The following is a 72089-nucleotide window of genomic DNA, read 5'->3' as shown; positions in this document are numbered from 1 at the left end:
TTTCTTCCTGATTTTTGCATAGGTTGTTGACTTTCTTGTCCATCCGGTTTATAAACTATATGACCATTATGCTGAATTCTTTATCTGTCATATTGCATGCCTCAATTTCACTTATTTCCTTTCTTGCCTATTCCTCTTTTTCTTTCCTCTGGGTATTGTTTTGTTGTCTTTCCATTTTAACTAACACTAGAAGATCCAAACACTGAGTTGCGGGGGCCTGAGCCGTGTGCAGTGGGAAAATTGCACCACCCAGAATGTCACTGAAGAGCTCTGACACCGAGACCTGTGGCTGCCGTGGGTCAGTGGGTGCCATGTGCACTGAGAATCAGAGTCACTGGGGCTCAGTGAGAGCTCATGCGTGCACCTAGAATCAGGGATCCCAAATGTGCCTCGCTGAAAAAATAAGTCCCCGAGGTCATGCGCCAAAAATCAGAGCCCCCTGGCGCACGCCAGGAGTCAGAGTCCCTGTATGCATGCGCTGATAATCAAGTATCGGAGACTCTGTCACTCTGTCACTCATGCCGAGAATCAGGGTCCCTGTCTGCATGTGTGCCAAGAATTGGAGTTACTGGTGCTCACTGTGTGTGCACTGAGAATCAGGGATTTCATGTGCACACGATGAGAAACAGAGTCCCAGCATGTGTGCGCCGAGAGTTAAGTTACTGGTGTTCAGTGCTGTCTTTTTCTTTGTGCTGGAAAGGTGCGACTGTGGTGTCTGGCAGGCAGCAGCTGTGGATTGGGAAGACTCAGTTTTTACTGCCGGGACCTTGTGCCCTTGATTGGATTCACACACCCATAGAGGCACCCGTTTGCCAAGGTGGAACACTCAGAGGGGCCCTGGTGCTGAATCTGTGTGACCCGCTGTGTTTGTGGGCAGGCAGCCACTAAGTGGGTAATCTACTCCCAGGGCATGTGCCCTTGTTTGGGTACAAGCACAGCAGTGGGGGCTCACAGTGGCACCGAAGAGCTGCCTTTAAGACAGCAGGCTCAGGAGGCCTATGCACTGTAAAGGCATGACTGCAGTATCCAGAGGTGACAGCCAGGGAGAGTGAAGTCACACTTACTGCTGCGGGAGCCATGCACCCTTGGAGGTGGAAGTCCTAGGGTCTGCGGGTTTGCGGGCGAGGCAGCAGGATTTTGACTGGAGTGACTGCAGGGTTGAGGGCAGTGTCCAAGGCCAGTCTGGGTCGTGGTGCTAATGAGTTCCTAGAAGAGGCCACTCTCCCCTTCAAGATGGGGAGGGCTCTGTGCCTGAGCCCCGGATCCCAGGGAGTGCCTGCGATGCTGGTAGGTTCTCCCTGTCCAGGAGAGCCCCGGTCTGCCAGCCCCTGATATTCCTGCTGGATTTAACTGTCCCTTACTCATTGACACCTATTTTCAATTGTAGATTACACTCAATATCATTTTGTATCAGTTTCAAATATATAGCATAGTTAATTAACACATACTGTACAACAAGATCCCCCCTATATTTCAAGTACCCACCTGGCACCAGGCATAGATATTACAATATTATTAACTATATTCCGTATGCTGTTTTTTACATCCCCATGAATATTTTCTAAATACCAACTTGTATTTGTTAATGCCTTCACTTTTTTCACCCCCACTCTCCTCATGTGGCCATCAATTTTTTTCTCTATATGTATTAGTCTGTATCAATTTTGTTTGTTTATTTTGTTCTTTAGAATCCACAAATAAGTGAAGTCATATGATATTTGTCTTTCTCTGTCTAACTTATTTCACTGAGCACAGTACTCTCTAGATTCCTCCATGTTGTCTCAAAGGGTACGATTCCATTCTTTATTATGATTGAGAAGTATTCCATTGTGTATATGTACTACCTATACTTTATCTACTTGTCTGTTTTGGGGCACATAGGTTACTTCCATATCTTGGCTATTGTAAATAATGCTGCAATGAATATAGGAATCATATATTCTTTGGAATTAGTGTTTTGGATTTCTTCAGATATATAATCAGAAGAGAAGTCACTGGGCCATAAGATAGTTCTATTTTTAATTCTTTGGAGAAACCTCCATTCTCTTTTCCGTAGTAACTGTACAAATATGCATACCCACCAATAGTGCAAACACGTATTCTTTGTTGATTTATTGACGAGTGCCATTTGGACAGGCATGAGGTTCTATCTCATTGTGGTTTTAATTTGCATATCTTTGATGATTAGCGATGTTGAACATCTTTTCATACCTGTGTTGGCCACCTGTGTGTCCTCTTTGGAGAAGTTTTTATTTACTGCTCTGCTTGCTTTTAAATCAGATTGTTTGTTCCTATGGAGAATAGTATTAGTTTTAATAAATTCTGGTTATTAACCCCTTATCGGATGTGTCAGTGGAGAATATGTTCTCCCATTCAGGTGGTTGTTTGTTTGCTGATGGCTTCCTTTGCTGTGCAAAAACTATTTAGTTTGTTGTAGTCCCATTTGTTTATTTATTTTGTTTTCCTTACCAGAGGAGAGATATAAAGAGAAATACATTGCTAAGAAAAATACCTGAGATTTTACTTCCTATGTTTTCTTCTGGTAGTTTTATAATTTCAAGTCTTACATTTAAGCCTTTAATCCATTTTGAGCTTATTCTGGTATATGGTGCAAGAAGGTCATATAGTTTCTTTTTATTTTTTTGCTTGTATTTATTTGTCCAATTTTCCCCACAACATATATTGAATAAACTGTCTTTACCCCATTGTATATTGTTTTGCCTCCTTTGTCATCTATTAATTGATAATATTTGTGTGGTTTTATTTCTGGACTCTGTTGTATTCCATTGATCTATATGTGTTTTTATTTCAGCACTATGCTGTGTGATTACCATAGCATTGTATTATAGTTTGAGATCAGGTAGCATGATACCTCCAACTTTGTCCTTCTTTCTCAGTATTTCTGTGGCTATTCAGGGTCTTTTATGGCCTCATAGACATTTTTGTATTATTTATTATCGTGATGTGAGAAACACCATTGGTATTTTGAGAGAGATTGTGTTGAACCTATAGATTGCTCTGGGCATTATAGACATTTTAATTATGTTAATTTTTTCTATCTATATTATACCTTTTTTTTTATCAATTTCCACATACTTACCCATGCTATAATTTTAAAATAAAATAAAAATATTTGAATGGGTTACATTTACATGGGCATGTAGCTATTTAATGAAACCTTGAAAGAAATACCACTTCTGATTTATATACTCTTGATTTCTATTTATGGTTTCTCAGAACAATGAGGAATTGACTACACAGAACAGCAAAGCTATCAAATAAAATATAGTCCTTTACCTTAAAGAATTTAGAGACTAACGGTGATATCTTAAAATGTTTTAGCTACATTTACTCTTCACTCTTCAGAGGTTTTTTTTTTAAAAAAAGTGAAGGCTATACACTTAATTTTTAGCATCTAAACAGTTTTCCTTATATAATCTGGTGTTATTTCTAACATTGCTTCATTAAGTCTTGTTTGAACTCTTAATTTTGATCCACAGCTTCATTTCCCCAGGGGATCAAGTAGACCAAAAACTTACATTTGACCTATGTTTCTGTTATTCACTCAGTAGCTAATATAGACAATATAGACAATACTCTACCATTTTTAGATCTGATAATAGCAATAGGCTGTGGTTGCTTTTTAACCATATTTGACCTCTTCAAAAAAATTTCCCCAGAGTTGTATCATTGATAAATTTGATGTTAAAGAAGCATTTAGATATCTATGCTCAAAAGGAGCTATAAATAGAATCTATTGATAGAATATGGCAAAGATACAAAAATCCCTGTCATAAAAATCTTTAGGTCCCTTGTCCCTAGACTGTTCCTACTGTAATACCTGTTTTTGTTTGTTTTAATCTTTCAGGCAGGAATCCCAAAGCCAAAATATCCAATCTCCCCAGAGAGTGCATCCGGAATTTCTTCCCAAGACGAAAGTGTTTTGTCTTTGACCGGCCAATAAATGACAAAGGACTACTAGCCAATATTGAGAAGGTTGCAGACAACCAACTGGATCCTAACTTCAAGGAACAAACAAAGAATTTCTGTTCTTACATCCTCACCCAGGCGAAGACCAAGACCCTCAGAGAGGGAATCACTGTAACTGGGAAACGTGAGTCTCCATTTCACATTTTGTGGGGCCTAATATTTGTTGAATATATAACAGGATGTGTTCTCTAGGATTTGTGTTTGATTCTACATAGAATTATGGGTCTACAGATATCCATACTCTACGAAGACACATGTATACTCATCACACTTTTGGGTGTTTATAAATTCCTCTCCAAAATAACAACCATTGACAGCAAAATCTGCAGCATCCATACGTATAAAACATCTACTAAAAAGGAATCACTAACTGGGTAGAAAAATAGAATACACTATTTTTTTAATTGAAGTCCTTTATAATGAATGAGATTTGCAAGAAGAATACAAAAGATATTTTGTGCATTTAGAGCAATTTAATAATGCACATTAGCCCATAAAGCTCTGAAAATTTACAGGAAGCTTCAGAATTCAGAAAAATATAGGATCACATTTACCCTGCCTTATCTGTCTACCTATGTAACCAATTTGCTTCTAAGATTTTCAATGGGAAATTACATTTTTCAGGTATCATTTAGTATGTTAGATAAAGGAACATACTGAATTATTTTAGCCTTGTGGTTTGAAGAAACATAAAAATTAAGAGTCAATGGAACAATAGTGTTACTGGAGGAAATATGTTCTTCTATGGTGTTGTGTGAAAGGAATTGCAGGGACCCTCCTGTAGGAGGAGTTTTATGAGATAATGAGAAGGTTTATTAAAGTGAAAGCGAAGTACACTCTCAGGCAGAGAGACCTGTCAGGCTAGAGGGCAGCTACTGCCCTGAGGTATTTGTTAACCTTTACCCTATATTTTTGGGTTTGAGAAAGAGCAGGCTTTCTTGAAAACTATCCAATATCTTTCCTGTCTTCTTCAGGGCTTGTGCCCTTCCCCTATGCAATCTTTCCCACAGATTTCCCCAGTTTTGTGCCCTCCCCCACTTATGGTCCACATTTTGGCTCCTATTGCACAGGTACTTAGTAAAGGAATTTTCTTTGCGCCATTTTTCTCCCATCCTGTTTAGTTGGGTGGACTCCCCAGGGTGACTGTAAGGCTATTTTTTTTTCTAAGTAATCAGGCTTTATCAGATGTCTCATTCCATTAGCTCCCTGGTCTCCTGTTAATATCTAACTAACTATGTACTCCAATAATAGTAGAAGGAAGTAGTGTGTTTGTGTGTATGTGTATGTGTATATGTGTGTGTGTGTGCATATATGTGTGTTTGTGTGTGAGAGTAAGAGACAGAAAGACAGAAGGAGAGATTTAGAAATGTCGTCTCACATAAATAGATCCCATTGAGTGATAAATTGATATTTATCCCTTAAATTTCCTGGCTTATTAGGCCTAAGGACTTTGGTGGTGACTTATGTGGATGCCATCAACAGTGGAGCAGTGCCTTGTTTGGAGAATGCGGTGACAGCTCTGGCCCAAATTGAGAACTCAGTGGCTGTGCAGAAGGCAGTGGACCACTACAGCGAGCAGATGGCCCAGAGAGTGAGCTTCCCCACAGACACCCTGCAGGAGCTCCTGGACCAGCATGTAGCCTGTGAGAAGGAAGCCATTGCAATCTTCATGGAGAATTCCTTCAACGATGACAACCAGGAGTTCCAGCAGAATCTTTTGGTACTTTGTCTTAGTATTTATTTACCCTTTGTGACCTTTCCATTGTAAATCAAGCCTAGAAGAGCTTTTCTGACCCCAGTCCTCCTCTCTCACTCATGGAGTAGTCTGTATTCTTATGAGGGATAGAGTTTCAAAAGACTGCATTTTCTTCTTCCTCTCCCCGCCAAACCTCAGGTACATTATGTAAACATTTCTCTGGTCTGTGATGCATAATCAGTATAGATGTCTTTCTGAGCTGAATACTTGTATTGAATTCAAACCTGCCCTGAACACCCAAAAGTCACTCCTTGGCTAGTCACTCTCTTGAGGACACTCTCCCATTCCCAGGAACCAAATGTCTCTTAACAGACCCTCATACCAGGCTGTTTTCAACTCCTATGTCTCCTTGTTGTATCATTGTGTCATTGAAGATGGAATTAACAAAAGTTACAGCTGCAGGCAGCCATAGAGATAAGGGAATTCAACACTAACATTTTTGATGAAGAACCTGAAACCCAAGGGGGTTAGAAGCTTTCCCCTGCCTCACATGGACTTTTCAGGGTTGTGAGTAAAGGAAGCCTTGCAATTCCTGTTTTATTCCATGTCCTTCTCCAACAGAATGCTTTTCTCATGAGGACCACAGCTAGACTTCCTTCCACCAGATTCTTTGGAATTTTTTCTCCTGTGTTCCTTTCTCCTGGTGACACCCCTCTATATATCCCTTGCAGGAAATCATAAAGGATAAGCAGGATAAGTTCTTGCTACAGAATGAAGAGGCATCTGTTAAATACTGTCAGGATAAACTCGAGCAGCTTTCCAAGTCTCTAATGGAAGATATTTCAGCAGGCATTTTCTCTGTTCCTGGTGGTCTCAAGCTCTACATGGAAACAAAGGAAAGGATTGAACAGGACTACTGGCAAGTGCCCAGGAAAGGAGTGAAGGTGAGAAATAAGGGGAGCATAGGGATCCCACAGATTAAAGTCAAGAGGGTCTCCTGGAAATCGGTCACAGCACCAGTTGTGGGTAATATGGGGGAATGGGGATATCATGACTGTTTTAGCATTAAGGCCCATTATTTCATCTTTCTTTCTATAGAGAATCAAAATGCCCATTCTCACAAATGAATATGGATTTCTGAAATCCATAACAGACAGGAGAGAAGTAATCATTTTCCATCCAACAATATTATATTCAGTGTGTCAAAGGCAGACAATTTACAAGTTAAAGTCAGAGTCTTTGTACTTAAGGCTGATTAGAAGTGAAAAGGAAGTCAAACATGTAGACAATTGCATACAGGGTTATCATACTTATGAACTTGAGATAATTGGCTACATAGGTGATGGTAACAATAATATTAAATAACAATGTAATTAATATTTATTGAATTCTTATTGTTAAGACGTAATATTGAGTTCTTTTTCTAGAATTTTAATTTTATCCTTTAAGTAGCATTAAAAGGCATCTATACTTTTTTCAACATTTTACACATCTGAACTGAGAGGCAGAAATGGATTAAAATTACTTGCTTAGAGTTATAGTCAGCAGGAACACTAAATGGAGACAACATTCCTCCCTGGAAGGCAGATATACAAAAGCACCAGAGACAGTGGGTTTGTAGAACTGAACATGGTTCTCACTGTATGGAACGCAGAGTGAAGAGAAGAAAGTAACACTGGGAGAGAGACTGCAGGGTGTATGAAGAGCCACTGTTGGTATAAGGAACTTGGAAACTGTGTGGAGACATGATGCAGTTTTAATCAGGAAGGAAATATAACATGGACATTGTGATTTTGAAGCCCATTCTTCCCAGTGAAAATTGAATTTCTTTGTTCCTTCTTGTCTCCTCAGGCAAATGAGGTTCTCCAGAGGTTCCTGCAGTCGCAGGCAGCAATAGAGAATTCCATCCTGCAGGCAGACAAAGCGCTCACAGATGGGGAGAAGGCCTTAGCAAGTAAGGGGCAGGGCTGGGCTCACAATGGGTGGCAGGTACCTGCAGTGTCCTTTGACAGCTGTGAGAACAAAACCTCCTGAAACAAGGAGCTTTCTGTCCTGTGGGACATACTCTCTAACTCTGAAAACACCAGGGCACCTCAGCCAGCCAGGGTCTTTCCCATCACACTCTGAAATGTGCTCTTGATGGTGTGACAAGGGAGCAATTCAGATTCTTCCACCTCCCCTTCCAGTTTGGTTTGTTCTCAGAGTTCAGGAGGGTAGAGATTAGTCCTCACTTAATTTTCCTCCCTCTCTCAAACCTCCCTGGGGCAGTGGAGCGGGCCAAGAAGGAGGCAGCTGAGAAGGAACAGGAGCTGATGAGACAGAAACTACAGGAGCAGCAGCAGCAGATGGAGGCACAGAAGAGGATTCTCGAGGAAAATATATTGCAACTGAAGGAGAAGATGGAGAGGGAAAGAGAGACTATATTAAGAGAGCAGAATATGATGTTGGAGCATAAATTGAAGGTAAGTCCTACCGTGGCCTCAGTAGTGCTCCATGGTCATTGTCCTGGTACGTCAGGTGGGATGGAGAAGGTTACAGCAAGACCATGGAGGCAACACCATTGCCATTTACTACTTGTGATTTGCTAAAGCCTTGAATCTTCCCCTTGTTCCCTTTCTTTGTAAAAAATATCTTTGAAATCTATTCTGTGCATACACTCTGGAGTAGTCAGGACAAGCATCTCATCTTTGAATATTTGAGGAATATAAGTAGGGTTTGAGGTGATATTTTGGGCTATTTAAAAATGATCTTATTTGGCCTGAATAAACAGCTATTTGAAACACATGTATTTATTATTACCACCAACTGGTTTGTTTTAGCAAGATCATTGCCTATTATCAGGAACCCTACTACCACCCAAAGACTCTAAGGTAGATCTATGCTGACAATAAGCTATCATAAATGTCCAGATTCAAAAAAAAGAATGTGACAGCTTCATACTTGCTGTGCTGTTCCCAGATATGGAGAGTTTACTCAAGTTATCATATGGCAACGGAAGAATTCCTAATTGGCTATCTGTACGTGTTTATAATAGAGTTCTAGAACATGTATAATTTCCCATGTTTTTCTGCATTTTGGTTGGCCATATTATTCCAAGTGGGACTGAAAATTAGTGGGAGCAGATTAAGGTTACTTCTCAACTGGTATTATGACTGGCACACAGTACATTTGTCCTCAGGCCAGGCTTAGTATTCTAGCAAAACCCAATAGGTATGTGAATATTTGTGAGACTGTAAACTATGCTTTCTTTCTGTGTTTAGGTCCAAGTCAGGATTATTTCATGTTGCAAAATTATCTTTGATTGTGTAAGAGAGAACAATTTTAAGAGTGAAAGAATTCTTAAATATAAAATGTAATTTTTGAAAAAAAAACACATGGGAATTTAAAACATTTTTCTTCTCTCCTCACCTTTTTATAGGTTCAAGAAGATTTGCTTAGAGAAGGATTTAAAAAAAAATCAGAAGATATGAATGCAGAGATCAATCATTTGAGAAATTTGATTGATAGTACTCAAAGTGATAATAATCCCTTGATTGCAGAAATCCTGGATAGATTTGCCAGTGGGATTGATTCAATATTTTCTACATCTGGTAAATTTTGTCGTAATGTTGTGAAAAATGTTAGCTCGCTATTTAAAGATAAATAGTTCTCCTTTGAAATAAAGTATAGTATGTGGATATACATTATGGCTTGTTTTTGTTGTGTATTCCTTTTGATTTCATTCATCCAAATCTTAAACATGAAAAGTGCCTACTGAAGGATATCAATGTCTAGCCCTCATTAGATAGGATAAATGCCCATATGCTTTGATATAGCATGTTTAATTAATGAAACATACATGTTTAAATAAATATATTTACAATTAATCGAGTTATTGCTTTAAATGGGAAAATATCGGGAACTACTAATAAATTCATCTATATAAATTGGTAATATAAATTTAACATTTGCATATGCTGGAATATTATGTGGCCAGTAAACAGAGAATTCAGCTCTATTTTTATAAATATACAACAATCTTGAAAATACATTGTAAAATGAGGTACACAAGAAGTGTATAATGTGTTTACAGGAAAAAAATGTAATTACTGTGTGCAATCATATGTATGTGAACACATTGAATATCTATGGGAACCCTCAAAGAAGTAATATCAGTTCTTACTTGGAAGAAGTGGGTGGGTTCAGGGTAAACAAGTTACATGCTTCTCATTATATACTTTCTTTTGAATTCTGTAAAGAAATTTTATAAATAACAAAGAAAATGTAAAGTGTAATATCAATCTGTATCTATAAAAGGCTAATATGCTAAGTGTCCAACCATTCATTCGACCTGTCACTATGACATGCACTGACCACCAGAGGGCAGACACTCCTACCAGTAGGTTAACTTGCTGCTGGGGTCTGGCTGATCCGGATTGGGCACCCTGGATCCATCCTGCCATCTATCCCCTGCCCTGATTGTGCACCAGTGGGGTCCTTCTGCCTGGACTGCACCCTCTTGCAATCCAGGACCCCTGGGGGGGATGTCAGAGAACCTGTTTCAGTCCGATCACTGCAGGCCAGGCCAAGGGTCCCCCACCGGTGCACAAATCCATGCACCGGGCCTCTGGTAATGACAAGGAAATGTAAAAAAATGGCTATTAGATGATGAAAGCTCTCATGGCTTCTAGAAATGACATCAGCCCTGCATAATTAGGAGTTTCACATTAAGCCAACATATACAAAGTATAAGATTTGCATCCTCATCTTGTTTCCTTTTAGGCCTGGTTCTCAATCCATTTTATTTGCTACAAAACTAAAATATACACTTTCCTATCTCTCTTGGAAATATCAGCTAAAAAAAAAGAAAAGAAAGAAAAGAAAAAAATCTCAGCTAGAGTAGTTTCTACTTCTTATCCTGAACTATACTTTTAAGCTATCAGAAGCAAATTATCAAACATTAGAACATGCACTGGTGAGAGAGATCCTGTCATCCTTAACAGTGCAGTGGTGGCATCTATGCTATAAGCAAGAGCCAAAGAGACATGTGCCACTGCAGAACTGGATGGCCTGCTGGTGTTGGGGATGATAAGCCTTGTCACATGGAGGCCAGGTGGTGGCACTTAAATACCAGGAGCCAAGCACATGCAATGATAGTAATCAGTATCATGGTTTGCCTTAGCTCAGGCTGCTACAAAAAGTTACCATATATTGTGTGTTTTAGAAAGCAAATATTTATTTCTTCTAGTTCTGGAGGCTGCTAGTTCCAGATCAGCATGCCAGCATTGGGGGGTTCTTGTCAGAATTCTCTTCCTGACTTGCTGAGGACTGCTTTCTTGTTGTGTCTTCACATGATGGGAAGGGTTTGGAGGTGCTCTCATGATTTTTATTATAAGGGTAGTCAAACAACAGTGCAAGAGAGAGAGTGTAAGGTAGTGAAATATCATTTTTAACCTGAAAATGGCAAGAAAAAATAACTTTCAAAAATGGGTGCAAAATTTATATTTGAATAAGTCAAGAAAGTTCTACATGTTTTAGTATAGGCAAAAATAAAAATAGCTTAAATATAAAGTCTGCAGTACAAAAGTAAATGCAGTTCTAAAACAGCAGTGGGTATGGAAACAATAAATATTAACTTAATAAAAACATCATAATAATGTACTCTGTATTAAAGAGAGGAGATAAAATAATTCAGGAACAGTCTGGATATAGATCAAGTATTATAAGCCCCTTGAATTATTTTGAGGAGAATAAGATGAGTAATTTTGAGTTTCACGATTTAAGTCTAGATATTGCCATTTATAATGTAATCAATTAAAGAACAGAGTAAGTTTTTAATTTCTATATTGGGAGACATGAAAATGATTTTCATACATCTCAGTAAATAAAAAAATAACAAAAATGTCAAGTAAAGTTAGAAAATATTTTTAAAAGATGAACAAATTTGGCCTAATGTATGAATGTAGAACCCTACACCCAACAATAGTAGAATATGCTTGTTTGTAAGGCACACTAAGAAACGTCACATGAATTTTACCTGTACCAAACCACAAAGCAGGATTAGTTGTCTTATGTCAGATTCTCTAGATGCAGAGCCTTGGTGATGGGTTTGTGTTCATGTGATTTATTGAGGGAGTGCTTACAAAAGAAGGGTCTAAGGCAGCGGTGGGCAAACTACGGCCAGCGGGCAGGATCCAGCCCCTTCGGCTGTTCTATCTGTCAGGCAGAGCCGAAAGAGCGGAGGGTTCTCTTGCTCTGCCCTCTGCTCCTTCACCAGCAGCAGTGTTAACATGGCAACGTCGGGAAACACGGCCGCAGCTCCTTCTTCTGAGTGGGCGGATTTATATCCGCGCATTCAGTGGAAGGAACAACCTCTCAATCTTCCAGAGGCTACTTGTAATGCCCGCGGATGTGTCCCCCGACATCACCCTGGGAATGCGTAGACACGTTATCGTGATGATGTAGGGAGACACGCTTCTGGAGCACAGTATCAGAGCATTAGCTAAAAAGGAGACCAACAACACTGTTCCCACTAAAGTTGATGTTTTAAGACCAAAAACCTTTCAACCCAGTCTACATTGCCATCTACATCTACGTCCCGGGCATAATTTGGAAGTTGCACTAAAGAAAATGTTTAATTTACTGTTTACACATTTTGTTCTTTTCTATTTGTTTTAGTTTTAAATTATTTTATTATATTTAAGTTTAATTTGAAAGGCTTTTGTACCTTTCCTTTGTTAGGCAATTTTATTTTGCCTTTGCCATCTTCAATATAAGGTATGTTATTGTGCTATGATTCCTCCATTTTTTGAAGTTTCAAATTATAATAATTAGTGTTTACATTCTTCTTGTTAAAATGTTTGAAATGAATAAAACTATTGAAATAAAAAAAAAGACGGTACCCTTTTATGTAATGATGTTTACTTTGAATTTATATTAGTTCACACAAACACTCCATCCATGCTTTTGTTCCAGCCCTCCGGTCCAGTTTAAGAACCCATTGTGGCCCTGGAGTCAAAAAGTTTGTCCACCCCTGGCCTAAGGGAAGTGGGAGAGCAAGAAAATAGAAATGAATAGAGTCTGTGGTTGCAGGCAAAAAATGGCTTCAAGCTGATCCACTGGGATCTCTGAAGCACAAATAGCATGAGAGTTTGTCCCTCCTAGAAGCAAAGTGCTAGACATTTGTACCCCATCAGGCATTATCTGGGGGCCATCCATCTTGAGCAGAGCAGCTACCATGCTGTTAAGGGAAATTCTCCAAAGAAAAGAGCAGCTGTGAGCTTTTTAGCAATGAACACCCACAGCAATAGAAGGATGGATGCAAAGCCCTGTAAGATGATCAAACTGAGGCACTAATAGCAACTGCACTAGCATAAAGATTAATATTTGCATACCTACCTTGTGCCATGGTCTATGTATGCCTACTTACCACCCCACACTGGTGGGATTCCTGTCATCCAGACATCCAATTATCTAGATCTAGAATCTCTTTGCAGAAATTTAATTTTCAGAGCTCTCTGGATACTATCTACTACTGACCGAAATTCCTAGAAAGCAAATTCTGGGATTGAAATTTGCATATAAATTGTTTATTAGGGAAAACTCCTGGGATAAGCACTTATAATGGAATGTGGAAGGAAATGGGCCTGGGAAGGAAGGGAAGTTTAGCTATAGTCTTAACAGTTGCTTCATCCATTTCAATGGAGAAGTCTGGACTTTGGTAATCCATCTCATTTCCCCCAGTTTTTAAGAGATTGGTCAGAATAATGAACATCCTAGAAAGGGTTGACTTTAGGCAAAGTGACCATTCAGAAGAGAGCTGAAAACATGTGTTTGCAGGAGAGCTTGTATTTCAGAACAAAGGAATCTAAGAAGTTTAGGGGACATGGGAGAGGTGAAAAGTGGTGAGAACAATGGATATATACTTCATTGAGGTTCAAGAGCATTTATGTAGGGTTGTAGAAGAAGGGCTCACAATACAAAAAACGAAACTGTGATGGCAAAGAATTGAATTTGTAATGGCAAGTTTCATAAGTGAAAATGTTATTGTTAATTCCAAAATTTGACCTTGTGTAGCAGTTAGGGTTCTACAAACAAATAAACAAACAAATAAAACAAAACAAAAAAAAAAACAAGAACCAATAAGATGTGTATATATGTAGAAATAAATTTATTGAAAGGAATTGGCTCAAATAATTACGGAGGTTATCAAGTCCAAAACCTGCAAGGTGGGCCAACTGGCCCAGGAGAGCTGATGTTCCAATTCTAGTCTGAAGGCCAGGAAGAGCCAAAGTTGCAGAGGAAGTTCAAAGTCTACTGGAGACTCTAGTACACAGGTACCTATTATCCTATATAATAAGAGGCTAATATGCAAATCGACTGAATGGCAGAATGATGGTCGCTATGACCATCAATGTAGGAGCTGCCCCCGGTGGTCAGTGTGCTCCCACAGGGGGAGTGCAGTTTAGCCAGAAGCTGGGCTCCAGGCTGGCGAAGCAGTGGTAGTGGCAGGAGCCTCTCCTGCCTCCTTGGCAGTTGGACATCCCCCGAGGGCTCCTGGACTGCAAGAGGGTGCAGGCTAGGTTGAAGGACCGTCCTCCCCCCTAACCCCCCACCCCCGCCATGAGTTCATGAATTTTATGCACAGGGCCTCTAGTTTACAAATAAATGCATCTTTGCAACTCCCACCCATATAAAAATATAAAGCATTACTTGAATCCCAGTAATGTTTCTACTTCTGGTTACCCAAGATTAACTGCTACTCTGACTTCTATCACCAAGCAAAGTTTAGTCTGTCTTACCTTCATATAACTCAGCTTCATGTACTCTTTTCTGAGTTCAATGTTTTGTTTGTGACAGTCATCCTTGTTGCAAGCAGAAGTTCATTCTCTTCATTGCTCTACAAAACATTTCTTAACCTTAGCACTCTTGACATTTTGGGCTTGAAAATTCTTTTTTTGTGGGAGCTGTCTTGGGCATTGTAGGATGTTTAACAGGCAGCCCTGACCTCTAAAGACCGTGTTCCATAGCACCTGTTCTGCTAAACAACGCAGTTGTGACAACCAAATATGTTTCCAGTCATTGCTAAATGTCAGCAGGGGCCAAATCACCACCTTTAGGAGCTATCAAGCTTGAATAATTAAAACCATCTCTATAAAATCAAATTCCAATCTCATAATAATTAATCCAGAGTCTAACCAGAAAAGTATGCAAGAAGGTGCAACTTAACAATGCCTAAGGTAGATGTCTTCTTTATCTCAAAATACATTTAACTTGCCTGACATTGTGGAGAAGATAAAAGTAACATAATTGAAACCACTGACTCACTTGTACTTCCTCAGGTCTCAGGTTTTTGTCATTGTTGCTTTATAAATAAGTAAGGAAGTGTGTGCTACTTTTGTCTTGTTTATTGTTAATAAATTTTGATAATTTTTATTAAATTTTTAATATTTTTTATTTTTATTCAGAATGATACTAAGTAAATAATTTAACTCAGAATAAAATCCAAATCCCCAATATTAATACAAAGCAAATGTAAGCACACTCTCTAAAGTTCCTTGGTTTTGCATAATACATTTCTCACTTAGACATAGGGGCTTTGTTTGAGTGACAAAACCATCAAAGACAAACCTAACATAGATGGTGATGGTGATGATAATGATAATGATGATAGTGAGGATAATGACAACAATGATGACAGGAACAAATATAATATTAACATGAACTCACCTTCATCAGTTCATGTTATTTTTATTGTTAATGAATTTTGATAATTTTTACAAGGTAACAATGCAGAAAAAAAACTCAAATGTAGTCCTGACAGACATAAAATGGCTACTTTTGTTCTTTTAATCTTTATTGTTGAAAGTATTACATATGTCCTCCCCCCGCCAGCCCCCCCCCGCCCCCCCCCCCCCCCCCGCCATTGACTGATCCTTCTAACCTGCCTGCAGCCCAGGCCTTACCATCCTATTGTCTGTGTCCATGGGTTATGCATATATGCATACAAGTTCTTTGGTTGATCTCTTCTCCTCCCCGCCCACCCCACCCCCAACCCATCTTCCCTCTGAGAGGGTATTTTTGAGCATGACCGCATTTAATCACTCAATAAACATGCACTGACCACTGACCACAGTTGAGCATTGATTGGGGGAGGCATTGGGGAGGCATTGAGGATTCTATGATCCGCACAGCAACCATGGTCCCTGTGCTCATGCATTATTTTTTATCTCAGAAGGAAGACATTAAAACAAGTTATACCAGCAAATGTAATATTTGAATGCCTAATAAGCACTGTAAAGGAATTATGCAGAAGTCTATGAATAAGTGCTGGGAGGAGACTGAATTTGGATTATGCACTCAGCAATCCTTCTCAGGAAAAATGAGAGGTAAGATGCATTTTTGGTGAACACAGTTAGGGAAAAATGAGGGAAGAGTTTCAGACAGAGGAGAGTTTGTGTACAAAAGTCCTGATTGGTGAAGAGTTGGGTGTGTTTGGTATCTGAATGAAGGTCCATGTGCTGAAGCTGAGATAACATGTGCTGAGGAGAGGGGCAGGCAGAAGCCTGATTGTGTAGAAGCTTGCAGCCACGGTGTTGAGAATGAAAGCTTTTAAGGCTTTAGGACTTTGGGTAGAAAAAAGTGACAAAACAGTTTGTTTCAATAAACTCATAGTGACTACTGTGTGAACACGTATTAGAACTGCCCAAACTGACCATGCCTTCAGACCTAAAAATAGGTGAACCAGCAGCTTCTTAAAATTACCAGCCTCTTTGTGAAAGATTAAAAATGCTAAAAATAAATAAACAAACAAATGAATAAAATACTAAGTGCCATATATTTGCTCTGGAAAGCGACAATGAGAGGTCCTGGAACTCTTAAATACAATGTTTTTCCTCTTCTTCTCTTCAAATTTCCCACCATTACAGTCATTGTCCCCTACCCCAGCTTTAGTAAAATATAATTGACATATATATATAACACTGTATGAGTTTAAGTTCAACAGTAAGTAGGTTTTAAAATGATCTAATCTAAGGGCTTTCTAGCCAATAAAACAATCTCTTAAGTTATTTGAGGCCACTGGAAATGGCATTTCGTGGAAACATAATTCATATTGAAACTGAAAGCAGTGAAGAGCTACTTTTATCACAGGCTCATTCCAAAATATCAGCTGCCTTTCTGTAGGAACAATATTTGAGCCTGGTTTTGATGATCTAAATCCATATCAGAGTGTGTAAACTGTTCAGACAATGGAAGTGCTCTCCCTAATGGGCTTTGCACACTCTCTTTGGACTCCACATTCTTCCAATGGGGTCCACTTGTATTTCATGGACCAAAAGATTCATGGAATGTGCAACTGCTGCTTGTTTGGGAACTTGACTACAACTCCAGAGTGCTACGGGGAATTTAATTTACACTGCATGCGCCTGTTTTCCTGTGGCACAATTTACCATAGAGTTTCCAAAACAAAGGTGTCTGGGCACTATGTGCACTCTTAGAGTTGTTCACACACAGCCTCCTTTTTTCTTATAGCAGAATAGATATTGGGATACCATATTATAAAAAGATAAAAGGAAGGTTTATTATTTTAACATTTGACCTCCAGTTACCTTTTAAAAATTAGTTTGAGAGAGAGAGGAAGGACGAGGGAGAAAGAAACAGTGATGTGAGAAAGATCCACCCCCCAAATGCGCCCAATCCTGGGATAGAACCTACAATTGGGTATGTGCCCTTACCAGGAATCAAACCCACGACTCTTCAGTGCCTGAGATGTTGCTCCAACCATCTGAGCCATACTGTCCAGGTGCCAGAAGCCAATTCCAGCATGTCATAAATGCAAGTTTCAAGGAAAGGTTGATGGAACTTGGAGACTTAGCAAGGGCTGAGTCACATATGTTATGGCATGTTGGAAGATGGTTTCAGGGCATTTCCCCAAACCTGAAAAGGATGATTGTTTACTGCCAGACAGACAGCTCAGGGCATCTTAATCTACATATTATTGCCTACTACTGGCCAAACACCTGAACAGCCTATGGCTGTTTCCCCAAACCTGATAATCTGACAATGAATTCTGTGAACTGAAACTTGCCTTTGATGTGTATATCTATCTATCGTGCCTTAGGACAATTTGTGTTAATAAAAAGCACAGGATCCTGAGTCAAAGAGAACTAAAGAAGAACTTGGAGAACTTGGTTCTTTTTGCTAAGTCTCCTCTGGCCCCAAATATGCCTTCCAAATTATGCTTTGTCTCTGGACTCTAATCATCTACACACAGCCCCTTCTCCAGATTCCTGAAACCCCTTGCAGATGCTGGAGAAAAACCACCTGGCAGCCAGGGCTGACCCCCAATTCTTTATAGAGAGGAAAATGTGTGTGTTTTCAAAATTCATTAATGTCTGTTAAAGAAGAGGGGAGAATATAAGGGTGTAAGTGTCAGCAGAAACCTCAGCAATAAAAAATGGTGCTTAGTGCTTTGTTAGAGAAAGTTTACTTGCTCCTAAAAGCAAGGTAGTGAGTTAAGAGTAGACTAGGGTAGGGAGAGGAAGGAGAAATCAGCAAGATAAAAAGGGGCTGGGCTTCAAAGGGTTGAAGAGCTCATGGTTCCCTTCATAAACATGATGGGCAAAGAAATCACAGGACAAAAGATGTCGTCCCCCATTTTATGTAAAATATATTACAATCACATAAGCTTTTTGGATAGTCTTGCATTTGGCAATGAGGTTATAGGAGGTGATATATGCAGTTCTATGTCTGATTGAAGTACCATCCAGGAGAGGTCATTTCTGCAAAAGTCATGCTGTGAGGAATGAGACAGTGACACAGCATGATTTCAGCTAGGCCTTGAAATTCCCCAAATGTCACAAGAAATAATGGGAATCATTCCTTGGTCTGCTTTGCCCTTTGGGATGCCAGGTAATTGGAGACATATGTTTGTATTAGATAAATGGGGTTTTATTTCAATGAGTAACGTAAGCAGAATGAAGTTCATCATGAAGTAGCAAACAGGAGCTTTGAGAGTGGATTCCTAGGGAAGAGATTGGAGGTTCAGCCACACATTCTTGGACTGTCCCAAGTTCTTTACTATGTCTCATGTGTTCATTTTGGGGCAGAAATAGAATATTAGCAATTAACTTAAGAAATTTTAATCATGCTCCGTTAACTATGATTATTATATATATATATATATATATATATATATATATATATATATATATTGATTAGAGAAAACACATTCTAACCTCGCTGAAAGTTGTACGCCCCAGGACATGGGAGCTAACATTGAAATGTGGTCATCCTCCTTCTGAGAACTGCCTGTCATTATGGAAAGATTGACAACGTCATAGCACCGAGTCCTGGAGGCACCTGCTCTTTACAACCCTCAGCCCCTATTACCTGTAATATGGTCCCACTCAGGGTACCCAGAGGCACACCCTCTCTGTGATTCCCCTCCAGCCTTCATGACTTGTAACCTGTAATGATTATCCCACACCTACTTTCCTATACTTGTAATTCCTACTTCCCCACGTAATCTTGTCCTTTAACCCAATATAAGCAGTTTGCTTATGGTAGAGTGGAGAGCAGATTTCTGTGGATGACCTGCTACTCTCCCATACTGCCAGCATTATTGGAATAAAAGCTCATATATGATTCAATCCTGTCTCTCCTTAATTGGCTGAAATAGTGACAGGCAACCCGGACCCCTTGGTTGTCCAGTTACAAAGGGATGGAGTCTAATTAACTAAAGTCAGCCACTGAGCTCTCCACCCCTACTTGACTGCCTCCAATTATAATACTGGATATCAAGGCTTGGGTGGGCTGTCCTGGTTGGCAATATCCCATATGTGTTGTCACACGTGGTTAATGAGAGAACTAGATGCTGTTCTGGGAGAAGACAATTGGAAGTTTGTGCCTGGCCCTTCCTGGACTTCAAGCTATGCCCCTTTTGCTTTGGTTGGCTTTAATTTCTAGCCTTTCACTGTAATGAACTGTTGTTCCTCTTTGAATAAAACGTTTCAAGAGTTCTGAGTGTCATTTTGGAAATCATTGAACTGGAGGGCTGGTCTTGGGCACTCTTGAGTCCAGTTGTTCCTTAAAATGGGATTTGCTGCAGTAACTGACTCACTGAAACATGGCAAAAGCATGGTTTGGGAAAAAGAAGAATAAGTGGTAATGTAAGGATGGTCTCCTTGTGCACCAACTGTGTAGGCATTTAGTCTTCTTGCTCTATGTATAGTCATTTAATAGGACTTTGCTACAACCATCAAAAAATATGGAATAGATCCATTGACTTTTAATGTATCAGATTTGCCCTAATATGAAATACACAATGCGGAAAGCCCAAAAGTTGTGTTTGTTTCTAGATCTGTCTGCATCCACCTAAAAGGCACTGAAGAAATTTTTTTCGAGCTTGATAATTAGTTTTCCCTACAAGACCAGCATTCTATTATATTTTACTAGAGGCCCAGTGCATGAAATTTGTGCACTGGGGGAAGGAGGGGGTTTGTCCTTCAGCTCAGCCTGCACCCTCTCCAATCTGGAACCCCTCGAGGGATGTCCAACTGCCCATTTAGGCCCAATCTCACAAACGGGCAGTTGGACATCCCTCTCACAATCCGGGATTGCTGGCTCCTAACTGCTTGCCTGCCTGCCAGCCTGATTACCCCCTAACCACTCCCCAGTCAGCCTGATCGACTCCTAACTGCTCCCATACCAGCCCATTTGCCCCCAACTGCCCTCCTTTGCTGGCCTGGTCACCCCTAATTGCCTTCCCCTGCCAGGTCGGTCACCCCCAACTGCCCTTCCCTACATGCCTGGTCTCCTCCAATGGCCCTCCTCTGCAGGCCTGGTTGCCCCCAACTGCCCTCCCTGCAGGCCCGGTTGCCCCCAATTGCTCTCCCCTGCTGGTCTGACCATCCACAGCTGACCTCCCCTGCAGGCCATCTTGTGGCCACATGGGGGTGGCCATCTTGTGCGTTGGAGTGATTGTCAATTTGCATTCAGGTCATGACTAATTAGCATATCCGGGATAATTAGCATATCCCTCTCTTATATAGGATTTGTTTTGGGATTGCAACCTCTATTGGGATTGAGTATTAATTAGCGTCATACTTATATTACCTCTCAAAGAGCGTTATTTGACTGGCACTTTACAGGGATAATTTTCAGGCCTCACCTATTAACCAGCTCCTCAGCCCCAGTGAGAAGATGATGAAGGAATCTTAATAATGTTCAAATCATGGATATTCCCAGTATCTGCATTCACACATATGGAAATATTGGATGACCTTGTGAAAATGTACTCTAAGGTAGTAGAGAAGTAGACACATATGCTTAGCTGCTGACCATGATAAATACAAAATCCCAACTCTTGGGATAATTTGAGATTTTTAAGAGTGAACTCTCTTTTTTGTAATTCCAAGAAGAACTGTTTACTGAAGGATTTATAACTAAATCTAAGGAATAAAGTAACAGATATATCAACTGAAAAAAGCAAAAGATTAAAAGAATTAATGCAATGAAAGCTTATTGTCGCCATAGTCTCTTGATGAAGGTGGCAGTGTGTTTGCTATGGGACTACATGGTAATGCTAAGATAGTTGGTGTACTGAGCCCAAAAATGAAATAGGCTTTAGAATTACTGTTAATAAATTATAAAATGAAGCTTCTCCTGTTTTAATAGCTTAATGTTGAGACTCACTTTTAAAATATATGTCTTGTTTACATTATTCAATGGAAATTTTAAAAGTAAACCATAATTTCTAAAAATTATCAGGGACTGTATTACAGAAAACAAATTGCATGTTGATTGAAAAAATTAATTTAAAGAAATGGGAAGCAAGTTAGAAAATGTAATGAAAAACAGACCAAATTTACAATATCATCAAAACAAATCAAATACTTTATTTTATTAAAAAATATATATTATTTCAGAGAGAAAGGGAGAGGGAAAGAGAGAGAAACATCAATGATAAGAGAGAATCATTGATCAGCTGCCTCCTGCATGCCCCCTACTGGAGATGGACCCCGCAACCCAGGCATGTGCCCTTGACCGGAATCAAACCCGGGACCCTTCAGTCTACAGGCCGATGCTCTATCCACTGAGCCAAACCAGCCAGGGGCAAGTAAAATATTTTAGAATAAAATTATCAAGGAGTATGTGAAATTCATATGAACTATTAAAATGTGTCTGAAAGAAACAAAAATGTATAAAACTGCATAAATATAAAAATGTCAATCTTTATAAATGAATGAATACATTTGATATGATTCAAATAAATATGACAAAAATAATTTTTGGAAGTAGAAATACTATTTTAAATAAATAAATAAATAAATATATATATATATATATATATATATACATGTATATATCTATATCTATATCTATATCTATATCTATATCTATATCTATATGCACACACACTAAAAGCAAGAATTTCCAATGCAATTTTGAAATAAAGATGATAAATGTGGAGGGACTCAACAGTAATCATATGCTAAAACATTTCAAAAAATTAGCACAATGGTACTGACATTTAAACAGTAATCAAAGACTTGAAAATTATAAGAGGGCTCAAATTCACATGAAAATTTAGTACATGATTGACTTGGTATTTAGCATTAGTTAAGAATTATGAAATATTCTGTAATTAATATTTGGATTACAGGTAGCCATTTGAAAAATATAAAGTTGGAGATTTTTTTATATCTACATAAATTTCAGATGGATCAAAGTAAAACATGAAAAATTGAACTAAAAACTTAGAAAAATACTTGGGCTTTTTAAAAAAAAACAGTTTTATATAAAGAGGCCACTTTTAAGTGTGATAAGAAAAAATACATAAAAGAGAAGATGTAATAAATTCACTTATATAAAATAATGAAATTCTTTTTAAAAATATGTAAGCCCTGGTTGGGTGGCTCAGTTGGTTGGAACATCTACCCGTCCACCAAATGCTGTGGGTTTGATCACTGCTGGCCTACAGGAGGCAGGCAATTAATGTTTCTCTCTCACATCAATGTTTTTTCTCTCTCTCTCTTTTTTTCCCTCTCTCTAAAATCAATAAACATATTATTGGGTGAGGATTAAAAAATAGATATAGATGATGATTAGATATAGATATAGATATAGATGATATAGATATAGATATACATATAGATATACATATAGATATAGATAGCCCAGGGAGTGTGGCTCAATGGTTGAGCATCAATCTATGAACCAAGAGTTCACTGGTTTGATTCCTGGTCAGGGCACATACAGGAGGCAGCTGATCAATCTCTTATTGATGTTTCTATCTCTCTATCCTTCTCCTTTCCTCTCTCTCTATATAAAACAAAAACATATTAAAAACATATTTTAAAAATCTCTAATTTTTAACATACCATATTAAAAAATAGCCCTAACCGTCTTGGCTCAGTGGATAGAGCATTGGCCTGCGGACTGAAGGGTCTCAGGTTCGATTCCAGTCAAAGGCATGTACCTTGGTTGCGGGCACATCCCCAGTGGGAGGTGTGCGAGAGGCAGCTGATTGGTGTTTTTCTCTCATCAATGTTTCCAACTCTCTATCCTTCTCCCTTCCTCTCTGTAAAAAATCAATAAAAAATATATTTAAAAAAATACACTTACTGCTAATAAGGAGATGTGCAAGTTAAAACTATGAGTTACGTATTTCACTTCTAATATTAGCAAAAAATAAAACATTTGCTAGGACAATGGGTTGTCAAGGGTTTGGGGATTCTTGCATATTTCCTAGTGACAGTGCAAATTGTACAATTACATATCAAAAATTTAAATGCACCCAAAGCTCTGACTCAGCAAGTCCACATACAGGAAACTATCTTATAGATATATTTGCTCTAGAGAAAGATGACATATGTGCTAGCATGTTCTAGGATGTTAGCTGCAGTGTTATTGAAACTACAAATTGTTAAAATAACTCTAAAGTCATCTGTCAGGAACTAGTAATGTAAACTGTGGGATATATGTATAGAAGAATACTCCTTTGTCACTAAATTAAGAGGGGAAATACTATTTTTACTAATATGAGTAAATGTCTAAAATTTATCGTAAAGTGAAAAAAAAATGTAGGAAGTATGTCATTTAAATTATCACATGGAAAAAAATAATAATTTGTCCCAGTTCCAACCTGCTGTTTTCATGAAGTTTTGCCTCCTTATTTGCTCACCAGAAAAAATACTTTTTTGGTCCCTGCAAGTCTATCAAATGCTAAGCTTCTGTCCAAACCACCAGGATCAATACAACTGCTCATTACAAGCCACGTTTCCTTTCTGACCTACCTTAATATAAAATATATAAATATACCCAGTTATGTCCTAATGGGAGACGGAGTTCTGGTTGTAGTCAGTGCTTATTAAATACTTGTCTGACCACTAAATACCTGTTGACTTGCAACAGTGAGAAAAATGATTTTCTTTTTTAAAATGAAAAATATTTTATCATATATGTGTACTTTTGTGTTGAAAAAATCACACTCATTGAAAATAAATTCATAATGCACACAAAACTATAAAAATAACTTTAATTATTTTAGTGACCCAGAAATAACTATTAATTTTAGTGTATATATTGTAGGGTTTTATCTACACCTTATTGATTTATAAGTTTTTTAAAAATAGATTCTACTCTACATACAACAAATTAAATTATTCAGACAGACAGTTCCAAGTCCATGTGCATGCAATAAAGAACTTCAGCTTATCTGGAAAGTGTTTCAGAGGATAGGCAAGCATTTCAGTTCACAAAGTTCATGAAAGCATTCAGTTGTTTCTGGAGCTCTTTTTGCTTCCCTGACATAAACACTGACTTTATTCGTCAGAAGAACAAGCAGCTGATTTCTTAGCATTAGTTTGCTTTCAAAGTAGCCCTGCTCTTGCTTTCAATTTCACTTTTATTAATAGAAAGTTAAGTAACAAATTTTGTCCTGAAATTGACACCAGACCCTTGCAGTCACAGAAGGTGAGGATGAACTTTAGACCTCATCCTCTGCAAAATATTAATCAGTATTAGAGAAGGCAAGAGGAGAGACAGGCAAATTTGGTAAATTTTCCCCCAATTTCCCTCAGATGAGAGTTGCATATTGCCCCAAAATGTATTGACGTACTGGTCATTTTCACATCTGAGACTATGTTACTGGAAGCTTGGGAAAGAATCTGAATTTTGGATCAGATTTTAAATTGTCTAGTAGCCTTTTTATTAGTATAAGAACTTTTACTATAATATTTCATCCTTTAAAGCATAACCTATAAACAGAGAGTTCTAAGCTCAAACATACGCAGTAGATGTAACACACAAAATGAACACATCCCTGTAATTTTTATCTTGGTCTTTAAAAAGGGAGCACTCCCACCTGGCCGGTGTGGCTCAGTATTTGAGAGTAGACTCATGAACCAGGAGGTCACAGTTTGATTTCCTGTCAGTGCACATACCCAGGCTTTGGGCTCAATCAGTAAAGGGCATGCAGGAGGCAGCCGATTGATGATTCTCTCTCATCACTGATGTTTGTCTCCATCTCTCCCTCTCCTTTCCTCTCTCTGAAATCAATAAAGAAAATAAAACATTTTTTTAAAGGAGCACCCCCAAATCCCAGAAATCTTGGGCTCTTTTTATGCAATAACCACGCCATCCTGATCCAAGATGGTTACTATTATTACTTTTCTCATCAAAGACTAAGTTTGCCTATTTGCCAACTTTATATAAATAGAATAAAATAACATGTATTTTCCAGTGTGCAGTTTATTTTATTCAACATTATCACTGTCAGATAAATCTATGTTGTGTTTAGGTGTTGTTTGATGATTTTCATTACTATTACATATTCCACTATCCAATATAACAAAGTTTATTTAGCTATTTTAGATGGACATTTAGTCATATTCACTTTGGAGCTTTTATCCACATTGCTACTACGATCATTCTCTGCAAGTTTTTATGCACATGTATCCACATTTCTGCTGGACCTATACTTAGTTTGAAATGGCCAGGTCATATGGACCTTCAGTTTAACTTACGTATATGTTTCCAAATAGTTTTCCTGAGAGTGCTTCAAATCATCTTGACATTTACAATGGTTTCTAAAAGAGAAATGGCTTTTCTTGAATCTTACTAGTCTGAAATAATTTGTGTATATTTAATGATTCCACCACTTCATAGTGGCAGATAACTAATACAGTATATATTTGCTTAGAAATAAAGAAGCCATGACAACCAGCAGAAAAATGTGTGGAATGCTTGGCTGTAAACAGAAATGTCTGATTCACCAGGCTCTGCATAATATCCCAAGAAGAGGGAGGTGCAAAAGGGCTGGAGAGGAGAGGAGGGAAGGACAAGACAGGAGAAGGAAAAGCGACAGGTGGAAATGAACAGAGAATGCTGATTCTGCCAAACTTTGGTGAAATGTAGTGGACATATAATCTTAAGAAAAATTAGCATCACATTCAAAATAACAGATCCTCTCAGTTACAAGACTTGAAGTCTTCTGGGGCTGAGCAGCAGACCCTGAGCAATGGATGAATAATTACTCTGACACACATTTCTGTGAAAGAGAGGGCTAAGGAACTGATTGGCTTGAGAAACCAAACAACCCCATTCACCTGCCTCCTTAGGCTTTTATTGTAGAAACAGCTTGAACTAAAATTAACTTCTAGATACTATCAGCAGGGTAAGCATCTTTGAGAAGAAACATGCATCTGCAGTGTCCTTTAAGCAAGGACGTCCAAAGACTAAACATAAAGATTCTAGTAAAACACGCAGGGGCTCAGACTTGTTTGGAAGAGTCAAGGCAGGGGTTGCCACCTTTGGCAAGGTCCCCATAGAGGCCCCGACCTTTTGGAGAATCCTCCTTACAGACTTGCCAGCCAACTCCTGTGCTTCCCCACAGAAGTCCTTCTTCAGGTTTGGTCATATTCTACCATTTGGGAAGGATAATTCCTGGGTAGCTCTCCACTCACTGACCTAACTCAGGTGTTCAAATTGGGACTGGAGCACCTCAACTTTCATGGAATAAGCCCATCTACATACAGAACTCAGGATATTTTGGGGATCTTGGACCCTTCAGAGAGCACTCAGGAGGAGTGTGGATCAAGGAATGAAAAAATGTGTACACTTTCTGGAGTGAACCTTTTTCTGAGATGGTGCTACTTCTCATAAGTCTTTTCCATCAACACATGCTCATTTTGAAGACATTAGAGGTATAAAAATGATAAGTACACCCTATGTAAATCAGTAGCTTTTGCCAGCAGAGCCACAAGTTTAAAAATTCTTTAGCTTAGCTCAGCCCGCTCAGCTCAGTGGTTGAGCTTCGACCTATGAACCCGGAGGTATCAGTTTGATTCTGTGGTCAGGGCATATGCCAGGGTTGCAGGCTCAATCCTCAGTGTTCAGCGTGCAGTGTGCAGAAGGCAGCTGATCAATTATTCTCTCTCATCATTGATGTTTTTTTCTCTCCCTTTCCCTTCCTCTCTGAAATCAATAAAAATAAATTTTAAAAAAGTATGTAGCTTAAAATGAATTATACCTGGAAAGTTTTGGGCACATACATTAAAAGGCATTTCCAGCAGTAGAATTTAACAGTCATTGCATACATATTTATCATTATCTCAAACCAGATGTCACAGGACCTGGAGGGAAGCCAGTCTGTTGTTTTAATTCCACAAATTGGAACTTGGACTCAGGAGTGAAGATACTGCACTCAACACAAATTTTGAACTGAAACTGCTTTAAGTTTGTGCTTCTCTGGAAAGACTAGTATATCAGCAGTTTTATGGTCTTCCACCAAGCTCTGTGTACAGCATGTGAAAATGAGACTCTTCCTGTCTGAGAATTCCTACCAGTCCCTAAACCTAGTGTACTTGATGCCAAATAAACATACTTTCTAAAACTATTGCAGGTAAATTAGTATAACATGCAAAAAATTCATTTCAGTTTAATCCAGTCTCATTAACCTCCATCAGTTTTGGACATCATTTTTTAAAAATATATTTTATTGATTTTTTTTTATCTGACAGTGATAATGTTGAATAAAATAAACTGCACACTGGAAAATACATGTTATTTTATTCTATTTATATAAAGTTGGCAAATAGGCAAACTTAGTCTTTGATGAGAAAAGTAATAGTAGTAACCATCTTGGATCAGGATGGCGTGGTTATTGCATAAAAAGAGCCCAAGATTTCTGGGATTTGGGGATGCTCCATTAAAAAAAATGTTTTAGCCAAAACCGGTTTGGCTCAGTGGATAGAGCGTCGGCTTGCGGACTGAAGGGTCCCAGGTTCGATTCCGGTCGGGGGCACGTACGTTGGTTGCGGGCACAACCCCAGTGGGGGGTGTGCAGGAGGCAGCTGATCGATGTTTCTCTCTCATCGATGTTTCTAGCTCTCTATCCCTTTCCCTTCCTCTCTGTATAAAATCAATAAAATATATTTAAAAAAATGTTTTATTTTCTTTATTGATTTCAGAGAGAGGAAAGGAGAGGGAGAGATGGAGACAAACATCAGTGATGAGAGAGAATCATCAATCGGCTGCCTCCTGCATGCCCTTTACTGATTGAGCCCAAAGCCTGGGTATGTGCACTAACCAGAAATCAAACTGTGACCTCCTGGTTCATGAGTCTACTCTCAAATACTGAGCCACACCGGCCAGGTGGGAGTGCTCCCTTTTTAAAGACCAAGATAAAAATTACAGGGATGTGTTCATTTTGTGTGTTTCATCTACTGCGTATGTTTGAGCTTAGAACTCTTCTGTTTATAGGTTATGCTTTAAAAGATGAAATATTATAGTAAAACTTCTTATACTAATAAAAAGGCTAATAGACAATTTAAAATCTGATCCAAAATTCAGATTCTTCCCCAAGCTTCCAGTAACATAGTCTCAGATGTGAAAATGACCAGTACGTCAATACATTTTGGGGCAATATGCAACTCTCATCTGAGGGAAATTGGGGGAAAATTTACCAAATTTGCCTGTCTCTCCTCTTGCCTTCTCTAATACTGATTAATATTTTGCAGAGGATGAGGTCTAAAGTTCATCCTCACCTTCTGTGACTGCAAGGGTCTGGTGTCAATTTCAGGACAAAATTTGTTACTTAACTTTCTATTAATAAAAGTGAAATTGAAAGCAAGAGCAGGGCTACTTTGAAAGCAAACTAATGCTAAGAAATCAGCTGCTTGTTCTTCTGACGAATAAAGTCAGTGTTTATGTCAGGGAAGCAAAAAGAGCTCCAGAAACAACTGAATGCTTTCATGAACTTTGTGAACTGAAATGCTTGCCTATCCTCTGAAACACTTTCCAGATAAGCTAAAGTTCTTTATTGCATGCACATGGACTTGGAACTGTCTGTCTGAATAATTTAATTTGTTGTATGTAGAGTAGAGTCTATTTTTAAAAAACTTATAAATCAATAAGGTGTAGATAAAACCCTACAACATATACATTAAAATTAACAGTATTTCTGGGTCACTAAAATAATTAAAGTTATTTTTATAGTTTTGTGTGCATTATGAATTTATTTTCAATGAGTGTGATTTTTTCAACACAAAAGTACACATATATGATAAAATATTTTTCATTTTAAAAAAGAAAATCATTTTTCTCACTGTTGCAAGTCAACAGGTATTTAGTGGTCAGACAAGTATTTAATAAGCACTGACTACAACCAGAACTCCGTCTCCCATTAGGACATAACTGGGTATATTTATATATTTTATATTAAGGTAGGTCAGAAAGGAAACGTGGCTTGTAATGAGCAGTTGTATTGATCCTGGTGGTTTGGACAGAAGCTTAGCATTTGATAGACTTGCAGGGACCAAAAAAGTATTTTTTTCTGGTGAGCAAATAAGGAGGCAAAACTTCATGAAAACAGCAGGTTGGAACTGGGACAAATTATTATTTTTTTCCATGTGATAATTTAAATGACATACTTCCTACATCTTTTTTTTTCACTTTACGATAAATTTTAGACATTTACTCATATTAGTAAAAATAGTATTTCCCCTCTTAATTTAGTGACAGAGGAGTATTCTTCTATACATATATACCATAGTTTACATTACTAGTTCCTGACAGATGACGTTAGAGTTATTTTAACAATTTGTAGTTTCAATAACACTGCAGCTAACATCCTAGAACATGCTAGCACATATGTCATCTTTCTCTAGAGCAAATATATCTATAAGATAGTTTCCTGTATGTGGACTTGCTGAGTCAGAGCTTTGGGTGCATTTAAATTTTTGATATGTAATTGTACAATTTGCACTGTCACTAGGAAATATGCAAGAATCCCCAAACCCTTGACAACCCATTGTCCTAGCAAATGTTTTATTTTTTGCTAATATTAGAAGTGAAATAGGTAACTCATAGTTTTAATTTGCACATCACCTTATTATCAGTAAGCGTATTTTTTAAATATATTTTTTATTGATTTTTTACAGAGAGGAAGGGAGAAGGATAGAGAGTTGGAAACACTGATGAGAGAGAAACACCAATCAGCTTCCTCTCGCACACCTCCCACTGGGGATGTGCCCGCAACCAAGGTACATGCCTTTGACTGGAATCGAACCTGAGACCCTTCAGTCCGCAGGCCAATGCTCTATCCACTGAACCAAACCGGTTAGGGTTATTTTTTAATATGGTATGTTAAAGCTTAGTTAGAGGTTTTTAAAATATGTTTTTATTTTATAGAGAGAGAGAGGAAAGGAGAAGGATAGAGAGATAGAAATATCAATAAGAGATTGATCAGCTGCCTCCTGTATGTGCCCTGACCAGGAATCAAACCAGTGAACTCTTGGTTCATAGATTGATGCTCAACCACTGAGCCACACTCCCTGGGCTATCTATATCTATATGTATATCTATATGTATATCTATATGTATATGTATATATATGTATAACTATATGTATATATATGTATATGTATATCTATATGTATATCTATATCTATATCTATATCTAATCATCATCTATATCTAATTTTTAATCCTCACCCAATAATATGTTTATTGATTTTAGAGAGAGGGAAGAAAAGAGAGAGAGAGAGAAAAAAAACATTGATGTGAGAGAGAAACATTAATTGCCTGCCTCCTGTATGCCACCAGCGATCAAACCCACAGCATTTGGTGGACGGGTAGATGTTCCATCCAATTGAGCCGCCCAACCAGGGTTTACATATTTTTAAAAAGAATTTCATTATTTTATATAAGTGAATTTATTACATCTTTTCTTTTATGTATTTTTTCTTATCACACTTAAAAGTGGCCTCTTTATATAAAACTGTTTTTTTAAAAAAGCTCAAATATTTTTCTAAGTTTTTAGTTCAATTTTTCATGTTTCACTTTGATCCATCTGAAATTTATGTAGGTATAAATAAATCTCCAACTTTATATTTTTCAAATGGCTACCTGTAATCCAAATATTAATTACAGAATATTTCATAATTCTTAACTAATGCTAAATACCAAGTCAATCGTGTACTAAATTTTCATGTGAATTTGAGCCCTCTTATAATTTTCAAGTCTTTGATTACTGTTTAAATGTCAGTACCATTGTGCTAATTTTTTGAAATATGATTACTGTTGAGTCCCTCCACATTTATCATCTTTATTTCAAAATAGCATTGGAAATTCTTGCTTGTAGTGTGTGTGCATATAGATATAGATATAGATATAGATATAGATATAGATATAGATATAGATATAGATTAGATATAGATATATACATGTGTATATATACATATATACATATTTAAAATAGTATTTCTACTTCCAAAAATTATTTTTGTCATATTTATTTGAATCATATCAAATGTATTCATTCATTTATAAAGATTGACATTTTTATATCTATGCAGTTTTACACATTTTTGTTTCTTTCAGACACATTTTAATAGTTCATATGAATTTCACATACTCCTTGATAATTTTATTCTAAAATATTTTACTTGCCCCTGGCTGGTTTTGCTCAGTGGATACAGCATTGGCCTGTAGACTGAAGGGTCCCGGGTTTGATTTCGGTCAAGGGCACATGCCTGGGTTGCAGGGTCCATCTCCAGTAAGGGGCATTCAGGAGGCAGCTGATCAATGATTCTCTCTTATCATTGATGTTTCTCTCTCTTTCCCTCTCCCTTTCTCTCTGAAATAATATATATATTTTTAATAAAATAAAGTATTTGATTTGTTTTGATGATATTGTAAATTTGGTCTGTTTTTCATTACATTTTCTAACTTGCTTCCCATTTCTTTAAATTAATTTTTCCAATCAACATGCAATTTGTTTTCTGTAATACAGTCCCTGATAATTTTTAGAAATTATGGTTTACTTTTAAAATTTCCGTTGAATAATGAAAACAAGACATATATTTTAAAAGTGAGTCTCAACATTAAGCTATTAAAACAGGAGAAGCTTCATTTTATAATTTATTAACAGTAATTCTAAAGCCTATTTCATTTTTGGGCTCAGTACACCAACTATCTTAGCATTACCATGTAGTCCCATAGCAAACACACTGCCACCTTCATCAAGAGACTATGGCGACAATAAGCTTTCATTGCATTAATTCTTTTAATCTTTTGCTTTTTTCAGTTGATATATCTGTTACTTTATTCCTTAGATTTAGTTATAAATCCTTCAGTAAACAGTTCTTCTTGGAATTACAAAAAAGAGAGTTCACTCTTAAAAATCTCAAATTATCCCAAGAGTTGGGATTTTGTATTTATCATGGTCAGCAGCTAAGCATATGTGTCTACTTCTCTACTACCTTAGAGTACATTTTCACAAGGTCATCCAATATTTCCATATGTGTGAATGCAGATACTGGGAATATCCATGATTTGAACATTATTAAGATTCCTTCATCATCTTCTCACTGGGGCTGAGGAGCTGGTTAATAGGTGAGGCCTGTAAATTATCCCTGTAAAGTGCCAGTCAAATAACGCTCTTTGAGAGGTAATATAAGTATGACGCTAATTAATACTCAATCCCAATAGAGGTTGCAATCCCAAAACAAATCCTATATAAGAGAGGGATATGCTAATTATCCCGGATATGCTAATTAGTCATGACCTGAATGCAAATTGACAATCACTCCAACGCACAAGATGGCCACCGCCATGTGGTCACAAGATGGCCTGCAGGGGAGGTCAGCTGTGGATGGTCAGACCAGCAGGGGAGGGCAATTGGGGGCAACTGGGCCTGCAGAGGAGGGCCATTGGAGGAGACCAGGCCTGTAGGGAAGGGCAGTTGGGGGTGACCGACCTGGCAGGGGAAGGCAGTTAGGGGTGACCGGGCCATCAGGGGAGGGCAGTTGGGGGCGATTGGGCTGGTATGGGAGCAGTTAGGAGTCGATCAGGCTGACTGGGGAGTGGTTAGGGGGTAATCAGGCTGGCAGGCAGGCAAGCAGTTAGGAGCCAGCAATCCCGGATTGTGAGAGGGATGTCCAACTGCCCGTTTGTGAGATTGGGCCTAAATGGGCAGTTGGACATCCCTCGAGGGGTTCCAGATTGGAGAGGGTGCAGGCTGAGCTGAAGGACAAACCCCCTCCTTCCCCCAGTGCACAAATTTCATGCACTGGGCCTCTAGTAAAATATAATAGAATGCTGGTCTTGTAGGGAAAACTAATTATCAAGCTCGAAAAAAATTTCTTCAGTGCCTTTTAGGTGGATGCAGACAGATCTAGAAACAAACACAACTTTTGGGCTTTCCGCATTGTGTATTTCATATTAGGGCAAATCTGATACATTAAAAGTCAATGGATCTATTCCATATTTTTTGATGGTTGTAGCAAAGTCCTATTAAATGGCTATACATAGAGCAAGAAGACTAAATGCCTACACAGTTGGTGCACAAGGAGACCATCCTTACATTACCACTTATTCTTCTTTTTCCCAAACCATGCTTTTGCCATGTTTCAGTGAGTCAGTTACTGCAGCAAATCCCATTTTAAGGAACAACTGGACTCAAGAGTCCCCAAGACCAGCCCTCCAGTTCAATGATTTCCAAAATGACACTCAGAACTCTTGAAACGTTTTATTCAAAGAGGAACAACAGTTCATTACAGTGAAAGGCTAGAAATTAAAGCCAACCAAGCAAAAGGGGCATAGCTTGAAGTCCAGGAAGGGCCAGGCACAAACTTCCAATTGTCTTCTCCCAGAACAGCATCTAGTTCTCTCATTAACCACGTGTGACAACACATATGGGATATTGCCAACCAGGACAGCCCACCCAAGCCTTGATATCCAGTATTATAATTGGAAGCAGTCAAGTAGATGTGGAGGGCTCAGTGGCTGACTTTAGTTAATTAGACTCCATCCCTTTGTAACTGGACAACCAAGGGGTCCGGGCTGCCTGTCACTATTTCAGCCAATTAAGGAGAGACAGGATTGAATCATATATGAGCTTTTATTCCAATAATGCTGGCAGTATGGGAGAGTAGCAGGTCATCCACAGAAATCTGCTCTCCACTCCACCATAAGCAAACTGCTTATCTTGGGTAGAAGGACAAGATTACGTGGGAAAGTAGGAATTACAAGTATAGGAAAGTAGGCGTGGGATAATCATTACAGGTTACAAGTCATGAAGGCTGGAGGGGAATCACAGAGAGGGTGCGCCTCCATGTACCCTGAGTGGGACCATATTACAGGTAATAGGGGCTGAGGGTTGTAAAGAGCAGGTGCCTCCAGGACTCGGTGCTATGACGTTGTCAATCTTTCCATAATGACAGGCAGTTCTCAGAAGGAGGATGACCACATTTCAATGTTAGCTCCCATGTCCTGGGGCGTACAACTTTCAGCGAGGTTAGAATGTGTTTTCTGTAATCAAAAAAGAGCAATCATAGCTAATGGAGCATGATTAAAATTTCTTAAGTTAATTTCTAATATTCTATTTCTGCCCCTAACATGAATACATGAGACATAGTAAAGAACTTGGAAGAGTCCAAGAATATGTGGCTGAACCTCCAATCTCTTCCCTAGGAATCCACTCTCAAAGCTCCTGTTTGCTATTTCATGATGAACTTCATTCTGCTTAAGTTACTCATTGGAATAAAACCCCATTTATCTAATACAAACATATGTCTCCAATTACCTGGCATCCCAAAGGGCAAAGCAGACCAAGGAATGATTCCCATTATTTCTTGTGACATTTGGGGAATTTCAAGGCCTAGCTGAAACCATGCTGTGTCACTGTCTCATTCCTCACAGCATGACTTTTGCAGAAATGACCTCTCCTGGATGGTACTTCAATCAGACATAGAACTGCATATATCACCTCCTATAACCTCATTGCCAAATGCAAGACTATCCACAAAGCTTATGTGAGTGTAATAGATTTTACATAAAATGGGGGACGACATCTTTTGTCCTGTGATTTCTTTGCCCATCATGGTTATGAAGGGAACCATGAGCTCTTCAACCCTTTGAAGCCAAGCCCCTTTTTATCTTGCTGATTTCTCCTTCCTCTCCCTACTCTAGTCTACTCTTAACTCACTACCTTGCTTTTAGGAGCAAGTAAACTTTCTCTAACAAAGCACTAAGCACCATTTTTTATTGCTGAGGTTTCTGCTGACACTTACACCCTTATATTCTCCCCTCTTCTTTAACAGACATTAATGAATTTTGAAAACACACACATTTTCCTCTCTATAAAGAATTGGGGGTCATCACTGGCTGCCGGGTGGTCTTTCTCCAGCATCTACAAGGGGTTTCAGGAATCTGGAGAAGGGGCTGTGTGTAGATGATTAAAGAGTCCAGAGACAAAGCATAATTTGGAAGGCATATTTGGGGCCAGAGGAGACTTAGCAAAAAGAACCAAGTTCTCCAAGTTCTTCTTTAGTTCTCTTTGACTCAGGACCCAGTGCTTTTTATTAACACAAATTGTCCTAAAGCAAGGTAGATAGATATACACATCAAAGGCAAGTTTCAGTTCACAGAATTCATTGTCAGATTATCAGGATTGGGGAAACAGCCATAGGCTGTTCAGGTGTTTGGCCAGTAGGAGGCAATAATATGTAAATTAAGATGCCCTGAGCTATCTGTCTGGCAGTAAACAATCATCCTTTTCAGGTTTGGGGAGATGCCCTGAAACCATCTTCCAACATGCCATAACATATGTGACTCAGCCCTTGCTAAGTCTCCAAGTTCCATCAACCTTTCCTTGAAACTTGCATTTATGACATGCTGGAATTGGCTTCTGGCACCTGGACAGTATGGCTCAGATGGTTGGAGCAAAATTTCAGGCACTGAAGAGTCGTGGGTTTGATTCCCGGTAAGGGCACATACTCAATTGTAGGTTTTATCCCAGGTTTGGGGGCATTTAGGGGTTGGATCTTTCTCACATCACTGTTTCTTTCTCCCTCTCCCTTCCTCTCTCTCACAAACTAATTTTTAAAAGGTAACTGGAGGTCAAATGTTAAAATAATAAACCTTCCTTTTATCTTTTTATAATATGGTATCCCAATATCTATTCTGCTATAAGAAAGAAGGAGGCTGTGTGTGAACAACTCTAAGAGTGCACATAGTGCCCAGACACCTTTGTTTTGGAAACTCTATGGTAAATTGTGCCACAGGAAAACAGGTGCATGCAGTGTAAATTAAATTCCCCGTAGCACTCTGGAGTTGTAGTCAAGTTCCCGAACAAGCAGCAGTTGCACATTCCACGAATCTTTTGGCCCATGAAATGCAAGTGGACCCCAGTGGAAGAATGTGGAGTCCAAAGAGAGTGTGCAAAGCCCATTAGGGAGAGTGCTTTAATTGTCTGAACAGTTTACACACTCTGATATGGATTTAGATCATCAAAACCAGGCTCAAGGATTGTTCCTACAGAAAGGCAGCCAATTTCTTGGAGATGAGCCTGTGATAAAAGTAGCTCTTCACTGCTTTCAGTTTCAATATGAATTGTGTTTCCACGAAATGCCATTTCCAGTGGCCTCAAATAACTTAAGAGATTGTTTTGTTGGCTGGAAAGCCTTTAGATTAGATCACTTTAAAACCTACTTACTGTTGAGCTTAAACTCATACAGTGTTATATATATATGTCAATTATATTTTACTAAAGCTGGGGTAGGGGACAATGACTGTAATGGTATGAAATTTGAAGAAGAGGAAAAACATTGTATTTAAGGGTTCCAGAACCTCTCATTGTCACTTTCCAGAGCAAATATATGGCACTTAGTATTTTATTCATTTGTTTGTTTATTTATTTTTAGCATTTTTAATCTTTCACAAAGAGGCTGGTAATTTTAAGAAGCTGCTGGTTCACCTATTTTTAGGTCTGAAGGCATGGTCAGTTTGGGCAGTTCTAATACGTGTTCACACAGTAGTCACTATGAGTTTATTGAAACAAACTGTTTTGTCACTTTTTTCTACCCAAAGTCCTAAAGCCTTAAAAGCTTTCATTCTCAACACCGTGGCTGCAAGCTTCTACACAATCAGGCTTCTGCCTGCCCCTCTCCTCAGCACATGTTATCTCAGCTTCAGCACATGGACCTTCATTCAGATACCAAACACACCCAACTCTTCACCAATCAGGACTTTTGTACACAAACTCTCCTCTGTCTGAAACTCTTCCCTCATTTTTCCCTAACTGTGTTCACCAAAAATGCATCTTACCTCTCATTTTTTGTGAGAAGGATTGCTGAGTGCATAATCCAAATTCAGTCCCCTTCTGGCATTTACTCATAGACCTCTGTATGATTCCTATTAGGCATTCAAATACTACATTTGCTGGTATAACTTGTTTTAATGTCTTCCTTCTGAGATAAAAAATAATGCATGAGCACAGGGACCACGGCTGCTGTGCGGATCATAGAATCCTCAATGCCTCCCCAATGCTCAGCTGTGGTCAGTGGTTAGTGCATGTTTATTGAGTGATTAAATGCGGTCATGTTCAAAAGTACCCTCTCAGAGAGAAGATAGGTGTTGGGGGGGCGGGGAGGAGAAGAGATCAACCAAAGAACTTGTATGCATATATGCATAACCCATGGACACAGACAATAGGATGGTAAGGCCTGGGCTGCAGGCAGGTTAGAAGGGTCAGTCAATGGGGATGGGGGGAGGACATATGTAATACTTTCAACAATAAAGATTAAAAAAACAAAAGTACCCATTTTATGTCAGTCAGGACTACATTTGAGTTTTTTTCTGCATTGTAACCTTGTAAAAATTATCAAAATTCAATAACAATAAACAAAACATGAACTGGTGAAGGTGAGTTCTTGTTAATACTATATTTGTTTCTGTCATCATTATCATCACCATCATCATTATCGTTATCATCACCATCACCATCTATGTTAGGTTTGTCTTTGATGGTTTTGTCACTCAAACAAAGCCCCTATGTCTAAGTGAGAAATGTATTATGCAAACCAAGGAACTTTAGAGAGTGTGCTTACCTTTGCTTTGTATTACTATTGTGGATTTGGATTTTATTCTGGGTTAAATTATTTACTTAGTATCATTCTGAATAAAAAATAAAAAACATTAAAAATTTAATAAAGTAGCACACACTTCCTTACTCATTTATAAAGCAACAATAACTACAAAGAACTGATACCTGAGGAAGTACAAATGAGTCAGTAGTTTCAATTATGTTACTTTTATCTTCTCCTCAGTGTCAGGCAAGTTAAACATATCCTTACTAATAAAAGCCTAAGTGGTCATCAGGCTGTGATGCCCTCAGGCCGCCATGCTGCGTGGGCAGGGGGCACGCGCAGGTGGGCGGCGCTGGGCTTGACGCAGCTTGGAGACGGGTCCCCCAGCTCTGTGCAGCGAGGCCTGCTTGGGGGTCCCCCGTCTCCACGTGGGGAGGCATGCCTGGGGGTCCTGGGGGTCTTGGGGGTCCCGTCTCCGGGCTCCACACAGAGGCAGGACCCCCGGCTCCAGCCTGCCTCTTTGGGGCAATCCATCGAGGAGTCCCAGATGGGTGGGTGGGGCCTACCTCTTTGGGGAGATGATTACGGGGCCTCTGCACTGTGACAGGGCATAGGCCAGGCTGGGGGATGACCACCCCCCCCCCCCCTGCCCACCCCAAGTGCATGTATTTCATTCACCCGGCCTTTAGTTTTGAGATAAAGAAGACATCTACCTTAGGCATTGTTAAGTGGCACCTTCTTCCATATTTTTCTGTTTAGACTCTGCAATACTTATTATGAGATTGGGATGTGATTTTATAGAGATGGTTTTAATTATTCAAGCTTGGTAACTCCTAAAGGTGGTGATTTGGCCCCAGCCGACATTTAGCAATGACTGGAAACATACTTGGTTGCCACAACTGGGTTGTTTAGCAAAACAGGTGCTATGGCACCCAGTGTTTAGAGGTTAGGGCTGCCTGTTAAACATCCTACAATGCCCAAGACAGCTCCCACAAAAAAAGAATTTTCAAGCCCAAAATGTCAAGAGTGCTAAGGTTGATAAATGTTTTGTAGAGCAATGCAGAGAATGAACTTCTGCTTGCAACAAGGATGACTGTCACAAACAAAACATTGAGCAAAGAACTCAGAAAAGAGTACATGAAGTTGTGTTATATGAAGGTAAGACAGACTAAACTTTGCTTGGTGATAGAAGTCAGAGTAGCAGTTAATCTTGGGTAACCAGAAGTAGAAACATTACTGGGATTCACGTAATGCTTTATATTTTTATCTGGGTGGGAGTTGCAAAGAAGCATTTATTTGTAAACTAGAGGCCCGATGCATGAAATTTGTGCACTTGGGGGGTCCCTCAGCCCAGCCTGACCCTCTTGCAGTTTGGGAGCCCTTAGGGGATGTCCGACTGCCAGCTTAGGTCCGCTCCCCAGTTGGACATCCTTAGCACTGCCTCAGAGGTGGGAGAAGCTCCCGCCACTGCCACTGCGCTTGCCAGCCGTGAGCCCAGCTTCTGGCTGAGTGGTGCTCCCCCTGTGGAGCACACTGACCACCAGGGGTCAGCTCCTGCATTGAGCATCTGCACCCTGGTGGTCAGTGCACATCATAGCAACCATCGTTCTGCCATTTAGTAGATTTGCATATTAGCCTTTTATTATATAGGATAATAGGTACCTGTGTACTAGAGTCTCCAGCAGACTTTGAACTCATTCTGCAACTTTGGCTCTTCCTGGCATTCAGATTAGAACTGGAACATCAGCTCTCCTGGGCCTGCTGGCCCACCTTGCAGGTTTTTAGACTTGATAACCTCCATAATTATTTGAGCCAATTCCCTTCAATAAATTTCTTTCTATATGTACACACATCCTATTGGTTCTGGGTTTGTTTGTTTGTTTGTTTGTTGTTTTGTTTTCTTTGTTTGTTTGTTTGTAGAACCTTAACTGCTACACAAGGTCAAATTTTGGAATTAACAATAACATTTCCACTTATGAAATCTTCCATTACAAATTGAATTCTTTGCCCATCACAGTTTCTTTTTTGTATTGTGAGCCCTTCTTCTACAACTCCTACACAAATTCTCTTGCACATCAATGAAGTATATATCCATTGTTCTCTCCACTTTTCGCCTCTTCCATGTCCCCTAACCTTCTTAGATTCCTTTGTTCTGAAATGCAAGCTCTCCAGCAAACACATGTTTTCAGCTCTCTTCTGAATAGTCACCTTGCCTAAAGTCGACCCTTCCTAGGATGTTCATTATTCTGACCAATCTCTTAAAAACTGGGGAAAATGAGATAGATTACTAAAGTCCAGAGTTATCCATTGAATTAGGTGAAGCAATTGCTAAGACTATAGCTAAACTTCCCTTCCTTCCCAGGCCCATTTCCTTCCACATTCCATTATAAGTGCTTATCCCCGGAGTTTTCCCTAATAAACAATTTACATGCAAATTTCAATCCCAGAATTTGCTTTCTAGGAATTTCGGACAGTAGTAGATTGTACCCAGAGAGCTCTGAAAATTAAATTTCTGCAAAGGGATTCTAGATCTAGATAATTGGATGTCTGGATGACAGGAACCCCACCAGTGTGGGGTGGTAAGTAGGCATACATAGACCATGGCACAAGGTAGATATGTAAATATTAATCTTTATACTGGTGCTGTTTGCTATTAGTGCCTCAGTTTGATCATCTTACAAGGCTTTGCATCCATCCTTCTATTGCTGTGGGTGTTCATTGCTAAAAAGCTCACAGCTGCTCTTTTCTTTGGAGAATTTCCCTTAACAGCATGGTAGCTGCTCTGCTCAAGATGGATGGCCCCCAGATAATGCCTGATGGTGTACAAATTTCTAGCACTTTGCTTCAAGGAGGGACAAACTCTCATGCTATTTGTGCTACAGAGATTCCAGTGGATCAGCTTGAAGCCATTTTTTGCCTGCAACCACAGACTCTATTCATTTCTATTTTCTTACCCTCTCCTGCTTCCCTTAGACCCCTTCTATTGAAAGCACACCCTCAATAAATCACATGAACACAAACCCATCACCAAGGCTCTGCTTTTACAGAATCTGACATAAGACTACTAATCCTGCTTTGTGGTTTGGTACAGGTAAAATTCATGTGACGTTTCTTAGTGTGCTTTACAAAAAAAAGCATATTCTACTATTGTTGGGTGTAGGGTTCTACATGCATACATTAGGCCAAATTTGTTCATCTTTTAAAAATATTTTCTAACTTTACTTGACATTTTTCATGTTATATTTTTTATTTACTGTGATGTGTAAAAATCATTTTTATGTCTCCCAATATAGAAATTAAAAACTGTTCTTTAATTGATTACATTATAAATGGCAATATTTAGACTTAAATCATGAAATTCAAAATTACTCATCTTATTCTCCTCAAAACAATTCAAGGGGTTTCTAATACTTGAAATATATCCAGACTCTCCCTGAATTATTTTATCTCCTCTCTTTAATACAGAGTACATTATTATGATGTTTTTATTAAGTTAATATTTATTCTTTCCATATCCACTGCTGTTTTGGAACTGCATTTACTTTTGTACTGCAGACTTTATATTTAAGTTATTTTTATTTTTGCCTATACTAAAACATGTAGAACTTCCTTGACTTATTTAAGAAAAACTCTCCTCCAAATATAAATTTTGCATCCATTTTGAAAGTTATTTTTTCCTGCCATACATCTAGGTTAAAAATGATATTTCACTACCTTACACTCTCTCTCTTGCACTCTTGTTTGACTACCCTTATAATAAAAATCATGAGAGCTCCTCCCAACCCTTCCCATCATGTGAAGACACAACAAGAAAGCAGCCCTCAGCAAGTCAGGAAGAAAATTCTGACCAAGAACCCCCCAATGCTGGCATGCTGATCTGGAACTAGCAGCCTCCAGAACTAAAAGAAATAAATATTTGCTTTCTAAAACACACAGTATATGGTAACTTTTTGTAGCAGCCTGAGCTAAGGCAAACCATGATATTGATTACTATCATTGTATGTGCTTGGCTTTTGGTATTTCAGGGCCACCACTTGGCCTCCATGTGACAAGGCTTATCATCCCCAACACCAGCAGGCCATCCAGCTCTGCAGTGGCACATGTCTCTTTGGCTCTTGCTTATAGCATAGATGCCACCACTGCACTGTTAAGGATGATAGGATCTCTCTCACCAGTGCATATTCTTATGTTTGGTAATTTGCTTCTGATAGCTTAAAAGTATAATTCAAGATAGGAAGTAGAAGCTACTCTATCTGAAATTTATTTATTTATTTATTTATTTATTTTTATTTATTTATTTATTTTTTTTTTAGCTGAGATTCCAAGAGAGAATAGGAAAGTGTATATCTTAGTTTTGAAACAAATATAATGAATTGAGAAGCAGGCCTAAAAGGAAACAAAATGATCTTGCAAATTTTATACTTTCTATACTTTGGCTTAATCTGAAACTCCTAATTGTGCAGGCTGATGTCATTTCTAGAAGCCATGAGAGCTTTCATCATCTAATAGCCATTTTTTACATTTCCTTGTCATTATTATCATTACTAGAACCGGTGCATGGATTTGTGCACCGGTGGGGGTCCCTTGGCCTGCCCTGAAGGGATCAGGCTGAAACAGGCTCTCCAAGATCCCCCCAGGGATCTCGGATTGCAAGAGGGCACAGTCCATGCTGAGGGACCCAGCTGGTGCACAATTGGGGCTGGGGAGGGACCGCGGGAGGGCTCCAGGGCTCCCAATCCCAATTGGCCAGACCTCAGAAGCAAGCTAACCTACCGGGAGAAGCGTCTGCCCCCTGGTCATCAGTGCATGTGATATTGACCAGTCAAATGAACAGTGGGACACTTAGCATATTAGCCTTTTATATGTATAGATTAGTATTACACTTTACATTTTCTTTGATATTTATTTATTTATAAAATTTCTTTACAAGATTCAAAAGAAAGAGTATATAATGAAAAGCATGTGACTTGTTTACCCTGATCCCACCCACTTCTTCCAAGTAGGAACTGATATTATTTCTTTGAGGGTTCCTTTAGATATTTAATGTGTACACATACATATGATTGCACACAGTAATTACATTTTTTTCCTGTAAACACATTATACACTTCTTGTGTACCTCATTTTACAATGTATTTTCAAGATTGTTGTATATTTATAAAAATAGAGCTGAATTCTCTATTTATTGGCTGCATAATGTTCCACCATATGCAAATGTTAAATTTATATTACCAATTTCTATAGATGAATTTATTAGTACTTTCCAAACTTTTGTCATTTAAAGTGATAACTTGATTAATTGTAAGTATATTTATTTAAACATGTATGTTTCATTAAGTAAACATCCTATATCAAAGCATATGGGCATTTATCCTATCTAATGAGGGCTAGACATTGATATCCTTTAGTAGGCACTTTGCATGTTTAAGACTTGGATGAATGAAATCAAAAAGAATACACACCAAAAACAAGCCATAACGTATATCCACATTCTCTACTTTATTTCAAGGAGAACTATTTATCTTTAAATAGTGAGCCAAAGCCTCTCAAAACATGACCAAGAAATTTACCAGATGTAGAAAATATTGAATCAATCTCACTGGCAAGTCTTTCCATGATTTTTGTAATAAAAGGACTATTATCACTTTGAGCAGTATCAATCACATTTCTCAAATGATTGATCTCTGCATTCATATCTTCTGATTTCTTTTTAAATCCTTCTTTAAGCAAATCTTCTTGAACCTAAAAAAAGGTGAGGAGAGAAGTAAAATGTTTTAAATTCATATTTTTCAAAAATTACATTTTATATTTAAGAATGTTTTCCTTCTACTCTTAAAATTGTTCTCTCTTACACAATCAAAGATAATTTTGCAACATGAAATAATCCTGACTTGGACCTAAACACAGAAAGAAAGCATAGTTTACAGTCTCACAAATATTCACATACCTATTGGGTTTTGCTAGAATACTAAGCCTGGCCTGAGGACAAATGTACTGTGTGCCAGTCATAATACCAGTTGAGAAGTAACCTTAATCTGCTCCCACTAATTCTCAGTCCCACTTGGAATAATATGGCCAACCAAAATGCAGAAAAACATGGGAAATTATACATGTTCTAGAACTCTATTATAAACACGTACAGATAGCCAATTAGGAATTCTTCCGTTGCCATATGATAACTTGGGTAGACTCTCCTTACCTGGGAACAACGCAGCAGGTTTGAAGCTGTCACATCCTTGATTTTTTAATCTGGGCATTTATGATAGCTTATTGTCAGCATAGATCTACCTTAGAGTCTTTGGGTGGTAGTAGGGTTCCTGATAATAGGCAATGATCTTGGTAAAGCAAACCAGTTGGTGGTAATAATAAATACATGTATTTCTAATACCTATTTATTCAGGCCAAATAAGATCATTTGACAGCTGTGAGAACAAAACCTCCTGAAACAAGGAGCTTTCTGTCCTTCTGTGGTACATACTCTCTAACTCTGAAAACACCAGGGCACCTCAGCCAGCCAGGGCCTTTTATATTCCACAAGTATTCAGAGATAAGATGCTTGTCCTGACCACTCCAGAGTCTATGCACAGAGATTTCAAAGATATTTTTTACAAAGAAAGGGAACAAGGGGAAGATTCAAGGCTTTAGCAAATCACAAGTAGTAAATGGCAATGGTGTTGCCTCCATGGTCTTGCTGTAACCTTCTCCATCCCACCTGAGGTACCAGGACAATGACCACGGAGCACTACTGAGGCCACGGCAGGACTTACCTTCAATTTATGCTCCAACATCATATTCTGCTCTCTTAGTATATTCTCTCTTTCCTTCTCCATCTTCTCCTTCAGTTGCAATATATTTTCCTCGCGACTCCTCTTCTGTGCCTCCATCTGCTGCTGCTGCTCCTGTAGTTTCTGTCTCATCAGCTCCTGTTCCTTCTCAGCTGCCTCCTTCTTGGCCCGCTCCACTGCCCCAGGGAGGTTTGAGAGAGGGAGGAAAATTAAGTGAGGACTAATCTCTACCCTCCTGAACTCTGAGAACAAACCAAACTGGAAGGGGAGGTGGGAAGACTCTGAATTGCTCCCTTGTCCACACCATCAAGAGCACATTTCAGAGTGTGATGGGAAAGGCCCTGGCTGGCTGAGGTGCCCTGGTGTTTTCAGAGTTAGAGAGTATGTACCACAGAAGGACAAAAAGCTCCTTGTTTCAGGAGGTTTTGTTCTCACAGCTGTCAAAGGACACTGCAGGTACCTGCCACCCATTGTGACCCCAGCCTGCCCCTTACCTGCCATGACCTTCATCTCATCTGTGAGCGCTTTGTCTGCCTGCAGGATGGAATTCTCTGTTGCTGCCTGCGACTGCAGGAACCTATAGAGAACCTCATTTGCCTGAGGAGACAAGAAGGAACAATAGTGCTGCAAAACGAAGTATGTCCATGTAACTTTTCCTTCCTGATTAAAACTGCATCATGTCTCCACACAGTTTCCAAACTCCTTAGAGCAACAGGGGCTCTTCATACACCCTGCAGTCTCTCTCCCAGTGTTACTTTCTACTCTTCGCTCTGCATTCTAGACAGTGAGAACCACATTCAGTTCTACAAACCCACTATCTCTGTTGCTTTTGTATATTTGCTTTCCAGGGAGAAATGTTATCTCCAATTAGTGCTCCTGCTCTCCTTTGCCACTTGCTGACTGTAACTCTAGGCAAGTCATTTTAACCCATCTCTGCCTCTCAGTTCACTTGTATAAAATGTTGAAAAAAAGTATAGATGCTTCCTAATGCTATATAAAGGATAAAATTAAAATTCTAGAGAAAGAGCTCAATATTATGTCTTAACAGTCAAAGTTCAGTAAATATTAATTGCATTGTTACTTAATGTTATTACTTGTACCATCACCTACATAGCCAATTATCTCAGGTTCATAAGTATGATAACCCTGTGTGCAACTGTCTACATGTTTGACTTCCTTTTCTCTTTTGATCAGCCTTAAGTACAAAGGCTCTGACTTTAACCTGTAAATTGTCTGCCTTTGACACACTGAATATAATATTGTTAGAAGGAAATGATTATTACTCTTGTGTCTCTTATGGATTTCAGAAATCTATATTCATTTTTGAGAGTGGGCATTTTGATTCTCTATAGAAAGAAAGACAAAATAATGGGCCTTCAATGCTAAAAGAGTCATGATATCCCCATGATATTACCCACAACTGATGCTGTGACCGATTTCCAGGAGACCCTCTTGACTTTAATCTGTAGGATCCTTATGCTCCCCTTATTCCTCACCTTCACTCCTTTCCTGGGCACTTGCCAGTAGTCCTGTTCAATCCTTTCCTTTGTTTCCATGTAGAGCTTGAGACCACCAGGAACAGAGAAAATGCCTGCTGAAATATCTTCCATTAGGGACTTGGAAAGCTGCTCAAGTTTATCCTGACAGTATTTAACAGATGCCTCTTCATTCTGTAGCAAGAACTTATCCTGCTTATCCTTTATGATTTCCTGAAAGGGATGTATAGAGGGCTGTCACCAGGAGAAAGGAACACAGGAGAAAAAATTCCAAAGAATCTGGTGGAAGGAAGTCTAGCTGTGGTCCTCATGAGAAAAGCATTCTGTTGGAGAAGGACATGGAATAAAACAGGAATTGCAAAGCTTCCTTTACTCACAACCCTGAAAAGTCCATGTGAGGCAGGGGAAAGCTTCTAACCCCCTTGGGTCTCAGGTTCTTCATCAAAAATGTTGGTGTTGAGTTCCCTTATCTCTATGGCTGCCGGCAGCTGTAACTTTTGTTAATTCCATCTTCAATGACACAGTGATACAACAAGAAGCCATAGGAGTTGAAAACAGCCTGGTATGAGGGTCTGTTAAGAGACATTTTGTTCCTGAGAGTGGGAGAGTCCCTCAAGAAAGTGACTAGCCGAGGAATGACTGCTGGGTGTTCAGGGCAGGCTTGAATTCAAAATAAGTATTCAGTTCAGAAAGACATCTATACTGATTATCAGAGACCAGAGAAATGTTTACATAAAGTACCTGAGGTTTGGAGGGGAGAGGAAAAGAAAATGCAGGCTTTTGAAACTCTATCCTTCTTAAGAATCCAGACTACTCGATCCATGAGTGAGGGAGGAGGTCTGGGGTCAGAAAAGTTCTTCCAGGCTTAATTTACAATGTAAAGGTCACAAAGGGTAAATAAATACTAAGAGAAAGTACCACAAGATTCTTCTGGAACTCCTGGTTGTCATCCTTGAAGGAGTTCTCCATGAAGATTGCAATGGCTTCCTTCTCACAGGCTGTATGCAGGTCCAGAAGCTCCTGCAGGGAGTGTGTGGGGAAGTTCACTCTCTGGGCCATCTGCTCACTGTAGTGGTCGGCTGCCTTCTGAACGGCCCTGGAGTTCTCAATTTGGGCGAGAGTTGTCATTGCATTCTCCAAACAAGGCACTGATCCATTGTTGATGGCATCCACATAAGTCACCACCAGAGACCTTAGACCTAATAAGCCAGGAAATTTAAGGGATAAATATCAATTTATCACTTAACAGGATCCATTTATGTGAAACTACATTTCTAAATCTCTCTTTCTGACTTTCTGTCTCTTTCTCTCTCATACAAACACACATATATGCACACATACACACACACACACATGCATACATATACACACAAACACACCAATTCCTTCTACTATTATTGGAGTACACAGTTAGATATTAATAAGAGACCAGGGAGCTAATGGAATCAGAATCTGATAAAGCATGACTAAGTAGGAAAAAACAGCCTTACAGTTACTCTGTGGAGTCCACCCAACTAACCAGGATGGGAGAAAAATGGCACAGAGGTAAAATTTCTGTACTAAGTACCTGTGAGGTAGAAGCCAAATAACCAAGCGGAACTAAGAAGAAAGTGCAAAAAGAGCCAAAATGCGGACCATAGGTGGGGGAGGGCACAAACCTGGGAAAAGATTGCATAGGGGAAGGCACAAGCCCTGAAGAAGACATGAAACAGATTGGATAGTTTTAAAGACAGCCTGCTCTTTCCCAAACCCAAATATATATGGGGAAGCTTAACAAATACCTCAGGGCAGCAGCTGCCCTCTAGCCTGCCAGCTCTCTGTCTGCCTGAGAGTGTACTTTGCTTTTCACTTTAATAAACCTTGCCATTATTGCATAAAACTCCTCCTACATCAGGGTCCCTGAAATTCCTTTCACACAATACCACAGAAGAACATATTTCCTCCAGTAACACTATTGTCCCATTGACTCTTAATTTTTATGTTTCTTTATACCATAAGGCTAAAATAATTCAATATACTCCTTTATCTAACATACTAAAGGGTATCTGGAAAACATAATTTCCCATTGAAAATCTTAGAAGCAAATTGTAGACAGATGAGGCAGGGTAAATGTGATCCTATTTTTTTCTGAATTCTGAAGATTCCCATAAATTTTCAGAGCTTTATGGGCTAATGTGCATTATTAAATTGCTGTAAATGCCCAAAATATCTTATGTATTCTTCTTGCAACTCTCATCTTATCTAATAAAGAGGGAATATTCAAATTGACCATCACACCGTAACGGTCAAGATGGCTGCTCCCACAATGGAGGCAGGGATTCAGTAACACAAGATGGCTGTGACCACAGTGGAGGCCAAGTTCCTATAACGAGCCTTAACGAGCAGGGACCTGAGGCTACATGGGGCTGGGCTGGGGCAGGGGACCTGAAGCTGCACCACCTGCCTGGTGGGGCTTGACAGGGGACCTCAGACCGTGCCCCACACCTGGCAGGGCTTGATGGGGACCTCAAGGTATGCCCCTGCCCTGGCTCAGGGCAGGGGACCTCAGGCCGTGCACCCCACCCCAGGCTGGGGGACCTGAGGCTGAGCCCCCCACCCGGCAGGGCTTGACGGGGGACCTAAGGCTATGCCTCCCATCCAGCAGGGCTTGGTGGGGGCCCTGAGGCTACACCCCCCGCCTGGCAGGGCTTGACGGGTCTGGATCTTGCCCAATGGGGGTGGGGCCAGCCGGGTCTGAGGCACACACGGTTGTGTGGGGACTTGACTCTGGGTCCTGCAGCACACCCCAGACTCTGACAAGAGGAAGATTTTCATATACATTTTACTAATTTTCTTTCATCCCTGAAACTTCTATTATAAAGGGCAAATAGCAATATTAAAATATTTCCTCTAATTAATTCCCTTTTAATGTGCACAAATTTCATGCACCAGGCCACTAGTACATTATAAAGAACTTCAACTGAGAAAACAGTATATTCTGTTTTTTATCCCCAGTTAGTGATTCATTAAGATTAGAAGATTTTTATATGTATGGATACTGCAGATTTTGCTGATAAAGGTTGTAATTTTGGAGACAAATTTGTAAACACCCAAAAGTATGATAAGTACACAATTGTATTCATGGAGTATGAACATCTATGACTCATAATTCCATATAGAATCAAAAAGAAATCCTAGAGAACACATCCTATAATATATTAAAAAAATATGAAGCCCCACAAAATGTGAAATGGAGACTCACGTTTCCCACTGATCATGATTCCCTCTCTGAGGGTCTTGGTCCTTGCCTGGGTGAAGATGTAAGAACAGAAATTCTTTGTTTCTTCCTTGAAGTTAGGATCCAGTTGGTTTTCTGCAATCTTCTCAATATTGGCTAGGAGTTTTTTGTCATTTGTTGGCCGGTCAAAGACAAAACACTTCCGCCTTGGAAAGAAATGCCGGATGCACTCTCTTGGGAGATTAGATATTTGAGCTTTGTGACTCATGCCTGAAAGATTAAAACAAACAAAAACAAAACAGGTATTACAGTAGTAGCAGACTTAGGACAAGGGATCTAAAGATTTTTATGACAGGGATTTTTGTATCTTTGAGGCATTCTCTCTGTATAACTTGTTTATAACTTCTTTAGCATGGACATCCAAATGATTTTTTAACATCAAATATACCATTACACAACTCTGGGGAAAATTTTTTGAAGACATCAACATGGTTAAAAAACAACAACAATGACCTGTTGTTGCTATCAGACCTAAAAATGGAAGAGTATTGTGTATATTGTCTATATCGCTTACAGAATGAATAACAGAAACATGGGTCAAACGTATGTTTTTGGTCTATTTGATCCCATGAGGAAATGAAGCTGTGGATCAAAATGAAGAGCCCAAACAATAATTAATGAAGCAATGTTAGAAATAACACCAGATTATTTAAGGAAAACAGTTTAGATGCTAAAAATGAAGTGTACAGCATTAGCTTTTAAAAAAATAAAATCCTCTGAAGAGTGAAGAGTAAATGTAGCTAAAACGTAATTTTAAGATACCACTATTAATCTCTAAATTCTTTAAGGTAAAGAATTATATTTCATCTTATAGCTTTGCTGTGTAGCCTATTTCTCATTGACTTGAGAAACCATAAATAGAAACATTAAATCAAGAGTGTATAAATCAGAAGTGATATTTCTTTCAAGATTTCATCAGATAACTACATGCCCAGGTAAATAGAACCCATTCATATATTTTTATTATTTTGAAATTATAGCATGGGTAAATATGTGGAAATGGAAAAAAGCTATGATACGGAAAGAAAGATTTACCATAATTAAAATTTCTATAATGCCCAAAGGAATCTATGGATTCAACACAATCCCTCTCAAAATACCAATAGTGTTTCTCACATCACGATAATAAATAATACAAAAATGTATATGAGGCCATAAAAGACCCTGAATAGCCACAGAAATACTGAGAAAGAAGGACAAAGTTGGAGGTATCATGCTACCTGATCTCAAACTATAATACAATGCTATGGTAATCAAAACAGCATAGTGCTGGAATAAAAACAGACATATAAATCAATGGAACATGGCAGAGTCCAGAAATAAACCCACACAAATATGATCAATGAATAGATGACAAAGGAGGCAAAACAACATACAATGGGGTAAAGATAGTTTATTCAATACATGGTGTGGGGAAAATTGGACAAATACACACACAAAAATGAAAGTACATGACCTTACACCATATACAAGAATAAGCTCAAAATGGATTAAAGGCTTAAATGTAAGTCTCAAAATTATAAAATTACTATAAGAAAACAAAGGAAGTAAAATCTCAGATATTTTTCTTAGCAATGTATTTCTTTTCATATCTTTCCTCTGGTAAGGGAAACAAAATAAATAAACAAATGGGACTACAGCAAGCTAAATAGTTTTTGCACAGCAAAGAAAGCCATAAACAAACAAACCACCTGAAAGGGAGAATATTTTCTCCAATGACACATCTAATAAGGGGTTAATATCCAAAATTTATAAAGTACTTATACTATTCACCATAGGAACAAACAATCTGATTTAAAAGTGAGCTGAGGACCTGAATAAAAACTTCTCCAAAGAGGACATACCGTGGCCAATATAGGTATGAAAAGATGTTCAACATTGTTAATCATCAGAGAAATGCAAGTTAAAACCACAATGAGATATCACCTCATGCTGGTCTGAATGGCTCTCGTCAATAAATCAACAAAGAATACGTGTTGGCACTGTTGGTGGGTATGCATATTTGTACAGTTACTATGGAAAAGAGAACGGAGGTTTCTCAAAAGAATTAAAAATAGAACTACCTTATGGCCCAGTGACTTTACTCCTGGTTATATATATGAAGAAATCTAAAACACTAATTCAAAAAGAAAATATGACTCCTATATTCATTGCAGCATTATTTACAATAGCCAAGATATGGAAGTAACCTAAGTGCCCAAGAACAGACAAGTAGATAAAGAATAGGTAGTACATACAGTATACACAATGGAATACTACTCTATCATAAAAAGGAATGAAATTGTATGCTCAGTGAAATAAGTTAGAGAAAGAAAAATATCATATGATTTCACTTATATGTGGATTCTGAAGAACAAAATAAACAAACAAAATTGAAATAGATTAATAGATACCGAGAAAAAATAGATACTGATGCCTGCATGAAGAGAGGAGCACAGGAGGGGGGGAATGGGGCCAGTTGGGGGCGACCAGGCTGGCAGGGGAGCAGTTAGGCATTAATCAGGCTGGCAGGGGCGTGGTTAGGGGGTGATCAGGCTGGTAAGCAGAAGCAGTTAGGCACAATCAGGCAGGCAGGCAGGCAAGTGGTTGGGAGCCAGCAGTCCCAGTTTGTGAGAGGAATGTCCGACTGCCAGTTTAGGCCCGATCCCACAGAGGGGTCCCAGATTGAAGAGGGTGCAGGCTGGGCTGAGGGACACCCCGCCCTGCCCTGGTGCACAAATTCTGTGCACCGGGGCTCTAGTAGTTAATAAAATTGCAATAACTATGCATTGTGCCAGGTGGGTACTTGAAATATAGTGGAGATCTAGTTGTAAATTATGTGTTATCTAACCACTATGCTATGTATATTTGAAAATAACACAAAATGATATTGAGTTTAAACTACAGTTGAAAAAGAGAATTATTTTTAAAATAAAATATCTATGATATATAAATTAAAATTATATTCTGATAATTATCAAAAAATACACAAAAGGATAGACTGAAAAGACAAAATATACTTCTTCAGGATTATTAGAACATAAAGTCATTTTGATAGATTACATATGTATAAAGACATTAAAAAGTTATATGCCCATTTTAGATGAATTATATCTAATTACATGAAAGGTATTTTTAATTAGATAAGCTTTTCATTGTAATTTTATGCCTACCAAGTATCTGATCAGCTGTTTTCCTCAACACGGAAAAGCAGAAACTAAAGTAATAAATATAAGTGTCTGGTCTTTAGAAGGCTTTACTACCACTGTATTCAAAGTTACAATTGGATTCTAAATTACTATGTGTAAAGAACAAATTGGTTATGAAATGGGTTATGAATAGTTTTACTCTACTTTAGGCTCTACTTTTCTTAAGTAAACTTAAACTCCAGTCCATAAAGCTTTTCACCCCATTCCCAGCCACCATTTCTGCAGACTTCTAGTCTCAAGTACAAATGCAACTCCAGACATGATGTTTAGTACCTCCCATCTGTATTGGACCATCCACTGCCCAGCCATGCTCTGTTACCTGAAATTAGCTTCAAGGCATTCTCCAGGTACTCATCTTCTGTGATAGGGTGACCATTTAATTCTAGCTCCAGGGAGAAATCCCGTACAGTCCAGATAAAGTCTGGAAAGAAACTCACAAACTCTATTGAATCTTCTATTCCATCTGGTGTGGGGGAGGATTTTGCCCTGATGAGTTCTGTCAGCTCTGTCACATAACTAGGACCTGGCTAAGGAAAATAAACTTTCTACCCACAATTCCCACATTTCTCTCATTAAAAGAAAGAGTATTATAAACACTCTCTTTCACTCTGGTTCCTTTTGGTCTACCAAAGGCAACTAAGTGAGAGGGAAGGAGAAACTGACTGGATCTCCATTCCCATAGCCTCCATGACACATGGAGATTGGGTTCCTGGAAAGATACTGCAGCTGCTCCAGGGCCTGGTGGTTGATGGTGCTCAGGCTGTTGTAGACGAAGCTGCTACACAGAAGCACGGCCAGGGCAAAGATCCACGAGTCATTCTTAGGGTCGCCCTGGAAGTACATTAGGGCAAGACATTCAGGGTTTACCCTATAGAAATTCATTCAGACACTAAGTCTAACAGTCCTTCACTTTATTTCAGGTATGTACTCACCATGCAAACAAGTAAGTTTGAAGATGGGCATAAATATACATATTAACTTTAACAATTACAAAGACATTTCTTGTGACTATGCTTCTTTCATATATAAAAGGATTTTGTCATCACAGGGTTTTCTTTTTAATGAAGTGGATGAAATAAATAACATATAAAGTAATTTAGTGCAGTACCTAGTGTGCTATTATATTTAAATGAACGGTGTTAGCACATATTTATTCTACATATATTTGTTGGTCATGGACTCTATAAAATATTCCATAATTAACGTAACTAGGGATGTATTCAAGAAATATTTATGGGAAGCTACTGAATATTTCTACTGTTGTTAAAATTAAAAAGCAGTTTAAAATGATAAATATTACTTTCATAATGACTATTTCAAAGCATAACAAACATCTATAGCAATGAATATTACAAGGATAATATCTATACAATGCTTACATTAATATAACATATATAAGCATTGAAAACTTTAGCTATAGTAGTAAATGAAGGATGGGAGGGAAGACATCAACAAAAAAACTTGTATGCATATATGCACAAAATATGGACACTGACAATAGCGCGCCAAAGGCCTGCAGAGGGGATAGATGGTGGTCAATAGGAGGGGAAGAAGGAAAAAATATGTAATACTTTCAATAATAAATATAAATTTTAAGAAGTTTTAAAGTAAAATTTACAAGTCCATTATGGAAAACCAGAGCTCTGAAAGTTGGAAAATTTTATATAACATGAAGTCTTCCTCAGCACATTGATTGAAAATTAAAGACTTAGCAGAGTGTGAATTTGATTAAATGAAGGTAACCTGCAGGTGGGAAGATCCACAGAAGCAAAAGTAGATATGGCAGCATAGAGAAGTCTTTTCAATAAAAGTAGAGTTATTTGATCTGACTGGAACATAGGGTAGGTCAAGAAGTTAAAGCTGGATAGTGAGCCTCGTGCAACCAGATGAAAGACCTTAAAGGAGGGGTTAATTTGTGTGTATAAAATACAGCAGGTCTAAATAACGGCACAATACAGAATTTTTGTTTTTTTATAAACACTGTCTAAAGTTGTTGCCCAGAGCAAAAGTGGAAAATACCTAGAAAATTTCAGAGTGAAATGCTGATTTGCTTATTTACATTCCAAAGCCCAATTTAAAAAATGACTATAATAAGAAGTGGCACTTATGACACACAATAGGTTATTTAGTCAGCATGATTGTTTGATACTAGAGGCCCAGTGCACGAAATTCATGCATGGTGCGGGGGTGGTGTCCCTCAACCCAGCCTGCCCCCTCTCCACTCTGGGACCCCTCAAGGGATGTCCGACTGCCCGTTTAGGCCCGATCCCACCGGGATGGGGCCCACCGAAATTGGGCCTAAACGGGCAGTCGGACATCCCTCTTACAATCCAGGACTGCTGGCTCCCAACTGCTCGCCTGCCTGCCTTCCTGATTGCCCCGAATTGCTTCTACCTGCCAGCCTGATCACTCCCTAACCACTCCCCTGCCAGCCTGATTGATGCCTAACTGCTCCCCTGCCAGCCCATTTGCCCCTAACTACCCTCCCTTGCAGGCCTGGGTCCCCCCCAACTGTCCTTCCCTGCAGGCCCAGTCACCCCCCACTTCCCTCCTCTGCTGGCCTGGTCACCCCTAACTGCCCTCCCCTGCAGGCTTTATTGCCCCCGACTGCCCTCCCCTGCTGGCCTGATTGACCACAACTGCCCTCCCTTGCAGGCCTGGTCCCTCCCAACTGCCCTCCCCTGCTGGCCATCTTGTGGTTGCTCTTTTGTGTCCACATGGGGACAGGATCTTTGACCACATGGGGGCAGCCATCCTGTGTGTTGGAGTGATGGTCAATTTGCATATTACTCTTTTATTAGATAGGATAGAGGGCTGGTGCATGGGTGGGGGCCAGTTGGTTTGCCCTGAAGGGTGTCCCGGATCAGGGTGGAGGTTCCTTGGGGCATGGGGCGGCCTGGGCAAAGGGCCTGTGGTGGTTTGCAGGTCAGCCATGCCCTCCGGCAACCCAAGTGGAGGCCCAGATATCTGGGATTTATTTATCTTTTACAATTGAAACTTTGTAGCCTGGAGCAGAGCCAAGCCTTCTGCTCGCTCCGTGGCGGCAGCCATTTCTGATGGGATTTATGTATCTTCTATAATTGAAACTTTGTAGCCTTAAGCGGAGGCCAAGCCAGGCCAGCGCTGCAGAAGCTTGGCTTCCTCCATCACCGGGGGCAACCCTAGCCTCCTGCTCTCTCCAGCTCCGTGGCTGCCGCCATTTTTGTTGGGATTTATTTATCTTCTATAATTGAAACTTTGTAGCCTGGAATGGAGGCCTGGGCCATCCAGGGTGTGTGGAAAGCTTGGCTTCCTCCATCACCGGAGAAACCCAAGCCTCCCTTCTGCTCTCTCCATAGCCGCAGCCATCTTGGTTGGGTTAATTTGCATACTCAGTCCTGATTGGCTGGTGGGCTTTGGCTTGTGGGCATGTCTTGTGGGTGTAACGGAGTGATGGTTAATTTGCATATTATTCTCTTATTTGATAGGATACTTTACAATAAAGAGCTAATACGCTAATTAGAGTGGACAGCCAAATGACCTTTCAGAACAACCTGCCAGAACGACCAGAGGGTGGGGGTGGGGCCAGTGAGCTTTCACCTCTAGGCCAGCCATGGTAGTCCCATCGCCCCCCCTCCCCTTCCACAGAGGCAGTGGGAGAGGCGGTGGTTTGTGCCAGTCTAGTCCTGGCACCACACCTTCCACAGAGGTGGCCGCAGAGGAGCGGTCCTAAGCTGCAATTGGATATCCCCCAAGGGCTCTCCGGCTGCCAGAGGAATGTCTGACTGCCAGATTAGGCACCATCCCCCAGGGAGTGGGCCTAAGCTGGCAGGTGGACATCCCCCCCTTAGGGATCCTGCACTGGGAGAGGGTGCAAGTGGGGCTGAGGGACCACACGAGTGCACGAATTTTCATGCACCAGGACTCTAGTATAAAAATAATCACAGCCCTAACCAGTTTGGCTCAGTGGATAGAATGTCAGCCTGCAGACTCAAGGGTCCCAGGTTTGATTCCGGTCAAGAGCATGTACCTTGGTTGTGGGCACATACCCACTAGGGAGTGTGCAGGTGGAGGCAGATCGATGTTTCTCTCTCATCAATGTTTCTAACTCTCTAACCCTCTCCCTTCCTCTCTGTAAAAAATCTATAAAATATATTTTAAAAATTAAAATAAAAACAAAATTTTAAGTCTTCTTTGGGTAGAAATAGAAAGTTGTAGAAATTTAGTTACTATTTCCAAATAAGTCTCAAACAAAAGAAGAAAAGGAGAAATCATTCATTTTACCCTTTAGTAGAAAAGTAAAATATCAAAGACCCATCTTAAAATGTTGTAGGATAACCACATGCTTTTATAGAGCTATCTCATTCAGAGGTGTCTCAGATCTTCCAGAATGCTAGATGAGTGCTTGGTGAACTTCACCAGAGGACCAAAGACTCTTTGAGGACAGGGCTTTTACATGGGTCACTAGTATCTACAGTACTAACTTAGAGACCTAGAAATATTGTGCTCAGGAACTGTTTACTAAATTGAATCAAATTATTCATGAGTGCCTAGAAATAGAAAAAAAATTGCTCAATGTACCATGACACCTTAACTAGAAATAAGAGTTAAACAACTGAGAATTTGCCTGATATATAGTTGGATTTCTAGATTTCAAAAATTGATCAAGCAGTTAAGTTAAAGAGTTCATTATGATAAAATCCATAATGAAACAATTTTGTCTTTAACTCTCTGCCTTACCTTTTCCACATCGCCCAGGCCCTCAGTGTCTAGAAGGACCAGAGTGCAATCAGGCTTATAGGGGTGAGGCACACACCACATCCAGATGCCCTTGGTTTGAGACTGCACCGTAGAGCCCAGAGGGAAACCTATAAAAGAAGAGGAGACCCAACCCACAGAGACAATAGACAATCTAAGCAGCCAAGGGACTATAAAATCAGACTTTTGGGAATGGAAGTACCCCAGAATATAAGATGGTGCTTTCTCTATTTTGTAAGAATTCTTTACTTTGTGTGTCATCTATTTGAAGGAGGAGATGAATGTTAACTGTGAAAATGATACCCAATAAGAGCTCACAATGGAGGTGAAGTGCATCCATGAATCAGACATAATAAATGTCATTGAATACCATATAAGAGCATTTTAAAGAATGGTCCAGTAAAGGCCAAATAGAAGTCGATAGAAGAGAGATGTCTAAAGAAAAAGAAATTGAGATAATATTTTTCCAATCAAAGTGATAAAAATAAAAATGGCAAATGGTGTGGGAAAGGTTGTTAACAACAATGGGATGTGAACTCACAAAAATCTTTAAACATGATGATAGGTATGAAAATGTCTTTATACATTAATGGGAATATTCTATAGAGAGAGCAAAACATGTTACAAGCAAGAGAGGAGGCACAATTTCAAGATCTCAGTGTTGGCACAGGTAAAAGGAGTCTATGCATAACTATGAGGGATTTTCCTTAACAGGAGTAAAACCTGAATATGGTAATAGAATATATTAAAGTAATAATTTAGTGGTAAGAATTAAACTTAGAAGTTTGTTTTGTTGAGAGGAGTGTAGTTATCACTTCATGTAACCAGGGAAGAAAACTAATAAGCTGTGATATAGTTAGAGTAAAAACAATTGGCCTCTGCCTAAGATAATACTCATTAAGGTAGTAATTTATTAGTAAGAATTAGAATTAGTAGATTGGTTTATTGAAAGAAATTTCGCTCTTTCTTCATGTGCCTAGTGAAAAAAAAAAAAAAAAAAGACACTGATATAGCTAGAGTCAAAGAATTGTCCTCTGCCTGAGACACCACTCACCGTGATTCTGTCCTGCAAGCCGATTCATCAAGTAGGATTTGCCTGTACGATACAGTCCTGCAATGGCCACGACCACCACTGGCTGAGAAATCTGGTCAAGAATCTCTAGAGCTTCCTGATTCACTGACAGATGCTCATTGTTGTTTTCCACCAGACAAATGGGGGCCATCATGTTGGGAGTAGATGCCATGGCAACCTGCAAACCTAGAAGAACATCCCAGTGGAAATAAGCTTACAATGTTATTCTCTGAAACAGAGTTGTGCAAAGCACCCATCACCTTAAGACAGTGTTCGTGTTCTACTTTGATTCTGACACAGTAGCATAGGCCAAGCCCTACAGTGAAAAATTCATCTATTTTTAATTCTATAATTACAGTGAATCTCTGCAAGGACCAAAGTGTTCCCAATGCTGTGAGGACCTCAGATTGAATGTTATTGCTGGCACTGGGCAGCCACATCTTGTAATGCAGTCGAGTGGCTCTACCCTATGTCAGGGTCACCACTGAGAAGCAAACCCATCACCTAATGTGAACATCCTCTCCCCAAACTTAAGGTTTAACCAGCTGCTAAGAGGATGCTGAGGAAGGACCTGACTGGGACCAGAGCGACCTGAAGACATAGCCAAGAAATTTTAAGGCACAGGTTTCATGCATTGCTGGAGGCTAATTCCATGAGATCATAACTATGCAAGAAGTTCATCAGAAGGCTAATGGATTTTGGTGCTGCAGCAGGGCTGAAAATCTGCATATTTCCTGCTGATGAACAGATGTATGCATTTCCCCTAACCTGATAATCCTTTACTGTTTACCAAATTTTACCTTTGATATGTATATCTGCTTTGCTATAGGCCAAAATGTGGGAATAAAAAGCCCTCGGTCCAGAGATTCAAGGAGCTTAATCACTAGAACTAAGTTTCCATCTGGCTTTCCCCAAAATGCCTTCCAAATTCATATTTCTTCTCTAGTCTCTTCATTCATTTATGCACAGCCCTTCTCCAGATTCATGAACCCTAGCAGCTGCAGGGAAAGACAAGACTGCGACAATGCATCTCACTGTCTCATGGTCCTACTTGTTGAGAACAGATATAGAACTAGTGATGAGTATGACTAGTATTCATCACAATCTGAGGTTTTAGATGGACAAGTTTGTTTGACATATGACAGACCAATAAAATGTAATATCTATGGCTCCATTTATGATACTGAAGGGACTGAAGGAGTTTGAGGTTCCAGAAGAGAAACAGCTTTGGTTTTCTGCTATTTTAGAAGTCTTCAAAATCCTTTTGACCACAAAGTTTAACAGTCATCCCTTGGTCAGAGAAACTGAGTCATGTGATATTTATTTTGTTTTTCACAATGAAGTTTGCATCAAAATTTAAAAATAAACTTATGTTATAAGCCAATAAAAAGCATATATTAATAAAACAGTCAATAAAGAAGATTAAGAAGACCTCACAAATTCTGCATCCTCCATGTCCTGTTAAAAATATTTGTGTGAAAATATGAAGTGGGTGTGCATAATTCCTGGACATGTCTGACAAAGGACTTTGTTAGGGCGGAGAAAGGACTTCTTATATTCCAGGAAGTGCTGTGCTGGTCCTTCCTAATTTTCAGAACATACCAAGAATGAAGCTAGCTGGGAGGTGTCCTAAGCAAGTTTGAGCCTGAGCAGTGAATTATAGCCGTGTCAGGGGACAGCATGGTCCTTTCCCAACCTTTAAGGATGTGACTGGGAGCTGGGGGTGAGGCCACAATCATAAGGCAGCCCATCTGTGTCTGGTCCTCTTTCTTTCTTTCTTTCTTTCTTTCTTTCTTTCTTTCTTTCTTTCTTTCTTTCTTTCTTTCTTTCTTCCTTCCTTCCTTCCTTCCTTCCTTCCTTCCTTCCTTCCTTTCTTTCTTTCTTCCTTTCTTTCTTTCTTTCTATTTCTTTCTTTCTCTCTTTCATTCTTTTTTTCTTCCTCTTGCTCTTTTTCCATTCAACAAAAAAAGCCAAACCAGAGCTCTCTGAGCCAAGTCTGCTCTTGAGAAAAAAATTAAATTAAAAAAATTTAAATTTAAAATTTTCTGTAAGCGGTGAATCTAATGTGGAATTAGAATAGGACCATAAATCCAACCTAGTGCACATTACAATGAGGAACACTGAGCTCATGCATGAAGAAGCTGCCTCCATGCCCCATCCCATTAAACTGCCAGGAGAAGACCCTAATCTCTCATCTCTCCATGCACCCACATTCTCTGCTCCACTTGCTGCTGTCCTGGTTATGTGAAGTCCTACTAAGCTGTCACCTCACAACTACCACTGCCCCTAATGGGGAAGCTAAAGCCAGCAGCTGAGCCCTGTAGTCCAGGCTACCAGGCTACAGGTGTCCCTACCTCTCCAGTCCTCAGTCCATTCTGAATCAGAAAGTGAGAGGTTTAAGCTCAGGACCAAGTTGCTGGCAAAAGAAAGTTGAATTCCCACTTCTGTCCCACAGCTCCTCAGGTCAGTGTGTCCCAGAACAAGCTCCCAGGTCCTTCTCACTCCTCCTACCACTTTTCTGTTGCTAGTCTACAGAAGTTTAAAAAAAAAAAAAAAGCTGAGAAACTTTTTTTTTTTTTCATTCTTACAAAGGACTCAGCAAAACAACTGAACCAAAAAAAAAACAATAACTGATGTAATTTTTTGGTAGGGTCTAAACATTTGGAAACTGCAGAATGAAAACCCGGCTTAGACCTTATAGTTATTTTTAATAGTTGATTAAAATATGTGAGAATGAAGTATTTCATCTATATACGACTTTATAGAATCTTTGGAATACTAAATACAGTTAATACAATAAAGAATGTTTTAATGTTTAAATTGTATGTTAAGGATCATCTTCCCTCTGTTTTTTCAATGTCCCACAGACATCAGGGAAATGTGTGAGATGGGGAGGGGAAGATGGAGGAAGTGACTGCAACCAGCGCTTCTTAGGAAAGGACAGGTTTGGTTCCTCAATCACAGAAAGGACTTCAGCCCCTTCAAGCAGGTGATGTAGGGTGCACTCCTCCTTCTCCCAGGCAGGGCTCTTTGTGCAGCCTGGGAGGGTGCCAAAGAGGGAGCAGGGCATCCCAGGAACAAGCTGTGCCCGCTGCCACCCTGCAGCAGCCTTCCATCCAAACAGAGGGGCTGAGCTGCCTCCAGCTTATAGCCCCGCGGGCCACCCCTCCTCTGCCCCCACCATCTGCCAGCTGCCTCCAAGGCTGACAGTGGGGAGCCTTTGCTTCCAGTGCCAGGTGTGCTGCTCTGGAGCACGCATTGCTATTGTTGATGTTACTTAATGAACATGTGCAGGAAATCCAAGTCTCTGAACGAACTTACCTGTTTCCTAAGCTGCAGACAGCGGATAAATTCTCTCCTCTGGCCTTGCTCCTCAGGAGTCTGGCTCCCCAGGGTGCTCACAGTTCTCTTTAGAAGCTGAAAATCAAGCCGGATATTACAGCGAAGCAGATTTCATTGGGGTTGATAAGAACTAAAATCGAAAGGACACATCCTTATCTGTGAAGTTAAGTGTTGGACTTTCACCCTTCTCCCCTCATGATATTACAGCAAAGCAGTTTCAGTGGGGTTGAGAAGAACTAAAATCGAAAGGACACATCCTTATCTGGGAAGTTAAGTGTTGGACTTTCACCCTTTCCCCTCCACCCTAAGGCATGAGATGGGCCAGGGTGGGAGGACATGTTTCGCTCACACCCAGCTCAGAAATCCCAGGCTGGCACCTCCTCCTCAAGGGGCTTGTGTCCCCTGCCCCCACAGTGAACACAGCCGCAGGGCTGAATGTGAGCCAGTAACAGCAGGCTGACAGGTCTACAGCCTGTCTCTCAGAGGTACTTTGGAAAGGCAATGAGGTATTCTTATTGTTGTTGTTTTAATTTTATGCTAAGACTGCCTTTTCATTTCTGGCTTTTGAAAAACTTTTATTTTTAATTTATCCTTCTTCATTATCAATGACTGTGTGCATAAAACTCTCCTATTTTTCCAATCAAGAGATAATCACTAGTATTTTGTAGCATATTCTCCTACTTACTCTTTTGTGTTGTTTTTCTTTGTGGTGGCTCTGTGGGGGATTGCAAGGGTCCTGAGTTTATATGTTGAGTGTTTCTTTCAGTGAAATTACATAAAAATACAAACTCCAAAGTGAACCTTCAAAATGAACAAATAAATCATAACCATCAACAAGTTTTTAAAAGTTTACAAGTGCCACAAATATTTTCTGTTTTCTGGTTTAATCGTCTATTTTCATTCCCCATATTTGCGTTTTCATCTGAATAATAATTCAGGTAAAAATATGTAATTGTACAGGATTTCACTCCATTAGACTACTAAAAAAAACTGTAATCAAAGTATTTTTTGTTATACCTGTTGTCTTCTGGACGGATACAGGTAGGAGCTGTTATTAGAACAATTTTGGGTTAGTTTCATTGCTTATTTTTCTCTGCCTAGATTGAATATTCTGAGTTGGTTTCAAAGACATTAAAATGTTAATTCCACTTTCACCAATATGTTTGGTTGAAATTGGCTCTTTAACAACATAGTAAAAACAAAATAGCAGCAGCAGCTAGATGTTAGATTTATTTGTATAGATTTATCATAAGTACATTACTAAAATGAAATACTTGTTCCAAGAAAGCTGTTACATTGAATACTGTGGATGAAAGGGGCCACATGCTAACCTGACAAGCTCAGGGGAGGCCTGCATGGCATCCTTGCAAACTTAGAGACCTAAAGGAACCACAAAGGATGGTCTGAAATTAAACTTTAACTAAAAGCAGTTATGGTGGGCAGTTACGTCCCAGGCCGGTATCTTCACTGACAAGGTCAACCTTTACCTTAACTGAGCTTATCTGTCTTTTTGCACCTATGATAACATACCCTTGAAATGTCTGGGTAACTTGTAACTTCCCTTTTTTTCTGGACCCCTTGGGGCACAACCTAATGTGCTGGGTGCCAGGACAGATACCACAAATTCCTTCATTATCATGGTAATTGTTCCTGCACCCACCTAAGTATGTGTCCATCATTTTACTTTTTATCCAATCCCAAGGGTTCCCCCTCACCTCGCTTTCCTTTCTCCTGCCTCTCTAGTCTATCACCAATGGATTTCATGTAACCCACCTACATCTCTTTCCTTTGATTGCAATGTATAAATACAGATGTAACCCGCCATTCTCCAGAGCATTATCTCAATTCATTGAGGTTCTGCTTCCCAGCATAAGGTGTGTTGACAATTTGGTTCAAATAAACTCACAAAAATTATTTACAGGCTTCAATGTTTTTTTACGTTAACAATACAATATCATAACATAAATTAAAAATCTGAAAATTGAAATTTCCTCCTTTAGTATGGGATATAATACTACCGATTATGTTCTCATGGGAATGTTTCTCTTTTAATATAAGATTATATCCTAGACTTCTTATTTTTAGGGTTGTAATGTAATCATATTGTGTGATATTAGTTTATCAGTCTTTATAACTTGTCTATATTTGGGATTTTTAATTTTGACATTGCTATTGTTTTCCAGCAATACATGGTGGTACATTTCACTGGTACATCCTATCTAATAAAAGAGTAATATGCAAATTGACCGTTACTCCACTACACCCACAAGCCATGCCCACCAGCCAATCAAGAGCAAATATGCAAATAAACCCAACCAAGATGGCTGCAGCCACAGAGAGCAGGAGGGAGGCTTGGGTTTCCCTGGCAATGGAGGAAGCCAAGCTTTCCACCTGCCCTTGCTGGCCCAGGCCTCCACTCAAGGCTACAAAGCTTCAATTATAGAAGATAAATAAATCCCAGATACCAGGGCCTCCGCTTGGGTCACCGGGGGGCTTGGCCAGCCTGCAAACCACCACAGGCCCCTCGCCCAGGCCGCCCACACCCCAAAAGAACCCCCACCCTGATCCGGGACACCCTTTAGGGCTAACCAGCTGGCTTCCACCCATGCACCAGGCCTCCATCCTATCTCATCCTATCTAATAAAAGAATAATATGCAAATTGACTGTCACTCCAACACACAAGATGGCTGCCCCCATATGGTCAAAGATGACTGCCCCCATGTGGACAGGGCAGTTGAAAGGGACCAAACCTGCAAAGATAGACCATATATTGGTTCACAGGCAAAGTCTCTACAAATTCAAGAAGATAGAAATCCTATCAAGCATCTTCTCAAGGAGAAACCAAGATGGCGGCATAGGTAAACACCTAAACTGCTGCCTCGCACAACAATTTCAAAACTACAACTAAAAGACAGAACGGACACCATCCAGAACCACAGGAAAGCAGGCTGAGTGAAAATTCTACAACTAGAAGGAAGGAGAAAAGCTCATAGAGAATTGGAGGTACGGCAAAGGGGCTTTGTGCGCGCAGAGAGGAAGGGCGGCTGAGAGCTTGGCTGACTTCCTCTGGCGGAAGGGGGAAGGAAGCCTCGGACCGCAAGCTGGGAAAGGCAGAAGTCTGAAGGCGCACACGGGCCAGTGCGCAGAAAGGCTGCGGAGGTAGCCATAGGCTTTCCCTAGTGAAAGGGAGTCAGAGGATCCTGACTGAGCCCCAGTTCTGACTGCAGTGAACCCCGGTTCCAGGCGAGCCCCTGGGGACCCACGCTCTTGTAGGGGGAGTCTGGACTCTCGGGCGGAGACTCAGGAGCCAGAGAAGGTGGAGGTCTGAAGGCGCACACGTGCGCGCAAGGGTAAGACAGGAAGCCAAGACTGAGACTCCACCCCATCCAAGCTGAGCACAGAGGCTATTGCAATTTGGCAAGTCTAATCCTATAAGTCTGTCTCCAGCACCGAACTTCTCCCAGCATAGACACAGCTGATCCTTACAGCCAACTGGCCCGGAGGTCAATTCTTCCCAGTGATACCAACAACAATAAAGACTTAATTACAACAAGGCTGTACACACAGTCCACAAAGGGGTGCACCAAGAGTGTCCACCTCAGGTTAACTGGGGAAGCAGACCCACTGGGCCATATTGGAAACCTAGCACAAATATCTACCTTACCAACTCAGGGATTCAGTGAAAATGCGGGGTCAAAGAATCAGATCACAAACGAAAGAAATGGAGGAAAACAAACGACTGGATATAGAATTCAAAACCACCGTTATAAGACTTTTTAAGAATATCCTAGAAAAGGCCGATAAATATAACGAGACCCTCGAAGATATGAAAAAGGACCAACTAGAAATTAAACATACACTGACTGAAATAAAAAATATTATACAGAGACCCAGAAACAGAATAGAGGATCACAAGAATCAAGTCAAAGAATTGAAATACAAAGAAGCAAAAAACACTCAACCGAAAAAGCAAAAAGCAAAAAAAAAAAATCCAAAAAGTTGAAGATAATGTAAGAAGACTCTGGGACAACTTCAAGCGTACCAACATCAGAATTATGGGGGTGCCAGAAGAAGAGAGAGAGCAAGATACTGAAAACCTATTTGAAGAAATAATGACGGAAAACTTCCCCCACCTGGTGAAAGAAATAGACTTACAAGTCCAGGAAGCCCACAGAACCCCAAACAAAAGGAATCCAAAGAGGACCACACCAAGACACATCATAATTAAAATGCCAAGAGCAAAAGACAAAGAGAGAATATTAAAAGCAGCAAGAGAAAAACAGTTAATTACCTACAAGGGAGCACCCATACGACTGTCAGCTGACTTCTCAACAGAAACTATGCAGGCCAGACGGGAGTGGCAAGAAATTTTCAATGTGATGAATAGCAAGAACCTACAACCAAGATTACTCTACCCAGCAAAGCTATCATTCAGAATTGAAGGGCAGATAAAGAGCTTCACAGATAAGAAAAAGCTGAAGGAGTTCATCACCACCAAACCAGTACTATATGAAATGCTGAAAGGTATTCTTAAAGAAGAGGAAGAAGAAAAAAGTAAAGAGAAAAAATTATGAACAACAAATACATATCTATCAACAAGCCAACCTAAAAATCAAGTGAATTAAAAACCTGAGGAGCAGAATAATCTGGTGAATATAATAGAATCAGGGGCATAGAAAGGGAGTGGGCTGATAATTCTCAGGGGGAAAGGGGTATGGGGGGGTTCATGAAGAGAATGGACAAAAATCATACACCTATGGATGAGGACAGTGGGGGGGAGGTAAGGGCAGAAGGTGGGGTGGGAAAGGGGTGGAGGGGAGCTATGGGGGGAAAAAGGAGAAATAATTGTAATAATCTGAATAAAGATTTATTTAAAAAAAAAAAAAAGCATCTTCTCAGATCACAATGGCATAAAACTAGAAATCAACTACAATAAAACAATAAGAAAAAATCAAACATCTATAGGCTAAATAGCATGCTTTTAAATAATGATTGCGTTACCAGAGAGATCAAAGAAGAAATAAAAAATATCATGGCATCAAATGACAATGAAAACACAACAATTCAAAAATGATGATCATACATCATCACCAAGTGGGATTTATTCCAGAGATGCAAGGATGGTACAATATCCATAAATCAATAAATGTGATACATCACATAAACAAACTAAGAGACAAAAATCACATTATCACATCAATTGGTGCAGAAAAAGCATTTGACAAAATCCAACAGCCTTTCTTGATAAAAACTCTCAGCAAAGTGGGAATAGAGGCCGGCAGAGGAGGGAAGTTGGGGGCAACCGGGCCTGCAGGGAAAGGCAATTGGAGGGGACCCAGGCCTGCAGGGAAGAGCATTTGGGGGGGACCAGGCCTGCAGGGGAGGGCAGTTAGGGGAAAACAGGCTAGCAGGGGAGCAGTTAGGCATCAATCAGGCTGACAGGGGAGTGGTTAGGGGGTGATCAGTCTGGCAGGCAGAAGCAGTTAGGGGCAATCAGGAAGGCAGGCAGGCGAGCAATTGGGAGCCAGCAGTCCTGGATTGTGAGAGGGATGTCTGACTACCAGTTTAAACAGGCAGTCGGACATCCCTCGAGGGGTCCCACATTGGAGAGGGTGCAGGCTGGGCTGAGGGACACCCCCTCCCCCCATGCATGAATTTCGTGCACCGGGCCTCTAGTGTAATATAATTGTGAGGCCCATTGCCTTTGCATAATTAAAGATGAACAAAGTATGGGTCTCACCTTTGTATAATCTAAACCTTGAAGGAAGTACATATAAAATAAAGAAAGAAGTGATCAGTGTTAAAAAATTGTTAGAAAAAAAGTGCTTGTGTCTACAAAAGCAGCCATTAGTTACATTAGGAAAGGTTAGGAAGGTTTATAGATGACTTCATAGAAAAGTCTTATTTCTATTGGCTCTTAAAGAATGACCAACTTTTGAAAAAAGAGTGATTGGAGGAAAGATATTTTAAGGCAAAGGAAAGGAATGAGCAAATATACAAAAGTAGGAGCTAGATGCTAGCTATCAGCCAGGTCCAATGTAACCAGTGTAACAGGCTCTCTAGGAATCCTAATATATAAAAACCCAGGGTCTGTAACATCCAAAATGACGGATGGGTCAACCAAACGCCAGGCTACAGAGCTGAGGGAGCAGGAGCTGATCAGTGGCAGGGGTGACTGGCAAGCAGCTGAAAGGATGACCTGTTGGTTCCTCCTCCCAGCCTTCAGATTCCAATCAATCAGTGGCCGAGGCAGGGCAGAACTGGAAACTTAGTAGTCCTGCAGGTGCAATCTCAAGAGGACAGGCCAGGCACCAACGGACCAGTGCTGCTAGCATGATCCCGACAGCGCCGCCAGCCTCCTGGAACTTGGTTTCAGGCACTGAGGCCACTTCCCCTCCCTAGATGCTCCACAAGGTCACTGGAGCCCACCCCACTCCAGATGAATTGTAATCACTGCACATGGAAGAAATGTAGTAAAAAAATAAAAACGGATGACCAAGGGCCCGTCTCCACGAGCTCACGGGAGCCTCCGAGCACCGGGCACCCTGACTATTTTAGAGTCTTCAGCTGAGCAGGGGATGCAGAGGGGTCAGGAAACCTCCCTGGAGGTTGGGCCGTTGGTCTGATCTCGGATCCATCCCTCCTGCTGTCTGCCAACAGCCACCTCTGCGGAGAATGGGAGAACAAAGAGAGAAGGCGGTTCTGCAAATCCCAGAGGGAATTCAGGGTCCTAGGTACTCTGCCCTGCCCGCTGACACTTTCAGTATCTCCTCGAGTCAGAGACGCTGCCTGAGAGACCCTGGGTGGGCACCTGGCGCAGCCGCCTCTCTGAGTTTGCCTGTTTGTCTTTGTGTCTGTCTGTGTCTGTCAGGCTGTCCCCGAGCTTATCTCCACTTCTAGAACTAAGCTTCTGGTATAGCAACAACCTGTGAACCCTCATCCCTTTCCTATAGCAGAATACTTTTCTCCCACAGGCTACACCCTTTCACCCCCTGCTCCCTACCCTGTGACCGCTGGGTACCTGGAGCAGGTGCAGCATCATGGGCCTGGACCAGCACCAGTGCCCGCCCACATGCCTGCCCCGGGGCCCGGCTTCACTCTCTTCCCCTCGCCCGGCCCCAGTGCCCTGGGGCCTGCTGCAGTGCCTGCTGTCCCCCTCTTACCACTGCCCAGGGTACCTTCTGGCCTCAAATTCTTGTTGCCAATTGATCAGATCTTGATTCACCAGAGGGCTGCGCAAGTGGAAACGCTTCTAGGCTGGGAGACAAGTAACTGGTATGAACTGTGCTCAGGGGCTGGACAGCCCCTGGGTCAGGCGGCTGAAGAGAGAGACTGCTGTGCACATCTGTGCTGCGGGCCCGCGGGACCCTTCGCATCCATCTGGTGGACTCCAGGGACCCAGAGATTGAGGTACAGTTGCCACTAGGCACCACCATTGGCCATGTGCTGCAGACCTAGCATCCCTTCCTCCCCAAGTTCTCCATTCAAGATGCAATCGCCATATGATCCTTCGAGTGGTGGGGCCTTGCTGGACCTGTGGCTGTGGCACAGACACCAACTTTGAGGCGAAGACTCCGGATGAGTCCCACAGTGTGGGCCACATCAGCAAACGGTGTGTTGGGGAGGGAGGGTTGCTCCTCACGGATGCAGATGACTTTGGCTTGCAGTTCCCGCTGGATCTGGACGTGTGAGTGAAGGCTGTACTGCTGGGAGCCACATTCCTCATTGACTACATGTTCTTCAAGAAGCGAGGAAGCACTGGGCCCTCTGCCATCACCATTTAGACGGCATCTCAGGGTGAGGACCATCACCTCAGCCAGAACTCAAGATGGTCACCTGGCCTGGCCTTGCCCCTCCTCAGAGGCTGCCCCTTTCCTCCATGTACACCAGAGGACAGACAGAGATGCCTAAGAGGCTGGGTCCATGGTGCCCCATCCCTACCCTACTCCCCTGGCCTCCTTCACCTGTGGCCCCCATAGAAGGGTATGTATGAGAACCCTCCCCCTGCTATCTCTCACCACCGTCTCCAGCCATCCCTCAGCACACAGGCATATCGGCTTTCAAACATGCCCTACTCACTTCCTCTCACCCCCTTCCAAGGCCTCTGCTCTGGATGGGGCCTTTGGAATCCAGACCTCTGGGGTTTTACAACAGAGCTGGGGTGGGAAAGGGTAAACAGCACCAAAGATGGCTGGTACGGCCACCCACCTCTGCCTCAGCTTGACCAATTAGTTCATCCTCAAAACGTGGCACTCAGAGGGGATCCCTACTTCCCCAGCAATGGCTCTAGGGCCTGATCCCCAGTGCCAACCTCCTTTCCCCCTTGGCCCTCCCCACAGCTGATGCTTGCTGCAGCTCTGTATGCCTTACTTAACCACCCCTTCCTTTCCTCTTCCTACAAAGGAGGCTGCATCTTTGTATGTTATATTTATATAAACTTTGTAACATTTTGGGAAAAAACAAAAACAAAAAAACGATGACCAAGAGAATGTCGCAGTCAACGTCTGGAGTCTGGCTCAGGAGAACGGAGAGAAGGGAGAATTCCATAAGTTGGCTGATGCCAAGATATTTCTGAGCAACTGCCTGGCATGTGACAGTTGTGTGACCACAGAGGAAGAAGTCCAAGTTTCTCAGAAGTGGTAAGGACCAGCAAGCAGGCGGGCAGTAAGGAGCAAGAGGTTCTGGACTGCATACAGGGGCAGGCCTGGCTGAGGGGCCCCCCATCCCTGCAGTGCACGAATTTCATGCACCGAGCCTCGAGTAAAGTAGAAAAATCAACTGGGGCCTGGATTATGGACAATGTTTCATAGGCAGGTGGAGACTTGATGGTTACTGGCATGCTCAGAGCCATGTGGGAAATCCATTTTATGGATGAGCCTTGAAAGCATTATACTAAGTGAAGGAAGCTGTTACAAAAATCATGTATTTTAGTATTTCATTCATATGAAATGCCCAAAATAGCCAAATTCATAGACATGAGAGTAGAGGTGGTTGCTTAGGGTTGGATAAGAGTGTGGGGGGAGAAGGGAGGTAAAAGCTAAAGTGTACTAGGTTTCACTTTCAAGATGGTGAAAATGCTCTAAACTTGAGTGGTGATGGTTGTACATATCTGAACACATGAAAAAAAAAAAAACACAACTTTTTAAATGGATTAATTGTATGGTATATAAATTGTATCTTAATTTTTTTTAAAAAAATTATTTAAGAGGCTGATGCTACAGCTTAGAAGGCATATTACAGCCCCACCACTATAGGCCCAACTGGTTCAGAGATTTCAGGTTCCTTCCATTATGTTGTTCTCTATGCACTAAGACATTGTGCACATCTGTAAGGTTTAAGGTTGAGTTACCCACATCTGTTATCTAGACAGTAAATGGAAAAGAATAACTGGTGACAAATGAGCTCAAAGTTCCCTGACCCAGACCCACAAGTAACATACTTGTAATTCTGCTCATACTCCATATGCACTTTGCACTACCTAGATGCAAGAGCAGCTAAAAAGATTTAATTTCTATCTGGGTAGCCATGAGAGCATCTTTTAAAATAGGATTATATAATATTTAGAGCTGAAAATTCTATCATATCTCTAAAACTATGTGCACCAATATAGAGAAAGCTTTAAAAGACCTTTATTCCAACTTGGCAATTTCTAGAGTTGAACATAAGCTGGGTTAGTATTGTGACTCTGTATTTACTGAGACACAGAGATTGATGCAAGATGAGTGCTTTGTGACAAATCAGCTCCAAAGAAAGAGAGTCTTTTGTTACCAACTGGCTCCAAGAGCCTGCATTCCTCTTCTCTCTCTTTTTTCTTCATTGTTATTCTTCTTATTTGTTCCAGGAGGCTACAATATTAAAATGTGAGTCTAGACTTTAAAGAATATAATTCTAGATAATTCTTTTAGCCTTCAAGTTAATACATTGTTGTTATTTTGGTATTATTTATCATATTTAAAGTTTATTAACTTATTTTTATTTATTATTATTATTATTATTATTATTATTATTATCATTGAAGAAAAATACACTTAGAGTGTTTTCCAAACTTCCATGGTGGGAAATTAATTGCAAGAAAAAGTATCTTTGGACAGACTGTGTGTTTCCAACATGACAGCAACGATGGGTGTGGACACCCTGAGTGGCACCCACAG

General features: G+C 40.1%; 2 protein-coding genes and 1 pseudogene across 3 annotated transcripts in view; 2 read left to right on the top strand and 1 right to left on the bottom strand.

Annotated features, from left to right (window-relative positions):
* Positions 1 to 9371, top strand: part of LOC308242866 (guanylate-binding protein 6-like) — an 18673-nt gene extending 9302 nt beyond the window's left edge. Inside the window, exons 5-10 of the mRNA XM_080657564.1 lie at positions 3869 to 4114; positions 5430 to 5710; positions 6418 to 6630; positions 7538 to 7640; positions 7955 to 8148; positions 9105 to 9371. Coding sequence (XP_080513690.1) covers positions 3869 to 4114; positions 5430 to 5710; positions 6418 to 6630; positions 7538 to 7640; positions 7955 to 8148; positions 9105 to 9332 — 1265 coding nt within the window. The 3' untranslated portion in view covers positions 9333 to 9371. The remainder of the gene's footprint in view (positions 1 to 3868; positions 4115 to 5429; positions 5711 to 6417; positions 6631 to 7537; positions 7641 to 7954; positions 8149 to 9104) is intronic.
* A 34183-nt stretch (positions 9372 to 43554) lies between these two features.
* Positions 43555 to 58782, bottom strand: LOC308242868 (guanylate-binding protein 6-like; the record flags this gene model as incomplete). The annotated part of the gene is made up of 10 exons (XM_080657566.1): positions 58578 to 58782; positions 57506 to 57633; positions 53508 to 53617; positions 53106 to 53302; positions 49563 to 49808; positions 47240 to 47520; positions 46322 to 46534; positions 45320 to 45422; positions 44808 to 45001; positions 43555 to 43782 (listed from the first exon to the last, which is right to left on the bottom strand). The coding sequence occupies exons 1-10, from the start codon at positions 58765 to 58767 to the stop codon at positions 43555 to 43557; spliced, it is 1890 nt and encodes a 629-aa protein (XP_080513692.1). The 5' UTR covers positions 58768 to 58782.
* A 9260-nt stretch (positions 58783 to 68042) lies between these two features.
* Positions 68043 to 69722, top strand: LOC308241096 (phospholipid scramblase 3-like; annotated as a pseudogene). The gene is made up of 2 exons: positions 68043 to 68139; positions 68892 to 69722. The product of its transcript is annotated as a phospholipid scramblase 3-like (transcript).
* The last annotated feature ends 2367 nt before the right edge of the window (positions 69723 to 72089 follow it).

Source organism: Plecotus auritus (assembly GCF_963455305.1).
Source record: "Plecotus auritus genome assembly, chromosome: 2".
NCBI classification, from domain to species: Eukaryota; Metazoa; Chordata; class Mammalia; order Chiroptera; family Vespertilionidae; genus Plecotus; species Plecotus auritus.
Note: the sequence above shows the minus strand (reverse complement) of the source record. Positions and strands in the feature narration are given on the sequence as shown.